This window comes from Helianthus annuus, chromosome 12 (genome assembly GCF_002127325.2).
Source record: "Helianthus annuus cultivar XRQ/B chromosome 12, HanXRQr2.0-SUNRISE, whole genome shotgun sequence".
NCBI lineage: Eukaryota > Viridiplantae > Streptophyta > Magnoliopsida > Asterales > Asteraceae > Helianthus > Helianthus annuus.
Window position 1 is genome coordinate 6,125,076 of NC_035444.2, and position 72,089 is coordinate 6,197,164.

The 72,089-nt window shown below is 36.4% G+C and overlaps 3 protein-coding genes across 3 annotated transcripts; all 3 read left to right on the forward strand.

Moving 5' to 3' along the window:
- Window positions 1-23,956: 23,956 nt before the first annotated feature.
- On the forward strand, window positions 23,957-24,814 carry LOC110893905. The gene has a single exon (XM_022141059.2). The coding sequence runs from the start codon at window positions 24,111-24,113 to the stop codon at window positions 24,669-24,671; it is 561 nt and encodes a 186-aa protein (XP_021996751.1). The 5' UTR covers window positions 23,957-24,110; the 3' UTR covers window positions 24,672-24,814.
- A 15,220-nt stretch (window positions 24,815-40,034) lies between these two features.
- Window positions 40,035-45,356, forward strand: LOC110893904. The gene is made up of 8 exons (XM_022141058.2): window positions 40,035-40,252; window positions 40,352-40,470; window positions 41,731-42,466; window positions 43,436-43,527; window positions 43,637-43,711; window positions 44,053-44,114; window positions 44,258-44,327; window positions 44,435-45,356. The coding sequence occupies exons 1-8, from the start codon at window positions 40,120-40,122 to the stop codon at window positions 45,173-45,175; spliced, it is 2,028 nt and encodes a 675-aa protein (XP_021996750.1). The 5' UTR covers window positions 40,035-40,119; the 3' UTR covers window positions 45,176-45,356.
- A 1,319-nt stretch (window positions 45,357-46,675) lies between these two features.
- Window positions 46,676-49,196, forward strand: LOC110893903 (transmembrane 9 superfamily member 11). The gene is made up of 2 exons (XM_022141057.2): window positions 46,676-46,801; window positions 46,984-49,196. The coding sequence occupies exon 2, from the start codon at window positions 46,995-46,997 to the stop codon at window positions 48,966-48,968; it is 1,974 nt and encodes a 657-aa protein (XP_021996749.1). The 5' UTR covers window positions 46,676-46,801; window positions 46,984-46,994; the 3' UTR covers window positions 48,969-49,196.
- The last annotated feature ends 22,893 nt before the right edge of the window (window positions 49,197-72,089 follow it).

The window sequence follows — 72,089 nt, forward strand, 5'->3', positions numbered from 1 at the left end:
TCATGATTACAGGAGATAAACCTCGAAAGCCACTGAAGTTCATATCAGTAATGAAAGTTGCTAATTATGAACGAAAACAAGGAATAGTATATATGATTTCAGTAATCATTAATACTAAAGGTAAGGAACTTAAGGAAATTCATGTAGTCTCAGAATACCCAGATATATTCCCGGAAGATTTACCTGGGTTACCACCAGATAGGGAGGTAGAATTCAGAATTCATCTAATTCCAGGAACTACACCGATAGCCAAGGCACCCTATCGATTAGCTCCTACCGAAATGCTAGAATTGAAGAAACAATTAGATGAATTACTAAGCAAAGGATTTATACAACCTAGTTCATCCCCTTGGGGTGCACCAGTGTTGTTTGTGAAAAAGAAAGATGGATCGATAAGAATGTGTATCGATTATAGAGAGTTAAATAAGGTTACAATTAAGAATCGATACCCATTACCTAGGATTGATGATCTTTTCGATCAATTGCAAGGCGCTAAGTACTTTTCTAAGATAGACTTGCGCTCCGGATATCATCAATTAAAAGTTCAAGAAGAAGACATACCTAAAACTGCTTTTAGAACTAGGTATGGACATTATGAGTTTACAGTCATGCCCTTTGGGTTAACTAATGCACCTGCAGCATTCATGGACATGATGAACAGGATCTGTAAACCATATTTGGATAAATTTGTAATTGTTTTCATAGACGATATACTTATTTATTCAAAAAGTCAGGACGAACATTGTCAGCACTTGCATGCACTCTTAACTTTGTTAAGAAAAGAAAAATTGTATGCCAAATTTTCGAAGTGTGAATTTTGGCTACAAGAAGTGCAATTCTTAGGACACATGGTGAATCATGAAGGTATTCACGTAGATCCTGCTAAGATAGAAGCAATTACCAATTGGAAGGTTCCACAAACCGCAATGGAAATTAGAAGTTTTATAGGTTTAGCCAGATATTATAGACGGTTTATTAAGGATTTTTCCAAGATAGTTGTACCATTAACTAAGCTAACCTGTAAAGCCATTAAGTTCGAATGGGGACCTAAACAAGAAGAAGCCTTTAGAATCTTGAAGCAGAAATTAACCAATGCTCCAATCTTAGCCTTACCAGAAGGAACAGAAGACTTTGAAGTATATTGTGATGCTTCAAAATTAGGATTCGGATGTGTGTTAATGCAACGCAAGAAGGTAGTTGCGTATGCTTCCAGACAATTGAAGAAGCACGAGGAAAACTATACGACTCATGATTTAGAATTAGGAGCTATAGTTTTTGCCCTTAAGATATGGAGACATTATCTGTATGGAAGTAAGTTTACTGTTTATACAGATCATAAAAGTTTAAGGTATATATTTGGGCAAAAAGAATTAAATATGAGGCAAAGAAGATGGATGGAAATCCTGAGTGATTACGACTGTGATATTCAATATCACGAAGGAAAGGCAAACGTAGTTGCAGATGCCTTAAGTCGTAAGTACCATGAAAAGCAAAGACGAGTCCGTGCTCTTAGAATAAATCTACAAGTAGATTTAATGGAACAATTGAAGGAAATTCAAGAAACGGCAATCAAGGACGATGCTGAAGGAATGAAAGGTTACCTAAAAGAATTGGAACAAGGAAATGATGGAATTTGGAAATTCCACAAAAGCAGAATTTGGGTACCTAAACAGGGGAATTTAAGATCAAAGATTTTAGAGGAAGCTCATAAATCTAGGTATACTGTACATCCAGGAAACAATAAGATGTACCAAGATTTAAGAAAGAATTTCTGGTGGATAGGAATGAAGAAGGATATAGCCGAGTACGTATCCAAGTGTTTAACCTGTTCACAAGTTAAAGCCGAACATCAGAAACCTTCAGGTCTACTACAACAGTTAGAAATGCCTGTATGGAAATGGGAACTCATAACAATGGACTTTGTTACTAAGTTACCCAAAACCAGAAAAGGTAACGATGCGATTTGGGTAATTGTGGATCGATTAACCAAATCCGCTCATTTTCTACCTATGAAAGAAACCTTTAACATGGAAAGGTTAGCCAAGATGTATGTGGATGAAATAGTATCCTTACATGGAGTCCCACTCTCCATTGTATCGGATAGAGATAGTCGTTTCACTTCCCGTTTCTGGACAAGCTTCCAAGAAGCAATGGGAATCCGACTCAATCTAAGTACTGCATATCATCCACAAACCGATGGACAAAGTGAAAGGACGATCCAAACTCTAGAAGACATGCTCCGAGCATGTGTAATTGATTTTGGTGGTAATTGGGATAACCATTTACCCTTAATTGAATTCTCCTATAACAATAGTTATCATTCAAGCATCGAAGCCGCTCCATTCGAAGCACTGTATGGACGCAAGTGCAGAACTCCCGTATGTTGGGCAGAAATAGGAGAAAGTCAATTATCAGGTCCAGAAATCGTACAAGAAACCACTGACAAGATAACTCAAATCAAGGAAAGATTGAAAACAGCCAGAGATCGCCAGAAAAGCTATGCAGACAATCGCCGCAAGCCACTAGAATTCCAGATAGGAGATAAAGTACTTTTAAAAGTTTCTCATTGGAAAGGAGTAGTACGATTCGGTAAGAAAGGAAAACTGAGTCCAAGATATGTTGGACCATTCCCAGTGATCCAACGAATAGGACCAGTAGCTTATCGCTTACAACTACCAGAAGAACTAGTTGGAGTACATGATGTATTTCATGTATCCAATCTCAAGAAATGTCTATCAGACGAATTCCTGGTAGTACCTCTTCAAGATGTGGAGGTAAATGAAAAGCTGAAATTCATAGAAAAACCCATACAAATAGAAGACCGGAAGGTCAAGTTTCTCAAACACAAGCGACTAGTGCTGGTGAAAGTCAAATGGAATTCAAAGAGGGGACCAGAGTATACTTGGGAACTGGAGTCAGAAATGAAGAGGAAATACCCTCATCTATTTCAATGAATCTCGAGGACGAGATTTTTCTTAAGGTGGGGAGGATGTAATAACTCTCATCAAAATCCATAATTAGGATGATAATTAGTCAATAAGAAAACCCTAATTGAGACACCCAAGTAATTCTACACTAACCCTAAAATTTTCAGAACAATCGGAATCAGGATCAGGGCCCCTAAAACTCAGGGGGATAAACCCTAATTGATAATTATCTTTAAAATCACGTTGTACAGATTGAAACTGAATTTAAAAGTGAGTCATACAAGCTAGTCCCGTAGCCAGCTAGTCTACATAAATAGACTGCACCCCTTACGGACCGTAAGGGGTGCCATACGGTCCGTAAGAGTGTCCCAAAATTCACTATAAATAGCAGACATTGGCAGTAGCTTTTAGAAGTTGAAACGACGTCCCAACTTTCTGTATACGTCGAATTAGCTCAGAAATACTACAATTAAACACACACTGCACTCGAATTGCTGCCACAAAACAGGGTAATCACTCGATCGCTATTACGATTCATTTTCCGACTGATCAATATATCCAATGAATGTTTAAGTGCCGCCCACACCAGGGTGATACTTTGTCGTTCGTCGTTAAATCGATGGATGTTTAAGTATCGCACTTTGTCATTCGTTGTGAGAATTTGATCTCGTGAGTTATCGTAACTGCTGTATTGATCACTAACCCGGTTTTGTGTGCATTATTATTTAATTAGGTTAAACAAGGCTAAATCATATTCTGCCCGTGTTAAATTTGCAATGTGAGTCATTCTCTTTTTATCAAATGTTTTACAATACTCCAAATTATTTTCAGAATTATAATTACAGTGATTAAGTTTATGTAATCACCAAATTACAGCCGGTATGTGGGGTATTGTGCACATTACTACTGTTTTAATCACATTAGGTGGGCGAACCTAAAATTTAGTGATATACGTCATTCATTGGGGCAGCCAATGGTGATATGACCACAGTCACAGATACGGTCGAGTGACAAATACTGTGGGTAGTTGGTTGATATCTGAAACATATGTAAAAACTCTTAATACTGTAAATTATAATAAATGTGTCGTTTTCAGTAAACTGAATGATTCACTCAGTATTTCCCCGCTGAGAAAATCTTTTTCAAACATGTTTCAGGTGATCTATTGTAATTCAGGAAAAGTGCTGGGAAGCAGTGCAGGCTTAAAATAGTGGCTCATTATAAAATAAAGAAATACGTTTTGTAAAAATAAGGATTTCTCAGTAAAACCTTATTATTGTAAATTATCGGGGTTTTATCTCGAATTGTGAAATAAAATAATCGGGAAAAGTTTTTAGCTTTAAAACGATCCTGACAATAATAACCTTCCGCTGCTAAATAAAATCACATAATTAAATATCACGGGATTTCTGTCCCGCAGCTCCTGAAACGGGTCAAACCGGGTCGGGGGCCGTGACAGTAACACTAAAAAGAATCTTCAGTATAAATTTACTACTAATTACGAAACCTTAAAAGTCAAACTAAATCAATCAACAGTAATGTCACACTCAACAAAAACCAAATAGAACAACACCTTAAATTGTTTGAAAAACTAATAAGCTACTAACTTACTCTTGCTTCACTTAGCTACTAAACAAATTTAGCCTTAGGTCTTGACTCTTGATCTACTAATTTAGTATAATTTTGTTAAGTAAATGATAAACACAGATTCTGTGTTTGATAATAAGTAAATATAAAGGTTAAAACTAGTAAACCTGATGAATCGTTGCCATAATTTAATTTTTTTTTTGTTATCGTGAACAGTACATTTGAATTAAGTAACTAAAAAAGTGACAACCTAACATGTTCATAAGGACAATTGGGACAATTCTAGACATCCTACAAGCGAGAAACTACATTTTATTGAAGTTAAAAGCATTATTCTCTAATGGAACACACACAAAACAAACTAAAAGAATAAAATTGAATAAAAAAAGTTTTATCAAAAACTATAACACGTTGCTTTTACTAAAGAAATTTGCAGAAGCGCACCCATAAATAATTTAAAAGGTTGTTGACTAGTTTTTGGTTTGAATTTTATACAATTGATGTGGCACATCTACTTGTTTTATCGGCTAGACAAGAAAGTAACGAATAGCACCAAATTGTTAACTCGGAATCTCAGATTTAACAAGAAACTTTAAGAAACAATGATGATGATGGGAAACGATTATGGATACCGAATGCTTGGGAATGTTTTCGTGATTAAGTCATTCTTTCGTTAAAGGCAAAACGAATGTAAACAAATATTGACAAAGTCGCTCACTTGTTCAATTTGAATAGTGAAGTAAAGAGAGGAGTGCACGAAATGTTTTTTGTTGTGTTGTTAGAAGATTATGGACATCTTTGCCATCTTGATTTGTGGCTTTCTATTTGTCATCGATTTATGGCTTTCTAATTGTCGCTATATTTAATTTAATAACAAACAATATGTAAAGATGTTTAATAACAAACAACATGTAAGAACCTAAATTCCAATGTATAATTTATTATTGTATTGCAATAATAGATAAATACCCACTAAATTTGAAATTTATAATGAAATGCGTACTTAGAAAGTCGATAACACACATACTGGATCGTGAATTCAATCAGATATCATGTTCTATTGAACAATAAAACAAAAGAAAATATCAGCAGTAGCGAAAGTACTAAGTTTATTGATCAAGAACATTATTTGATTGGAAGGAAGGATACAACAACATAATCACACTTAGAATTCACAATTGCAATACAATTCAACTCATAACTTAGTTTTTTTAGGTTTACTATTACATTGATCTATATATGTGATTCATAACCTAATTAAAACAATAAAAATTTTACATAAAGATCTTCATCCTCAAATCTTTATTTGACCTTTAACAGAGCATGTGTTCACCAAAGGTGGTAACTTTCTTATCAATATGAAGTTCATTGTTAACAACTTCATCTTCATTAGTAGCAACCACTTCATATGTAGTAGGTTCGTCAACATTAACTTGTTCTTCATTGGCACTTATGTCTTTTTGAGCATCAACGTTACCATCAATAGTAATGTCTTTGTTTGTCACCATTCACTTGTTATTAGACCAAGCGTAATGGGGCGTTTTTTTTAAAAAAAATTGCCCGAAAACGCTCTAAAACGCCCAACCCCCATTACAGGGGGCGTTTTCAGGCGTTATTTTCGAAAAAATTAGGGGCCGGCGTTTTAAAAATAACGCTTAATTCATGTGGGGCCACCAAAAATCCGACCGTTTGCAAACGGTAACTTTCTTTTATTTTATTTTTTTAATTTAAAATAATTCCCACTATATATATTTACCCCACATTCACACCATTTTTTATACAAAAACTCACTATCTCTCCCACTTTCTTCCAACTTTTATAAAAAAACCCACTTTCTTCTAATTTTTATACAATCATGCATCCATTCCGCCCTCCTTTTGGTGTCCCCGCTAGACCCGCAAACCCGAACACAACCCAACCGCAAACCCCATTCAACCTTCAAGACATGGACCCGAGCTTTTTAACTTACGCGGCTTACTTACGTGGCGCCCCTCCGTTTGTTCCTCCAACTTTCGGCTATGGTCAAGCCGGCGGGTCTCAACCGTCACAACCCGAAGCCGAACCCGATGTGGAAGTCATACCGGAGACGCAACCCGAACCGGTGCAAGAAACATCGAAACGCGGCAAAAGGTCGCATAAGAAGAAGGATAAGGACGCACCGAGGCGTACAAAAAATATAATCAAATGGACGAAGGAAGAGGAATACGCGTTGACTCGGGCGTATGTCGACATTTCGGAGGACGAAGAGACCGGTAACTATTTTATATAAATATTATTTTACTTACTTTGTTATTTTATTTTTTAACAAACAACTTATTATTTTTTTTTTGTAGCAAACTTTCAAACGGGCTCGGTTTTTTGGGATAGGGTTCGTGCACTCTTCTTTAGCACGTGGGGTCAAGGCGAACATCGGGACAAAGACTCCATTTCTAGCAAATGGACCGACATCAACAACAAGTGTCATGGGTTTCAAGAAGTCTTCCAACGTAACTACGATAATCGGCCGAGCGGTGAAGGTGACGTGGGGGTTTTAACGAAGAGTTTGGAGGAGTTCGAGAGGACAAAAGGCCCTTTCACGTACTACAAGTGTTGGGAGCTACTTCGAAAAAGTCCAAAGTGGGCGGTAGTTAACCCAATGAGTCTAGTAGTAGACGTCGGGCTAAAAGGTCAAAAACATCATCCTCCGTTGACCCGTCAACTCCGACATTGGATGCCCGCAATGTTGATTTAAATGAGGCGGTGGATGAGGGCATTCAAGAAGAGTTGGCCCGACCCGGCGGTAGAAGAAAGGGAACCGGGAAAAAAACGGTCGAGTCGTCTTCCGATCTCGAGTTAAAGGATGATTTCGAGGAGATGAACCGTCGTCTCCAAGACATTCGAGATCTCGGCCACCAACGTTATGAAATTATGAAGGAACGAGTGGCCGAAACAAAAAAATTTAACGAGATGCAAGAGGCGAGGCAAATGGAAAAGGACATCGAGTTTTTGTCCAAACCTATCGACCACCTACAAGGCGATGCGTTGATCCTTGCGCAAATGCGTCGCCAAAAAATTAAAGAAAAATATGGACTCTAGATCATATTATTTTTTTATGTTTTTTTTTTATTTTTTTCAGTTTTTTTTCGGTTTTTTTTTATTTTCTGCTTTTTTTTTTACTTTCGGTTTTTTTTAAGTTTTTTTTTATTTTTTTTTCAAGTAATGTAATTTTTTTTTAAATTAATGAAGGTTATTTTATGTTTTAAATTAAAAAAAATAATTGTGAAATGATTGTAAAATGATTGAATGGGGCATTATACCACTACACCACTTTTGCTATAATGCCCCCTTGCTGACTAGGACGCCACATGGCGCAAAACGCCCCATGGTGGGGGCATTATAGTGTTCTACCACTACACATGGTCTTAGTACTAACTCAATAGTATGAAGTTGTATTCTATCAAAAGAAAACACTTATCAACATCAATTAATCAACCCATTTGATCCATGCCATCAACACCATCATTAATAGCCTTTTATTTAGTTTTGCGTTATAATTAATTCAGAATCATCACTACGAGAAAAAACCTTTAATGACGTGCATTGTGTGTCATAAAATGGGTTTATATGACACGTAAAAGCTTGTCAAGGAAACCTATGTCATAAAATGAAGATGACATGCATTTGTGTATCATTTTTTTATGACGCGCATTTGAAACCCCCAATTCATGACACACACTACAGTCAATGAAGCCCCTATCATAAATGAAGATGACACGAAATACGTGTCATGGTTTTAGATGTTTTAATTTTTTTTGTAGAATTACTAATTTTGACATTAAATGAAATTAGTGTCTCATAAACAAAATATAAAATAAATATATAGCAAAAACAATCTATTTCTTACAATATTTCATTAAATTCTAACAAACGTTTCAAAGTTAACAATATTTCATTAATGTCGATACAAAATATCACCGAAAAATAAAGGTTGCCACAAAGATCGATCATTCTTCGTGAAAGCAACAATCAATAACAACACCTCCATACGTAAACTCTACTCTTAACACATTCTCACTTGCATCATACAACCAAACAATCTGTCACCAAAACAGTCAAAACTTTTATTCTACATCATCAATAAAATAATGTACATTAAGTGCAGTCAAACAATCTCACAACCTATATTTAAAAAGATGAATCGTTCTAGATTTATTCAAAATAATCTCCATATAGTTCTGCTTAAAATGCCAAAAATAATCTAATACAAATCATACAATTAGGGCCTTTTTGCACACACAAATATAAGTACTTACAATCTCTAATGACTTACCATTATTAGTGAGTTTGCATAATCGATACTTTCATAGAGGTCATAAACACCACTCCATGCATTTTGGCATGCTCCCATTGATCCGCATAACGGTAACGCCATTGACACTCTCCACACCATTAAAAGATCCAATATTAGAGAAGGATTGAAGATACAATTTGTTTGCAAATAAAACAAAAAGAAAAGCAAGCTTTTGATATAGTATGATTTGAAATATAACTTACACTTTCTCTCCGATTTTCAGGACTAGGAATACCTGCAAATATCCAGTAGTATAGAAGTTGACTTCAAGAATTGGTCAAAATCATTGTAGTAATAAACTAAAAAGATAAATAGAACTCGCAAAATAACATCCGGTAATTTTTTTTAATCAAATACCATGCCTATGATCCACACAATTAGCTACAAAATACATTAACAAACCTTAATCGATTCGATCAAGGCCTCATGTACAGCTCTATTCCTACAATAACCAAAAGGTGGGTACGGAAAGCACCGAGACATCTTTGATGCAATTTAACAACCAAAAAACTAAAATTGGAGATGAAATTGTTGCGTTTATTAGACCTGTTAATTCCCTAAAGAACCTGAGTGGACATATATCTCGAAATTACAAAAAAATATGTGCAAATGGTGAAAGTGTGAGAGGATAATGAGGTTTTCTAGGGTTATGAAATGAAACTGGTAGTGTTTAGTGGATTTAAATATGAGTAAATTTCAAAACAAAACCATAATTTTTACCGCTGAAATGAATAAATTTAAAAGGATGACATACAAAATGTGTATCATAAATTGTTCATATTTTAAAAAATATAACATTTTTTATGATACACACTTTTGCAACTCATAAAATTCGTATGTGTCATAATTTGTGTGTCATTAAAAGCCTATTTTCTAGTAGTGCATGTTTTCCGACAAGACATAATTAGGGTTATAATGAAAATGTCATCTTACGTGTTTTATGGTAAAGTTATTAATCCTCTAGGTTGCTACTAAGGACAACTTGTTAATAACATCCAAGTTACTATTGAGAGTAATTTTCTATTGACCATAAACTTCCTACCGCCAACATAATTCGTACTGAAGAAATAGCTCAATGTTTGTTCATGGGAATTGCAATTTGTTTTCAAGAATCATTATGTAAGAAGTACATACAAAGGCTTATTGATAGATATCAACAACAACTACATATAGATTGTATATCAGCTTATAGTGCAAGAAATCAGATAGAGACAATCACTTATTTTGTTTTACATGATCATGTAATCAACTCATATAATAGAATAGAGATTTTGTTATAGGTTGATGTAATTGATTACAATAGTTTGTATTATTCAACAAATGATAATTGAAGAATATGTAACAAATAAATTCATTTTGTATTCTTGTGTGTGTTAGTTTTTTCATGAATCAAACAATAACCACTTAAGAAACCCTAATCATAATTTAGTTACCTAGTTTATGTAATTATGTTAATTACTATGGTCCTATCACAACATATTATCATTTATAAAATTTGACCATAACAAATTAAAAAGAAAAAAAAAACTCATAATGAAATGTATCATGAAAATGGTGAATGTTCACTTCAAGTTGTTTTTAGATATGATAATTTGATTTGGATTGAAAATTAGTTAGGACCAAAAATTTATGCGTAAGGTAAAAATGTGTAGCGAATCGATAAATGTGTATGGAATTGTATGTATATTCATTTATGATGATAATATATATAAAAAAACATTTAAACCTTATAACGTATCATCAAACCATTTATAAATGGGTTAGTATGTTAGAACCTAAAGAATACTTGGAGTTTTTCATCCAAATTTATCATTTTGAACGGAATCTCCAATCAATATGTTACAAGACATAATATCTTTCTTAAGCATTATGTGAAAGAGTGAGAACACATCAAATGGGTCAATCATCATATGCATCTAGGAGTTAATTCATGAGAAACTTGACGAAAGGAAATCCATGCGTTGTTATAAAAAATTATGTTCATATATGATTAAACTAAATATGCCTGAAAATAACTTATAATTATATATATACAGACACAGGTAGCAACTTATTCTATTATCGCGTTTCATGTATAATAAAAATAATGAGGATACATATAATCACAAGATCCAATCTGTTGGGGTGGGAGTGGGGCATATTTAATGCATAGAGACGTCGGTTCGACCCCTTTTTATACTATTTCTTTCTTTTATTTTCTTTTACACTTTCACTTTTGATAAATCTTAAACCAATCAAATCGATTTCAACAAGGGGTGAACAAATGGCATCCAGATCTAGAGGAATAATATGAAGATAAGGAGGGTAATGTTTAAAACAAAAAGACGTGCCCTGATCTTCAACGTCAAGGCTTAATATAATAGATACCGCTTACTACAAGTAAGTTTTATTATTTGATAATCAATTACTTGATGAGTGGTTGGATTTGGCTTTTGGTTTTATTCATCAACATTAATTATTGGCATCACTATGTTAAAAATAATTAGATTATAGTTGTTGTGTTACAATATTTGTAAAAATCAATCTTTCTTCTAATAATTCAATTTCTCAAAAACATCATATTAATTTGCCAAACATATATAAAATCTCATATCTTGAAGGACAAAGATGTGATTAAAACTAGAAGATTCAAAAGCATTAAAAAATCAAAATCAGACAAAGGAATTATACAGCCTAAACCTCTTAAATCTAAAACCATTCGAAACCCTAAAAAACCAGGACAATAATATTGCATCATCGGATTAATAGCAGATTCAGTACCGACATAATCAATTTATCGATTAAGGTACACACACAATGAGTCTAACCGTTTCAACTTTGATTTTCATTCCGTTACGAAGACAATGAAGCGGAAAGAAGAAATAAAGAAAATGTGAGGAAGTCATAGATTAAAATGAGCCCTCAAGGTATAGAAAATTTACAAGCTACACCATGTGGTATGCTTAAAATTACAACAAACTACAAAGTTTTATACAACCAATTAACCAGTGTATCATTATTTACACCCTATAATTTGTTTAAAATTATATTATACCATAGAGATTTATAAAAATATTTAATCAAATTAACTAATAAAAATATTTTTATCATTATAATTATTTTCTGATTAATTTATTAAAGCCAAATTGGATTTAAATAATCCCAACTTTCTCAATTTGGCCGATAATAATCCCAACTCAGTTATTTGCCGATAATAATCCGAACTAGTTCACTTTCGGCTGATAATAGCCTGCGTTAAAAATCGCTCAATGGAGTTAAGTTTTTTTTTCCGAATTACAAACCGGTGTTTTATGGCTTTTGATTAGAATGAAGATATGAGTTGATTGATGTAAAATTTACCTCAAAATACTGCCCAAACGAAGAAAATGGTGCTTCAATTCGGGTGTTTAAACTTCCAATCATCAAAAATCAAGCCGTTTGGAGCACCGTTTCGAGGTAAGTTTATATAAATCGACTCGTATCATTGTTCTGATCAAAATTCCTAAAACATCGGTTTGTAAATCGGAAAAAAATTAACTTCGTTAAGCTATTTTTAACGGCGGACTATTATCGGCCAAAAGTGGACCAGTTCATATTATTATCGGCAAATAACTGAGATGGGATTAATATCGACAAAATTGAGAAAGTTGAGATTATTTAAATCTAATTTGCTTTTATTAAATAAGCATGCATTATTGTTAAAAATATATTTATTAGATAGAATGTTTGGGACATAACAATGATTATTTAATCGATTTTACAAAGTATTATCCGACATATTAATCCAATATTTATAATCAAACATGCATACATACATATTGGAAACTTTCATAATCAACATCTCGTTGCAACGCGCGGGTAACGTCAACTCGTAATAATTAATAACTATAAAAAATAAATAATTCATCCAATACACACACATATTATATATATATATATATATACGGTAGGGTTCTAAAGTGAACACTGATGTATTTGCGAACTGAATGAACAAATCTTGACCATTGATTTACACACGTGTAAGGCTAGGATTTCATCATCAAATCGTAAAATACACGAGTGTATTTCATCAACAAATCCTGGCTATGGATGAGCAAATGGTACCGGGTACCGGTACTGGTATCAAATTTACTGAACTGGGTACATTTTCGGTACCGATTCAATATCGACTTTTGACATTTTCGGTACCGGTCTGGTATGGTACCGGTTCGTTACCGGTATTTACCGGTTTTTACACTAAAATACCGGTATCGTACCGGATATATTCGGTACTGGTGCCGGTACCCACTTTTGGGGATTTTCGATACTGCTACTTTCGGTACCGGTACCGAACGGGTACCATGCTACCGAATCCTATATATATATATATATATATATATATATATATATATATATATATATATATATATATATATATATATATATATATATATATATATCAAAAAATCGCAAACTGAAATTTTGAGATAGGCTTGGTCGTTATTTTTATATTAATTAATCTTTATAAATATAAATCTTTAAATTGTTGAAATGACTTGAACCAAACCAACTAAAAACTTGATTTGAATTATGAAATAAACATCAAACCAACCATAAATACTAGCAAAAATGTGTGGTTCTAGCCTCTAGGCCCATCAATAAATTGCATTGTTACGTATCTTTGTCATCCCATCCAATTTGTTACAAGGAGACAAAATGGTCTTCGATTTAAAACTTAAAAGTTCAATTATATTTTCTTCTTTTAACTCTTTCAAGTAACGAGTATAATTTCTTTTGAAGCCATTCCAATTTATTGAAGTGTTGCTAGATTTCATGCATGGAACATGTATATATTTTTTTGAGCCGAAGATACGCTTATATAGAGCCCACCAAGAAGCAAGAAGCTGGAAAAACAAAACATACATCAAGCGTCTCTAAAAGAAAATTATAACAAATCTAAAACATTATTTTTTTCCCATGTTTCCCATATAGTGGAGGGTAGTTTTGACCGGTTGCATATCCAAGCAAAGGCGTCTTCTTTAATGAGTTCCACAGACTTTCTGCATGGGATGAAAGTCCAATCGAAGACCAATGTGTTTCTTGACTGCCATATCCTCTAAACCGTCGCCATATCCGCCATGTAAACCAACTTTTTCCAGCTCTTCGATCCCGTCCTTTCCATCTAACTCCAATGATGTCTCTAATGGAACATATATTGGGAAGTAGGTGTGACATTCATGGACAATCAATACCGGTAACCCGATTCATTTTCTTATCCAAACTATTACCTATGCAATAAAATTTTGGAAATTCTTTGTTATTCTACTTATTTTTTAGACACATGCGAAATCTTAATCTATACATGTTGTATACGCGTTACTATACTAAACAATTCGTTAAAATTTGCTAAACGAAGCATTTTCGGGATTAAACAAATTTGAGGGACTAAAATTGACATTTAACAAAATTTCTGGATTCGTCATCCACCTGCGCCAGCGTGGGATCACACAGACTTCTATGAGTCACACCGGGAATCTAGTTGACCCAGTCAACTGAGACCGCCCACGCCACGTTACAATCCTTAGCCTCCTCCCTGCGGGGAGGCTCGTTACGTAGATAGATCGGTCAATGACCGAGCTGAACGTTTGACACCATTATTTCTCCATTAACTCGATTTTAAATTTCAATCTCAGTTATAATTCGATTTCCATTAACCTAGACATGATATATAACCAATACAAAGAATACAACCATGTCGGTATTTGATTATAATCAATTCCTGGTCAAATATTATGACAATAAATACACCAAAAGCGCAAACGAGGGAGACATGTAACAAGATACATATATGGACTACATGACAAAAATAAAACTTGGTTGATGATCTCATATAGTCATGTTAGTCTTTTTTTGACGCCATTATAACTAGATAAAAAGAAATAGCTGATTACAATGTTTATCCATCTTTAGTGTACCAAAAAAAACCGTAAAGAGTTGTTGTCATGGTTACCTTTGTGTCCCCGGAGTGTATATATGTATATATTTAGAAATTATGTGTACAATACCTTTTTTAAGACCAACAAAAGTCTAATTACACGGGTAAATCCAATGGCAACCCATACGCGTGCCGCCACCGTTTTAGAGGAAACCCACCACCCAAAGGTCCACTGTGATAAAACCCATGGCTCAACCCAGAGCAATCTTGCTACAAGCGAGACTCAAACCCATGACCTTCACTTTAGAAAGTCACGAGGCTAGCAATGCACTAAAAGGTCATTAGTTGTGTAGAATACTAATGATTGTTTTCATCACTCAAGTAAGATGTATTTTATCAGCCACCACTAAAATCATGTCTTATTTGAGGAATGAACATGTGTTACATGGCCTCCATCACCAGGGGCGGAACCACAGGAGGGTCAGGGGGGTCAGCTGACCCTCCGGCCGGCCAAACTATAAGGTTACCGGAGTATTCAGCCAAATTTTTTTACAGTTGACCCCTTTGATTTTCTTCTATAACGCGTTAAAATGGAAAGAAAAAACATAAAGATGTTTGAAGTTTTCCGGCCGGCGAGCGGCGGCATATGGCGGTGCGGCAGCGGTGGTCCGGTGGGCTGTCGTGACTTCCGATATTTGTTGCAGAGAACTTGAGAAAAAGAAGATGATACAGTGTAACATTTAGTGGGTTAATATAGAATATTATGGGCTTTAAAAATAAACAATGTTGGCCCAACTTTCAAAATAAAATCTGAAAACTAAATATTTATTCTAATAGAATTAGCCTCTCTTTTTCTCTGACATTACAACCCTATGCCTGCCGTCACTGTGTTCAAGAAATCTTTTTTTTTTTCTCATCTCCCTCAAGACTTCTTTTGTTTCTCGAGAAGTGTCAAAGGTATGCAAAAGTTAAGCATCATAAATGATCTGAATTATTTATCTTTATTGGACTTTTTCTACTGTTTATTTAATATTTTAATTTAATTATAATATAATTATGAATCAACTTTGTTATGTGCACGGATTAGTTTGGTATATATTTCTAACTTTCAAAATTAATTAACTAACCAATTAGGTTATTATTTAATATAAGTTTTATCACAGTTTGCTATTTGCTGAAATTATTACATGTAGAAATGCATTTTGGTGTTTGTTTTTAGTTTTTGTTTTGGATCTTAGTGTATCAATTAACAGCATACATTGATTGGTAAAAAATGATTGATGTACTTTAAAGAAATGTAAAACATTTCTTTTCTTTTTAATAGGAGGACTTTTATAATTATATGACCTATAAATTTGACCCCCCAATAAAATTGTTCTGGTTCCGCCACTGTCCATCACATAGTAACTCTTAAGTGTGTTGTGTAAAATTTCTTTCTTTTATGCTCTTTGTCTATGATTTGTTCGAGCTTCATAAGCATGTTCTAGGTCTAGCTCACAAGAGGAAAACCATCTAGTCTATTATTTTGGTTCCTTGTTGAAGTATTCGGTGTGCTCGGAACAATTAGATGTTCTCAAATATGTCTGGATCAAAATCCGTTCTAAGTCTGTTTCTCTAGATTGGACCAAATAAGAATGTTATGATGTGTAGCGTTGTCCGTTGTATCTCTTTGTATTTTGTAGTTGGCGTTTAGCCTTCTGTTAGTTGCTTGCTAGCGGGAATGCCCTAATAAAATGTTATCGGTTGAAAAAAGTAAGATATGTTTTAGCACGAGTAAGATATTTTTTAAAACAATGCTAAAATATAGGGCATTTACACAAACTAGATAATATGACACGGACCTACACGAAGTTAACAGGTTTTGTGTTTAACCTTAATAGGTTTCGTGTCTATGACAAGTTGACACGTTAAGACATGCTTAATTTTATGTCTTAACATGTTAAATACATGTTAACATGTTAAGACCCGTTAATGACACACTTATAATTTTAAATAAAAAAATATGTGGAGCTCCTGGTTTTAAATAAAAAATATACTTGGGAAGTAAAATTTACATATTTAAGCACAGGTCGTGCTTGTGTTTTAACATGTCGTGTTCGTCTCTTAACAAGTCGTATGATACGCTGGCGATTTTTTTTGTGTCTTAACAGGTCATTTCGTGTAACCTGTTAATTCCGTGTTTAGAAAATCTGACACGGTAAAATTTTATGTTGTGTTCGTGTTTACCTGTTTTAGGTTCATGTCATATCAAGTCCATGTCTTAGCAAATTGGGTAGAAACAATACACCAGCCCTACTAAAATAAAAAGGACCATTAAATTGATGAACTTGCCAACTATATTGAAAGATAAGGGCGGTTATTGGTTTTCTCTCACAACTACTTTTTCATAAATTAGTGACTTTATTGCTCCAACTGTATTCTCATTTTTTATTTATTACTCATCTACTCTTTGCCAAAATTCACACACATAATCTCTTACACACACTCTCTCTTTCCATTGGGTTAGGTAAAGTCATGAAGGTGCACTCAATTTTGATACACCATATCTTTTAGGGTGTAAGACCATGTGTAGTGGTAGAGGGTTATAATGCTCTCACCATGGGGCATTATACGATACGTGGCGTCCTAGTCAGCAATGGGGCATTATAGCAAAAATGGCGTAGTGGGAATAATACCTAATAATGTCCCTTCCAATCATTTAAAAAAAAAAGAAAAAACAATGAGATGTTAATTGGTGGGTCAAAGCAAAAGTGGCATTCATTGGTTAAATCAAATCCCCCACAGCGTTATTAAAATAACGCCGGCCAACTTTTTTTCAGTTTTTTTTTTTTAAAATAACGCCCCCTGTAATGGGGGGATGGGCGTTTTAAGGCGTTATTTTCCAATTTTTTTTTAAAAAAACGCCCCACTACGGGTGGTCTAAGGGGCACTCCCCTAAGAGGGGATTCCCCTCTCTTACGCTTAACCAATCCCCGTGTGCCACGTCAACACCCCTCTTAAACTCCCCTAACACCCTAAATTGATGGCGGCACTCCCCTCTTAGGTGACTTGGTTTTTTATTAAAAAAAAAAAAACATTTCATTGGTCCACTCCTCTCTCTCTCCTCCCTCTCTCCTTCCTTTCTTCGCTGAATCCCCACCGATTTGCCCCCCCCCCCCATTTCACCTCCCCTCTTGGTTGGCATCACCTTACCGCACGGTGAATTTGGTCCCCGAAGGGAGTCACCGCGGATGCCCCGGACTCCCTTAGTTTCATGAAATAATAGTGTCTCACACTTTGAGGTTATCAATGTTACAAATACCTTTTTTAAGGCTATTTTCTTTTAATATCATGTTATCTGTTTTTTTTTTTTAAGGAAAACTTCATTAAAACATACCTACACCCGAAAACCAGGGAGGGGAAAAACACTACAAGACGCTACATATTAACAAATTTACACCAATCCGATCAAGAAATTGAACTACACTTCGATCTATGTTTGAACCACAAATAACCTAACGATCTAACTTCGCTAAACACGCCTTCCACCTTGACTTCGACATCCGAGAACACCGCCCTGTTACAGGCCAACCACAGACACCAACATGAGATGAAAATAATACCTTGAATGATGGCCTTGTCCTTGGACTTAATAGAATTCCCGTTATGGATCTCCACCAAATCTTTAAACGAGAAAGCAAAGATGGGAGGAATTCGGCACCAACGACTAATCTTTTGCCACAAAATCACAGTCGTAACACACGAGGTAAAAAGGTGCTCCACAGTTTCAACCTCCGTCTTGCATAAAGGACATAACTTGTCGCCCACAACGATACCCCTCCGACGCAAAGCATCGGAAGTGGGGATTCTATTTAAAATCGCTCTCCAAACAAAAAAGTTGCACTTAATTGGAACCCACTTGCTCCATTCCAACACATACCTGCTGCTATCGACATTGACGCCTTCCATAACACGCTTTACGGAACTTACAGAGAAGGAACCAGCTTGATCCGGCAACCATTTCCACTCGTCGTTACTCTCGTTCAGCAGGACCGAAGCAACGGCTTCGTTGAGATCAGTCAATTCCCTCAATTCATTGGTCAAGTCAGGTTTGTGCTTCCATAGCCAAACTCCTAACACCCTGTCCCGCACCGAACAATTCTTCACAGCTTCAAACGCAAACAAATTAGGAAACTTCTCATTTAGAGGAATCTCCATCAACCAAGGATCCAACCAAAATAAAATCAGTCTCCCCTTCCCACCGACCCCCTAAAGCAGACGTGGAAATGAGAATTGCCAACCAAGGGCCTATTGATAACAGACACAATGTTATTCTAAACACCTCCTAAGGATTTTTTAACCGGGAGGAACGACCCCCTAAAGCAGTCGCGGAAACGAGAATACCATGTTGTCTGTAAGACTTCTATCTTTCATTTCCAACCTAGGTGTTTTAAAAGTTTTGTCTTTGCTAATGGACCACCACCCCATTTGTTTAATGTTTTGATTTCTGGATGAACACCCTTAAATGGACCTCGTTTATTAGTGGGGCCTAGCACAAAATATTTTAAGACCATGCGTAGTGGAAAAGGGTGAATAATGCCCTCACCCTTGGGCGTTTTCCGTCATGTGGCAGTCCAGTCAGGAATGAGCATTATTGGACGTTTTTCTAAAATGGGTGTAGTGGGAATGTGGGTATTATGTTAAAAAGAGGTTTAAAAAATTAAATAAAAAAACTAACCAAAAAAAGATGATTGACCAAGAAAAAGAGGGATGCATGTGATTGGCCAACATTTTTCCATTTTGGCGTGATTTAAAACACGCTTCGGAGCTTTTTTTCGAAAATAACGCCCAAAAACGCCCAAAGGGGTGAGGGTGGGGCATGATTGGGCGTGTTTGAAGACTTTTTAAAAAAAAACACGCCAACTGGCCACTATGCATAGTCTAAAAATCTATCTTCTATCGTTTAAGTCCCACAGAAAACACGAGAATGCCTTTACACATGGGTTTGGGAAATTTACAAATACCATTTTATCCATCAAAACTTAATGTTTTGATTTCTGGATGAACACCCTTAAATGGACCTCATTTATTAGTGGGGCCTAGTAGAAAATATTATAAAAAATCTGTCATTTAAGTTTCAAGACAACGAGAATGCCTTTACGTATGGGTTTCAGAAATGGAGATTTTTGATTCAAGTATCACAGAAAACAGATTAAAAGAAATTTACCTGTTAAAAAAATTATAAATGTGCCTACGTTTTTATATACTGTTACAAAATATTCATGTTGGGCAAGATTTGTATATACACACATGACTTGTTATATGTCCTTGAAACGTAAAATATGTGTTTCTTTTTTATTTTTATTTTTTTTTTATGTTTTTTGAGTTGGTGAAACTTTTAAAGTGTATGAGACTTTTTTTGAATATGAAAACTTTCAAAAGTATGAATATACTATAAAATAGATTTACACATAGTTTTATTTTTGTCTAATTTAGTAATTTATTAGGAAGGTATCAGCGTCCCACCAAGCCAGGTTTGTTATGGATTTAAATCTAAGTTAGGCCAAAAATTGCTAGATCTATTACCAAAATAAAAGAAAGGTCGAACTATACGATTTAATCTTAAAATCAATGTAAATCTTCTAAATAATTGAATATGTTAAAATTTAAAAATCAATGCCAACAACCAAATTAATTGCTGAAAAATGGCGAAGCTGAATGTTCTAGTATTTTCGATTTTCTCTCTCATTGGATATATTGTTTCTTTTTTAAATTGATAAACTAAAATGGTGGTTTATACAGCGGTGCGTATTTTACATACTTCAAAGTCGTTATTCTTTTCGTAATATAACTAAACGTGCATAACTTCTTCGTATTAATATGTTAGCGGGTTGGCAAAAGTAGCTGGTGGCTAGTAGCTGAAAGCTGGAAGCTGATAGCTGGTGGCTGGAAGCTGATAGTTGTAGCTGGTAGCTAGTAGCTGTAGCTTTTTAGATATATTTGCTGTTTGGTAGAGTAGCTGGAGCTTTTAATAAAATGTATAAAATTACCAAAATGAGCATAACTAAAAATTTAGAAAGTTGGTGCATTAAAAAGTTTCTTATTTGTAGAGGTTAAAATAGTCATTTTTCCCTAAAAGCTTGTAGCTCATTCTAAACGCTACTAGTAGTAGCGTTCAACCAAAAGCTTCAAGCTCCTAACCTAAAAGCTTAAAGCTCCTTTAACCAAACAAGACTTTTTATTGAGTATGAGTTTTTTCTTAAAAGCTTAAAGCTAGAAGCTCCTAAAAGCTCCATGCCAAACATACCCATAGTATTAACAATATGTTTGGCATAGAGCTTTTAGAAGCTTCTAACTTTAAGCTTTTAACAAAAAACTTATACTCAATAAAAAACATTGTTTGATTGAAAGAGTTTGAAGCTTTTAGGTTAGGAGCTTGAAGTTTTTGGTTGAACGCTCCTATTAGTAGCATTTAGAAGGAGCTACAAGTTTTTAGGGAAAAATTGACTATTTAAACCTCTAAAGATAATAAACTTTTTAATGTACAAACCTTTTTAAATTTTTAGTTATGTCAATTTTGGTCATTTTATATATTTTATTAAAAGCTCTAGCTACTCTGCCAAACACCAAATATATTTAAAAAGCTACAACTACTAGTTACCAGCTACAACTACCACTTATCAGATTTCAGCCACCAGCTACTTTTACCAAACATAACATAAATTTATAAACAGGTTGATCATGTGTTAGAACTTACTAATTAATTTACAATTTAACAAAATATTTATTCTACTTTTTAACAGGTAGACGGATTAATATGTCTAGTTATAATACAACCCAAAGACAACGTTTTTTTTTTTTTTTTAATAAATTGAACATGTTAGTCCATGCACAACTTGTTTAATAAACAAGTTGGCTGACCAACCTTAAGTTTGATTTTTTCGTGTCGTGTCAAAAATCGTAGACACTATATCTGTGTGTGATAGGAGATCATAAAGAAATAAGGGTGAAGGGAGTGGTTAAACACTTGGAATAGGTAAACTCCCAAATCACTCAATCACATAGCACCATTTCAATTGTTTACCTAATGTTAAAACGTTGACGGTGGTTTACTTTCGGTAAACTATTTAAAGAAAAGAAAAATGTGTGATTGGTTGAAAAGAAATGGACCCCACCACACACCCAATCTCTCCCCCTTTCCCTCCCTTCACCACCGAACAAGCATGGCAAAATCGGTAAACTTGGTTATGGCGGTGGTTTACCGCATCGGTAAAGTCGTTTACCGCACTTTACCGACCTCCACTCCGTAAGCCCTAAGGAACAAATGAACACATCTAGACCATTCGATTATTCTAGAGTAAACTGCAATTTTACCCCCTGGGGTTTAAGCCAATTGGCACTCTGACCCCTCCATGGAAATAATTGCAATTTTACCCCCCAACGTTGTTGTTATGTCGCATAATTACCCCCTGGCGTCAAATAAGTTAATAGATCTGTTAACTGGAATGTGAAATGACTATCTTACTCTTTCATATTACCCCTATGGTTTGTTGTAAGAAACAGTTTTACCCCCTATTAGATTTCAAAATATTTATCCTGAGTGCACTTACCGGCTCTGCATTGTCGTGTCTTTGGGCGGATGCAGGGTCGGGTTTTCCCCGGAACTGGTGGCATGGTGGGCTAGGGGCTCTGTGCGTGCAGGTTGGGCTGTCGCGGGCTACCTTTCGGCCAATGGGTGCCGCGTACGGAATACCCAACGATTCTTATGTTGGACGTTAAAAAAAAGTTGGCCTTCCCAATTCCAATCCCATGGTATTATGTATAATTTGTAATCATATATGGTTTAAAAATTATTAATTTGAACATGTTTATATTGGGAGCTTTAACCACTATTTCCATTTTGTTTCTTGATAATGATATATTATATCTAATGTGTTAAATGAAGAAATTGATGTGTTAATTACATTTAATAACATGCAGGTTAATGTAATATCAGAGGTGGATGACGATATTTCAAATGTTACATACCTATCTTATCTCCTGTCCACTTATGATTTATTTATTTTATTAAACTAAAGTAGTTAAGGGTAAAACCTATTTCATAAATGTTTATAAGGGTAAAAAATATTAATCAATGTTTATTGGTTCTATACTTTTATTATCGTGTTCAACTCTCAACTCAAATACGGTATTCACTATGTTTACGTGTAATAAACGAGGTTTTTTAAAGATATAATATTTTTATTATTTACTATACAAAATTACATTTATGCAACTCGTGTAATACCGGGTTTTCAAAAATATAACTTTTTTATTGTGTTATATATAAAATTAGATTTATTCAATCCGTATAATATACAGGGTTTATAAAGATATAACAAGATATAACTTTTTATTGATTGGTATATAAAATTACACGTGTTCAACCCATACAATACATATACATGGGGTTCTTAAAAATGTAACTTTTTTCATTATTTAAAATATAAAATTAAATTTACACAACCCGTACAATACACGGAGTTCTTAAAGATATAAATTTTTTATTATTTAATATATAAAATTACATTTATTCAACCTATGTAATAAACGAGATTTTTAAAGATATATTGTTTTATGATTTGGTATATAAAATTACATTTATTCATTCCGTGTAATAAACGAGGTTTTAAAGATGTATTTTTTTATTATTTGGTATATAAAATTACATTTATTCAACCCGTGTATTACACGGGGTTCTAACCTAGTAATAATAATAATAACATTTAACAATCAATTAGCATCCCACATTGGTATATGCAGGGGCGGACCCACATTGAACGGGTCGAGGTCCCTGGACCCCAATGTTTTTAAAAAAATTAGTAGATCCGGTATATTAATTTTTATAAGAACCCCATAAATTATATAATTAGGTGTACACCATAGAAAGAAAAAGAAAGCTGGTGTAGTGGTAAACCTCCATCTTTAACAACAAAAAGTCATGTGTTCAATCTTTGTATAGCTTGTTTTTTATGTTTTTTTTTTAAATCTAGTTCAATTCTCGCTCAGACCCGACCCGAAAATTTTAACGTTTTATTATGAAAATTTTGAACACCGAAAAAATAACCTTATTGGAAAAAAAATTCTGAGTTGGTGTGTTTCGTGTCAAATTAAAATGACACTGAAAAAGTCAATTCCATCAAACATTTAAAACAGATGTATATGTTACACCAAACTATATTTTAAAATTCCCATAACACAAAAACTAGAAAATGGCATTTTGGTAATTACTATAAAATCCAATACCAATTATGTATCCAATGATTTATATAAGCAGCATAACACACAACCCTACAGCATCATACCATCCACAATAACAAACCAAAAATCTATTGTTAATTCAAACCAAACAAAAATGTCTCTTGTGACAGATGAAATCAGGGCAAGTGCATCAGAAATTTACCATGGGGATGCACTTGGTCAAGAAAAGTCAAAGTTTTTGCTAACTGAAATGGGACTACCCAATGGTTTGTTGCCTCTAGAGGACATAGAGGAATGTGGGTATGTCAAAGACACTGGCTTTGTGTGGCTTAAACAAAAGAAATCCAAGGTACACAAGTTCGAAAAGATCGGGAAGCTCGTTTCGTACGCGACTGAGGTAACCGCGGTTATAGAGAAGTTTAAGATCAAGAAACTCACGGGTGTTAAAAGTAAGGAGCTTTTGATGTGGATCACATTGAGTGAGATCACGGTTGATGACCCGCCAACCGGAAAGATCACTTTTACAGCCACTTCTGGCCTTTATAGAACCTTTCCCGTTTCGGCTTTTCAAATTGAGGATGTGAAGAAGGATGTGAAGGAGGGTGCACCACAAGTTGGTGTGGCTAAGGATGGTCAAGTGGTTGAGGATGTGAAGAAGGATGCTGGTGCTACACAAGTGGATGTGGCTAAGGAGACCAAAGTCCAAGAGGTTTGAGTTAAGTGTTTTGCATCTAGTGATGAAGTTTTCACTTTTCATATCATATATAGCAATGAAGTAATCTTTGTTGGGGGCTTTTACTTTGTGTTGTACCATCTTATCAATAATTGAACATCTTATATGAAGTGTTTATTACTTTATTTGATTTTGTTTCTATCTAAATCTTGAAAAAAGAAAAGGCATAATTGACTTGATTTAGATGGGAAAAGTAACCACTTGCTAGAGCATCTCGAATGCATCCGGTTTTAATCACTCACAAACGCGACACATCAGCTGACAAATCTGATTTTTACCCATCCTTAAAACACAATCCGGTGCTAAGCACACCTTAAAACACTTCTTTTAAAAAAAAAATCATATGTATACGTGTGTGTATGTGTGCGTGTGTGTTTCTAGATTAGGTTTTTGGAGTTAGGGGTTTTCTAGGAAGCAATCCTATAAATAGCTTTGTTTATTGGTGGGATTTTACTTGCTATGGCTGTTGGTGGTGGGATGTGTGTGTATATGTTAAATATATTGGTTGGATTTCATGTTAGCCACCTAAGCATCAGGTTTCATCCGTTTGAGCCAGTGAGAGGCGCTCTTATGCTCATTTGCTTATTCTTTGACAATATCTCTTGACTCTTGCAATCGGCTTAAACCCAAAACTCGTAGCCAAGTTTGCGTTGTCGAGGTAAGGAAATGTAGGCCAATGGTACCAAGGTGTTTGTTAAGGTGCGTGCAATCCCTCCTAAGTAGTGAGGGTTCAGGTCTCGTTGTGGACAAAATAGAGTATTTATTTTAGAAGTTAATTTGCTGTTAAAAAAAATTCACCGGTTGAAATCTAACAACCATGACAAGATCGGTAATTAATGGGGGCAGAAAATCGGTAAACCTGCTCCACACGGTTCTTTTACTTTCTTTTCTTTTTTTTTTTTTTTGAAAAGAGAACTTCATTAAAACTGGCCGGCCTGACAAAAAAACCAGAACCGCACCAACAACCAACTACAACATATACAAAGGATAATTACACCAATTTCTCCAAACAATATTCTTATGTTTGGATCTGTTTTTTAACCAAAAAAGCCCTATGGATCTAACTTGTTAAACACTATAAAGTTTGTTAAAACACTACATCTATTTACCGACATCCTTGACTTATATAGTTATATTTTCCTTGAAACCATTACCCGAGTTGGTATGATAAGACTTTATTGAATCCATTAAATTTTGAGTTATGAAATATATATGTTTTTTTTATCGTCGAAATTCTATGATTATAGAACCGGCCAGAATATGTTATAAAACCCAACAAAATACACGAGCGATTACAAAGGAAATAAAACATATACAATACACCCCCAATTATATTATATGTGACGTGTTAATATTATATCGCTTGGTAAGCTATACGATACCTTTTTTATAAACATGAATCCATGCTCGGACTTCTGATTAGATTTTGGTTTCGTTTTTTGTACCATACCGGATTCACGAATCCTGCATCCAAAATTCTCAAAGCTTGATCTAGCCTTAGAAAATGTAATGCTGATGACTTTCTCTAGGGAAAGTCGCCCGTTGAAGTCTCGTCCATGACAAAATGTCATGCGCGAGCTAGAGGTTTTACCATAGTTGGCCTTCGGTGGATTTTCCCTGGAATTGGTGACGGGCCGGGTCACTAGAGCTGTCTACGATAACGGGTGTGGATAATCTTCTGCCTATGGGTGTACCGGGTGGGTACGCTTTCAGGGGAGGAGCTTAGAGGAGGCCGGACCGGTTCGGCCCAGGCTGATTTTATCTCCAAAAAACATCAGCTCATGCTGAGTTTTAGGTCAAGATCCGCCACTGTACGCTTTGTTGGAAGTTCTAATAAAAAATATTATAAAGCAATCCTACAATTATTCAAGCGGACTTGCAAAAAAAAAAAACGAGATTATTATTTTCTTTTTTTTTTTTTTTTTTTTTTACAAAAAGTGTCATGGAAAAAAGTGGGATTGAGACTAAGGAGATGTGATATGTATTGTGTGTTTGAATGAGATTGAAATATTTAATTATTTTTCAGTTAAAAAATACTCTACAACCGTAGAGATGTAGATGCTAGTTACTAAGAGATTTTCATCACCATCAAATACGGTTGTTTATCGTTCTTTGTCACATGTATATAAAAACCAACTCATGTTATACATGAGAAGCTATCAGATACCAACAGAAATAAATGGTGAAATCACACAATGAACAAATGTATGGATATAATAGTTAAATAATTACACGGTGTGTGAGTTAACCGATAAAAAAACAACTAAAAAATCAACATAATTTGAAATTAACATTATAACGAATGTTAAAATACATCATAAATTACACTCTAGTGCGCGAGCACACTTTGGGAGTTTTTAAATAAGGCTACAAGATAATATGTTTTTTTAGAATGCCACGTGACTTTTTTTCTTTTTACAACTTTGGTCCTTCATAAACCAGAAGAAACATTAGGAGGCATTGCTAGTGACTCATTGGCCAAACATTTCTTTAAATTCGATATATGGAACACATTATGTATTCCGCTTAGTTCCTCAGGAAGCTTAAGATTGTAAGCCAAGGAACCGACAATTCGATAATCTCAAATGGTCTAATGTATCTTGGGCTTAACTTTGCCTTCTTTCCAAATCTCATGACACCTTTCCAATGTGATACTTTTAACATAACTTTATCTTCAATTTGGAATTTAAGAGGTTTCCTCCTCTTGTCAACATAACTCTTTTGCCTATCTTGGGCAACTTTGAGCTTATCGTGGATTTGTATAATCTTATCCGTAGTTTCAAGAACTATCTCAGGCCCATATAATTGGCTTTCTCCAACTTCAGCCCAACATACGGACGTTCTACACTTTCGTCCGTATAAAGCCTCAATGGAGCCTCAAATTGGCTTTCTCCAACTTCAGCCCGACATACGGGCATTCTACCACTTTTTCCTGTTTTTTGGTACCGGTACCGGTTCGATACCGAACGGGTACCGTGCTCATCCCTAATCCAAATTTTTACCGCATTAATTGCAAAGATAAAGAGCTGTTAACTTAGATTGTTATTTTCTTCAGGTTTGTAACAGTGACTCGAACCGAACACACTGGAATGCCATCTTCCAATGACCGAATCCGCCTTGAAAAGGTGACTAAAATGTAGTTTATTTGGTTACTTCAAACTATTTATATCAACAATCATTCATAATTCATATGATGAAATACAGTGGTTAACGCATTACTTTTTATTGCAGCTTATAAGAGGTGCTGATACTGCAGTTAACAATACACCGCCAAGCAAATTGGCTGCAAACAATAGTAAAAAAGATTCAAAAGGAACCACTGATTTGAGCCCGTTAGACTAGAGATTAACAAAAGCGAAAACTTCTAGTGAATCAAGCAGCAAGCAAAGAAAAGAAAAAGAAAAGACAGTCACTTATGCTAAACAACCCGTTTCATTCATCTCGTGTGGTAATATGGAACCCGAACCAAACATGACCACTTTACCCATTGACAAACCAAAACCGAGAGACCAGACTGCCGGCTCATCAAGCTACGGTGCTTTCGAGAACCACACAACTGGTTTTGGTTCAAGAATGATGGAAAAAATGGGGCATGTAGACGGAAACGAACCGGGGAAGGACGGTACAGGAATAGCCGAGCCTATTGATGTGTTCCAATGGCCCAAATCACTTGGGTTAGGAGCGGAGCCAGAGGCTCCTGAAGACACAACCCCGCCACCACAAAGGTTAAAGGGCCAAAGTTCTAGTTGCGAAAGTGGGGGGAGATCCGGGTCCGGGTCGTTTGAAAGGCATACCAAAGTGTTCGTGTCGAAAATGATGGCGAAAATGGGGTATGTTGAAGGGTCGGATCTCGAGAGAGAGTCGCAAGGCATTGTTGACCCTCTTGTGGCTACCAGGCTTCCTAAGGGGTTGTTTGGCAACATCTGAATGGTTAAGTGCTGAACCAGTTAGAGATCTGAACCATTAAGTGCTGAACCAGTAAGAGGTCTGAACCATTAAGAGCCTGTAGAATGCTTAACCATTCAGAGGCAAATGTCTGACCAATTCAGATTAGAGATCTCAACCATTCAGACTCTGTATAAATCTTAACCATTCAGAGACAAATGCCTGAACCATTCAGACATCTGCTCATGAAACAAACAGTCTGAACCATTAAGTGTTGAACGAGTATAAGGTCTAACCATTAAAAGCTTCATTAAGAGGTAAACAAATAACCTCAAAATCTTGAGGCTTGGATGCAAATGGTTAGCTTTTATTGACCCTTGAAGTGGTTTTTGTTGAGTGTGACATTAGTGTTGATTGATTTAGTTTTAACTTTTAAGTTTTCGTAATTAGTGGTCAAGTGATACTGAAGATTCTTTTTAGTGTTACTAATGTATGATTTTCATTTTGATGTGTAATATATGCAAAGTGGTCCTGATTCACCACACACTGGAAGAATGACCCTAATAAAATAATTTTTGCGTCCACAATGTTATATAAATGTAAAAATGTGTTCAAAATATCAAACTAATAAAATTATTCATAACTGATTATCATAATAATAATAAGAGTTAATTACTGTTTTCGTCCCTGAGGTTTGTCAAAAATAACGGTTTCAGTCCATTAGTTTAAAAATTGCGATTTTAGTCCATTAGTTTCATTTTCGTAACCATTTCAGTCCACTAACTTAACTCCATCCATTTATTTTGTTAACTTTGAGTTAACTAACTAATTCAGGGACGGTTTGCGTCAGTTTTAGAAACACAGGGACTTAAGTGTAAACTCTAAAACAGTAAAACAAAAAAATAGTAAATTCCAAAAAATCAAAAAAATTCCAAAAAAACCAAACAAATTCCAAAAAATTCAAAAAAATAATAAAAATTCTAAAAAATCATAAAAATTCTAAAAAATTCTAAAAAATCCAAAAAATCCGTTTCGGCGCGAACTGTTTCGAACCCGAACCGTTTCGAGCTTAACCGTTTCGACGCGAACCGTTTCGACCCGTACCGTTTCGACCCGAACCGTTTCGAGCTGAACCGTCCGTACCGTTTCGACCGGAACCGTTTCGAGCTGAACCGTTTCGACGCGAACCGTTTCGACCCGTACCGTTTCGACCCGTACCGTTTCGAAGCCGAACCGTTTCGAGCTGAACCGTTTCGAACCGAACCGTTTCGACCCGTACCGTTTCGAAGCCGAACCGTTTCAAGCCGTACCGTTTCGAACCGAACCGTGCCGTATCGAACCGAACCGTTTCAAGCTGTACCGTTTCGACGCGAACCGTGCCATATCGAACCGTGCCGTATCGAACCGAAATGGTTCGGCTTCGAAACGGTACGGCTTCGAAACAGTTCGGGTCGAAACGGTACAGCTCGAAACGGTTCGGTTCGATACGGCACGGTTCGGTTCGAAACGGTTCAGCTCGAAACGGTTCGGTTCGAAACGGCACGGTTCGGTTCGAAACGGTACGGCTTGAAACGGTTCAGCTTCGAAACGGTACGGGTCGAAACGGTTCGGCTTCGAAACGGTACGGGTCGAAACGGTTCGGCTCGAAACGGTTCGGGTCGAAACGGTACGGACGGTTCAGCTCGAAACGGTTCGGGTTCGAAACAGTTTGCGCCGAAACGGATTTTTTGGATTTTTTAGAATTTTTTAGAATTTTTATGATTTTTTAGAATTTTTATGATATTTTAGAATTTTTTTGGAATTTGTTTGGTTTTTTGGAATTTTTTTGATTTTTTGGAATTTACTATTTTTTTTGTTTTAATGTTTTAGAGTTTACACTTAAGTCCCTGTGTTTCTAAAACTGACGCAAACCGTCCCTGAATTAGTTAGTTAACTCAAAGTTAACAAAATAAATGGATGGAGTTAAGTTAGTGGACTGAAATGGTTACGAAAATGAAACTAATGGACTGAAATCGCAATTTTTAAACTAATGGACTGAAACCGTTATTTTTGACAAACCTCAGGGACGAAAACAGTAATTAACTCTAATAATAATATGAATACAACAATCCATGTGATGGTCTCTAGTATTATCAAAACTATAATTACAACTAATAACACACAATTAGTTGATAATTAAATAATTATGAGTTCAATAAGGAATTTGAGCAGTGGCAATATATAACAACAACAATAATAATGATAACAATTGACTTCTGTTATAATCATGCACACTGACCATCACCAAAATCATCTGATTTCTCATGACTCGTCGCTTTGGTTCTTTTTCCCCGTTGTTGCCACAGGCGGCGTATAATTTCTTGACACAGTCTTAGCTTTGGAGCCTTCAAGTTTTACCGGATATGAAACACTAGTTAAATGAGATGTACGAGAACTATACTCACACGTCAATTTATGAAGAGGACAATTGCAGTTACGGTGATAGGGTCTTCTAGATACGCTCTTGTTGTCAAAATTAATGTATACTTCAAATACACCACCTTGAAAAAACCCGTGACCAGTGGCCATTTCTTGTCGGTTTTGTATGAACTTCGTTTTTAAGTTATACTTGTTTTACGATACTTATTTTCGTCAAATGGAACTAGTTGTCCACCCAATAAATGAGGATGTGTAGTTGATAAATGGTATGCAAGAGTTATGATCATGATATAAAGAAGAGGTGTGACAATGGTTGTTGGTAGTTAGATGCTAATATAATTTGGACCTCATAGTCAATTAATTTAATATTTAATAATAGAAAAGATGAAAGGTTTGTTGCCTACATTGTAGTTACAGTTTTTTAGGTTACTAATATTGGCATTTTAGGAGCCTTGTCATCGTTGGTTGTTGCATAAATCTAGAACTAAGTAGACAGACCAAAAAAATAAGTATATTAAAATACAATTTGAAACAACTGGTTTTCAATTTTCAAAGATATAGTTGATGTGGATGAATGGCTATTAGTATAAATTTATAAGATTAAGAATATTCATCTAAGGAAACATAAACTTAATGTATTACTATTTTTTAACAAAAGTATGCAATGTTTGTGTTTCAAGTGATATTTAATAGTCTCTAAGGGGACATCATAGGGGAAAATGATCTACTTTACAATCAAAAGATTAAAAGTTGAAATCTTGTAAATTGAGGTTGTGATGTATTTATCCTAAAAAGTGTAGAAATTATTATTAAAAAAGTGATAATGAAAGTTTATATGTCCTTTCAGCAATTGAGATGAAAAGGATAAATTGTATGATATACCTAAAAATGAAGCTAAGTCCATGTGTAGTGGGGCGTTTTTTTTAAAAAAAATTCAAAAAAAAACGCCTGAAAACGCCCACCCCTCCATTACATGGGGCGTTTTTTTGAAAAAAAATTCAAAAACTTGAAATTGGCGTGTTTATGATAACGCTTAAAGGGGGACTTTGTAACCAGCCTTTTTCTGACATCTTGACCCTTTTTTCTCAACCAAGCCTTTGAAACCAACCAAGCCTTTTTCTCAACCAATCACTTTTGCCCTCTTTACCTGACATCTTGACCTTATTTATTTTTTTTTTTAATTAAAAATATTATGGGGGTTATTGGCATAATGCCCCACTACGCCTATTTTGCTATAATGCCCCATGTGTGACTAGGATGACACGTGGCGTATAATGCCCCATGTTGGGGGCATTATTCTTGTTTACCACTACGGGTGGTCTAAGAAAGAAGGAAAGATAAGTTTGTCACTAAATTTTATTTTTTTCTACGTGTTTAGAGAATTAAGTTCTAAGGCCACACGGGGCGGTCCCGTGATGGCAATGTATAACGCGTGAAATGGTCACGCTACACCGCCGCCGGTGTGTTGAACACGCGTGGAATTCACAACGCGTTAAGCCGGTCACGCGTTGAACTTTGATTTTTTCGAACGTTGGATCATTTGAACGTTGGATCATTTAGGAGTGATAGAATTCCATCACTAGTGATTCCACCCCTCCTACATTTCTATCACTAGTGATGGAAATTTGATTGATGACATGGCATGATTTTATTGGACATTGAGAGTGATAGATTCTATCACTAGTGAACCACCCCTAGTCCCCTAAGACCAACCCTTTGTCATGGGTTTAAATATTAACGGCTGAAAGTTATTTTAGCAAATTGGTGTAGGGTTTACATATTGTTATATGGTCGATAACTCGTCTTAGATATTGGCCTTGGCTGATTTTTGTGTAGCACATGAAATTAAACTTATCTAAGGCGTCAATGAGTGAGCTCACCTTGGATCGAGATTCATAGGAGGTTTTTTTTAATCAGTTTTTTACTTTCAAAAGAAGCTTAAAAGTTAAATTCTTATCTTTTTTTTTCTTTTATCATTTTTTTTTCAAAAGAGCCTTAAAAGATAAATTTATATTTAGTGAAGATAAGTGGCCAAAAAACGGAAAACATGGATATACATTAGAGCCTGGTGTAAAAAAACTGGTTTAGCCCGATGAACCGTTTCAGAGCCTGATTCTATAGGGCCCAGAAAAGCTAGTTTGGGCCAAACCAATTCGAGCACGACTCCGACCAGGTGGTTTGGGACAGGTTTGTGTTTTTTATTTGTTGAACCGGTTTCACCCGAACCTGTTTGGGCCCGATAGGTTTTGAACCCTATCTAAATTGGTTTGAGTGGGTTGGGGTTTTCAACCCTAAAATCGATTCTCAACCCGAACCGGTTTGGGCCAAACTGGCCCGATTTACAACCCAAACCGGTTTAGGCCGAAACCGAGTTTTGTACACCTTTAAATCTTTAATATACATGCTGGAATGTGAAACTGAATATTGATTTGTCATGATTCATTTGATTTGGGCCTTATCTTACAGCCCAAACAGTTAGCCCAATATGTGTTTTGAGGCTAGTTGATACTTGAGCCCACGTGACATTGTATAACAATAATTCCCTTTAACCATTCTAAACATACATATTATGCGTTAATATGATGTTAGTTTCAACAACGAAATATGATCAATTGTTTAAGATGATGTCACGTTTAATAAATTTCTAAAAATATTAACAATTTTTTTTATAGGTTTGCCTTATTAATAGTTGCACATATCACTTCCTTAGAGAACTATCATGTAAAAGTTACCATTAACAATATCAGTTTTATTAAAAATAAATATGCAGATAAACACTATATGATGGTTGAGTTTAAAAGTATTTGTTTCTTCACGAAAACTAAACATATTTTTTTTTTTTTTTTTTTTTTGAACGGCTGATTTCATTAAACGAAAAAAGCTAGCAAGAAGCTAGACAAAACAATACATGAGAAGAAATTTACAAGACATTAAAACTGCACCAATCCGACCATTCTAAAGATTGCATTTTGGCTCTGTTTCTCACCCAAAGGAAGCTTGTTGATTTTATTTCCGCTAGGAGTCTTGATACATCCACCCGATTACCGGAAAAGATGACATTGTTACGAAGTTTCCAGATATTCCAGCATGAGATAATAATAATAGCCTGGACCAATTTCTTCATTTTCGGTGGACCCGAAAGGTTTTTGTGCACCCGAAACAGGTCTTCGGTAGTAAAAGCGTAAATGGGAGGTATCCCGATCCAGCCGGACACCATCTGCCATGTTACCGAACTAACCATGCATTCCGTGAGTAAATGCTGAATTGTTTCTTCACCTTCGCCGCATAATGGACAACATGTAGATGCCATACTGATATTTCTTCTAGCTAGGGCCGCCCGAGTAGGTAGTCGATCGATAGCCGTCCTCCACCCAAAAATATTTACTTTGCGTGGAACCCAACTATTCCACTCGAAGTTGTTGACCATAGGTTGATTGTATGAATTGTTGAGTAGTTTTTTAACAGACTTAACCGAGAATGCCCCTGTCGGATCCGATGCCCAACTCCATACATCTTTTGATTCAGATAACGAAGACTGCATAACAATGTTAGTGAGTGCTTCGAGTTCTGCAAGTTCCTGTAATGACGACGGATAACGAAGCCAGCCCCATGTGATTCTATTTGTATTTTCTCCAGGCACTTTTTGCAACCGGTCCCGAACGCAGCATCCTTTGTGTTTTTCCAGCGAATAGAGCAATGGGAAACGGACTTTCAATGGTATATCCACAGCCCATACATCTGTCCAGAACTGAGTATCAGATCCATTACCTATTTTGCATCTGAAAAGAAGATTGAGGTGGATGTCCTTGTTTTTTAGGGCCTCCTCTCTCTTGGTGATATTGTTCCAGACTCCAGAAAGACCTTTTTTTGAGGGCAGAAAATTTCCTTGCTTTCGATTGAAATGAAGACTCATAATAACCGATCTCCAAAGCCTGTTGGACTCCGTTTTATACCTCCAAGCCCATTTAGACAATAAGCCACAGTTCATATTATATAAGGAATCCAAGCCAAGCCCCCCACTTTTTATCGGTTGTGTAACCCGATCCCAACGTACCCAGTGCATCCTTTTTCTTGCCAGCGTATCGCCCCACAAAAAATCCCTTCTTATTTTCTCTAATTTATTCAGCACCGCCATGGGAGCTTGGTAAAGAGAGAAATAATATAAAGGCAACGAATCCAGGACCGACTTAATAAGTGTAGTTCTACCCCCGATTGATAGAGTACTTGCTTTCCAAAGTGAGAGTCGTGCTTCAAAGGTTTCGATAACCGGTGACCAGTTATTGAATTTATTCATATTACCTCCAACCTTGAGGCCAAGGTACATGAAAGGAATGGATCCCGAATTACATCCTAGCCGACTTGCCATGTAGTCGCATTCACTAGATGCAGTACCCACTCCATAGAGACAAGACTTGTGGAAGTTGATTTTCAGCCCGGATACTAGGAAGAAGCATCTCATGAATCTCCTGATGTTAACAAAATTGTCTTCCTCCCATGCGCCCAAAAGCATGACATCGTCCGCGAAGATAAGATGTGACACCTTGGGTCCATTGTTCGGAAGAGAGATCCCTTTTATAATTCCCGCGGAAGTTGCACTTATCATGAAACTTGAGAGAGCCTCCATTGCTAAAATGAAAATGAAGGGTGAGAGTGGATCACCCTGTCTGACGCCTCTGAAGCATTGAAATTCCTCGGTTGGAGAGCCGTTAACAAGAACCGAGGACCGAGACGAAACTAGAATGCCATGAATCCACTGTATCCATTTGTCGGGAAAATTCATTTGCATAAAGACCGACTTGATGAAACTCCAACTAATTGTGTCAAAGGCCTTTTCAAAATCAATCTTGAATAGGAAAGCCCGTTTTTTTGATTTTTTTATCCACGATATAATTTCATTTGTAATGAGTGGCCCATCAAGGATATTCCTGTCAGATAGGTAGGCCGATTGTTCTTCCGAAATGACCGAAGCTATAACCATTTTGAGGCGGTTTGCTAATACCTTCGAGATGACCTTACTGATACAACCAATGAGATTAATCGGCCGAAAATCATTGAGATTCTCAGGATCGTTTATCTTTGGAATTAGTGTAATAAATGAGGAGCTGCAACCTTTTGATATAATACCCGAGTTGTGAAACCGAATCAAGATGTTGTGGAAGTCGTCCCCCAATAAGTCCCAGTAATGCTTTAAAAATGTGAAGTTAAATCCATCTGGCCCCGGTGCCTTGTCACCACCACAATCCCAAACGGCGTTTTTTACTTCGTTAAAAGAGAAGGGTGAGATAAGAGACATACTTTGCATGTTGGTGAGCTTCTTGATGTGATGACATGTGAATGCTGGCCTTGACGGATTGGGTTCAACGAATTTGTTTTCAAAGAATTTCCGGATTTCTTCCTTGATTAATGTAGGATCAGTACACCAATCCCCATTAATAAATAAGCCATTTAGCCTACTTCTCGATATCCTACTATTGATGTAACCGTGAAAGAAAGCTGAATTTTCATCCCCTTCTATTGCCCACCTGACCCGTGATTTTTGCTGAAGTTCGTTGACCCGACCATCGTTGATCAAATTTATAATATTCTTATGCTCCATATACTCTGATTTTTCAACTTCAGAAAGGTCTCTAATTTCACATAAAAGATCGAGTTTTTTAATTACCTCCGCCGAAGTGGAGAGACTTGCATTCTCCTCCTTTTTGGTCTTTTTATTCCACTCCTTAACAGCCTTCTTGATGCATCTGAGTTTCTCTGCGAGTACGACATCAGGAGGACCATATAAACTGAAAGTACTCACCGCGGAACGTACAGCCGTGTCGAGACCTGGTTTGGAAAGCCAAGCGTTGAAAAATTTGAAAGGTATCGAACCAAAATCATTAGACGTGGTGATGAGGACCAGCGGGCAGTGATCCGAGAGATTCCTCGGTAGAGTCCTAAGAGAAGCGGTTGGCCATAATCCCCAAAATTTATCACAAACTAGCATACGATCTAGTTTGCTCATCTTGTTCCCTCCATCTAGCCATCTGGTGAATTTTGACCCATTCATGAGGTACTCAGCGAGATTCGCTTCGTAGATGAACGAGTTAAAGTCCGCGGCAGAGACAGGGTCAAAGATGCAGTTTCTTTTCTCCTCGGCTGATCTTACCTGGTTAAAGTCACCCAAAATAATCCAAATACCTCCTTGAGATGCCTTTAGATCTATAATGTGAGACCATAGGGCCCTTTTTGAAGAAGCAGACTGTGGCGCATAAACATTCATGATGTGTAGCTGATCACTGATGCCCCTGATTGTACCACAAATCAACAAGTAATTCCTGTGCTTGAAAGTGTTTGACCTGGTGAATATAGTGGGATCCCATAAGCATGCCAAGCCACCCGATCTTCCTTCCGAATTTACCCAATCAGTATCCAACGGATAATTTCCCCAAAATTTTTTAAAATTGATCCTTGACCCATCTGCATACATAGTTTCCTGCATCGCAATGAAACAAATACCCTGCTCTTTTTTTATGCTTTTGATCCATGCTGCTTTCTGGGCATTGCCCACACCCCTTATGTTAATTGTGAGGTAATTCATTGATTACCGATGTTTACTCCTTCACCCCTGACCATTTCTTCCACCAAATTCATGAAATTATCAACTTGCAGCCCAATCGCTTTGCCTATTTCTATGGTGGCCCTTGTCTCTACCGGAGTTCTAGACGCGTCACCTAAATCATGCGACGAAACTGGATCTGAAACAGTATCCATCACAGGTTCGATGTAATTGTCTTGGCCCAGAGACATATTGTTCACCGGATCTTGAGTGTTGCTTGGTTGCGGAACTGGTGTCGTGCGACAGTCGGCAACGATGTGACACGGAGCCTGATGATTCATATCAGATGGGATAGGGGAATTAATGACATTTGCACGAAGGTAGTCAGGATAAGGTGGGAGTGGAAAGGAGAAAGGAGCATGTGCAGAAATGGACTCGCATCTGGCTCTTTTGTTTGCAGGCTGCCTTGGGCTAATATTAGGCCCAGATGATGAAGAGATGGGCTTGTGCACGCGAGACCCGGAACCATTTCTTTTTGGTTTATTATGGGTAGTAGGAGGTTGGGACCCACCCGGTGTAAAGGCATTAAAAATGGTCTGACAAGGCATTTCAATGTCTGGAACAGAATACGAAGGATTTTTTATGGAAGAAGATGGCGCCGTTTCTTGGGAATCCACCCCCATGCACGTATCGTTTCCCCTGTTAGACTTTTCGTTTTCCACCGGGATGTCGCTCATTACATCAGACGTTACAACTTCAACGGACCTTCCTGTCTTATCAACATGGGTTCTGGTGTCCACTCCGGCCACCACCGACGTCTTTGTACCCTGTTTTTTTGGACCGTCTGTACCCCCTACCATGAAGTCGGGAATCCAATCCCTCATAACCTCTGTAATCCATACACTATATTCATTTCCATTCCAGGTGATACTCATTTCCCCTTCAACCATTTTGCCAGAATTAACAAGTATGCCAACATAATCATAAGCAAGATTGCAGTCGTTTACACCAGCCATAGAGGGTGAGATGACAGCACCAAAGGTGCTAGCAATTGCATTAAAGACATCATGATTCCATGCATGAATAGGGACCCCGTCAATGCGTAACCAAGCAATCCTATCCATACATGCTTCCACTCCCTCCCACTGCTGTATTGATGAAAACCATTTAGACTCTTTTACTTTGTAGTGGGCTAAAAACGCATCACAGTGTTTCTTATGGGTGAATGTTAGGAGAACCCTTAATCCACCAATATACCGGAGCCCATAGAGAAATTTCGAAAGATTCTCCGTGATTTCCGTAATATTATTGAGAATGTCGAGGGATTTTGCTTCAACAATAATTGATTTTTCCCCCCATACCCTCAACGGTTCCGATATGGTGTTCGGGAAATCGATAGTTTTTAGTTTTCCTGCATCTTTGCCCGTCACTATATCCGAATAAGATCTCCTATCCCCACTGTTTGGTTTGTCATACCTGGCATTTGTGTGATTGTGAAATTGACAGGACTGATTTGCTTTCGCCGTCTCGTATTGTCTTGGTATACCCACAACAGTTGGTTTTCCGTCACGTCGGAATTTGGCCATATCAACTTTAAGTTTTGCTCCTTTCAACTTCACTTTGTTAAGGACTTCCAACATTTTTTCCACATCTTGCACATTGTCGTATCTCACAAAAGCAAACCTGTTGCCCCCCTTGTCTAGTTTCTTTGGTAGAAACACATCAGCCAGCTCTCCAAAAACCCGGAATTCGTTCCAAATTTCTCCTCTGGTGCAGAATCCAGGGAGGTTCGAAACAAAGAACGTTGTTGCATATTCAAACTCGAAAGATTGCTTTTTGACCATTAAGACTGTATTTGACCATTGTTGACCACTTACTGTTTAATTGACCCATTAGATAAAAATTACTCGATGAACTAGGACTAGCGATTAATCAGCGACTAACGCAGGCTTGTCGGGATTTTTACAACTATGCCCTCAGGCCGTTTTAGCTTGACTCAACTAAATACCATATCATATATATATTTTGAGTTAAATGCCATTTTAGTTAGTGTAGTTTGGACCATTTTGGTCCAAATCCAAAGGTTTAATATTTAGCTTTTGGTCCAAAAAGGTTTCACCGTTGGCATTTTAGTCCATTGAGTTAACTTCATCTATTTTTTCTCTTAAAGAGAAGAGCAATTCGGTCATTTTATATGTAATTATGTTAACTAGAAGGGCAATTCAGCTATATAAATGACCAAATTGCCCTTCTCGTTAACAGAAAAATGTATGAAGTTTACCCAGTGGATTAAAACGACAACATTGAAACCTTTTGGACCCACCGGTGAAAAATGAAAACTTTGGACCAAGTGTCAAAATGACCCAAACACATAGACTAAAATGATATTTAACTCTATTTTTTTTTTAGTTTTTACCAAGGGAAAATCATTAGGTGAATTCGTGTGTAACGTGTCACAACACAAACACACGCACCACGATTACAGTTTACACCGCGCTACACACGATAACAACACCGCCTTCCCCAAATAACAACAAAAAAAATAAATCGTCATATTTTCCGTATCTCAGATCGCATATTCCGTCAACAACAATGGCCGGAACCGGTAAAAATAAGCAAAAATCTGGCAAATCCATTAACCGAAAACCAATAAAACAATCTCTGTTCGTAGAAGGCGGTTTATTATCCGATTGGTCTCCGGTTACCGATTCTCCCCCTTCCAAAGGTAAATAAATTCATCTGCTTTATTATTATTATTAATATTATGTTATTTGATGTTATTTAGTTGTTTATTTTGTGATTGTAATTTGATTGAATTTCATAGGAAAGAGTAATAATGGTAAGAATAGTGGAAGTAATTCGAAGAATAAATCAAAAGCTTCGAGTTCGAGAATGATCGAGGAGAAGCGTAAAATGAATGCTGTTGGTTACAGTTATCCTCAAGTAACGGTTTCTCTCTATTCAAAAGTTTTTATTTTTTTAGGGCATAATTTGATTAGGAACCAAATTGTGATGAAAATGGGATATCTTTTTTTTTTATTTATTAATATTAATATATGTGTAATTGTTGAAATTATGACAGACAAAATGGATATATAGTTATTGAATGTGATTAATTTGACATGAAAAAGAAAGTGCTGGTCTCTTTGAGATTTGCTTTGTTTTATCAATATAAGAGCATTCACATCCCGTCCGCCATGAGAGTTTTTTATATTATAAAAAATGGTTGTGACTGGAGGAGAGAGAAAATGATACTGTTCATTTGTATATATGAGGGGACACTATTCACTCTCTATAATATTTTTGAGTAAATTGCCAAAATCGTTCTTGAGTTTTGGACGTGTTTGCCAGTTTCATTCAAAGCAACGTTTTTGTACTATATTGCCCTTCACTTTTTGGGATTTTTTTGCCATTTTCATCCAAATGTCCAACTTTTTTTTGCCAAAATCGTCCCTAAGATTTGGGACTTTTTGTCATTTTCATCCAAATGCCTGTCAAAAAAATAAAGCAAATTAGACATTTGGATGAAAATGGCAAAAAATCTCAAAAAGGGAAGGGCCATGTGGTATAAAAAAGTTCTTTTGGATGAAACTGGCAAACATGCACAAACCTCAGGGACGATTTTGGCAATTTACTCAATACTTTTTTATATATTTTGAAAGTGGTTGTGAGTGGAGCAGATGGAAAAGATAACGATACAGGTATAAAAATATTATTTAGTTGGAAAGATAGAGAAAATGTAGTTGTTTTTATAATAAGAGGGTAAAATTTGACGGAAGAGATGTGAATGCTCTAAGATTTTAATAAACTGTTTCAAGTGGAAAACTTGGCTGGTGAAGTTAAAAGCAGTCTGCTTTCATTATCTTGTTGCGTTCAACCGTCTATAATACCTTGTTAGGGACTAGGGGGCGCCTTTGGGAAAGTTGATCGGGTAAATCGGGTAATATGGGAACACCGCCGCAAACCATTCGGGTTCGGCATTTTGGGAAAAATTCCTGGTTTGTGAACAAGAGATCTTTACCGAACTTTGTGTTGAAAAGTTCATTCGGGTACATTTGTAGTTCGGTAACACTGCTACAATCGATTTGGGTACTTTGGGTAAAAATGAGGTAGCATTGGCTCTTGTGATTCTGTGATCGAGTGTGGAATGATAATTTAGCTCTAGCAGATGTTTGACCGGTTTGACTAAATTAATGTTTTCAGGTGGACCTTCTTCCAGATGAAGTTGATGATGAACATAAAACATTGGATGAATCAAACACGATTGTTTTGGTTGATACCAAGGTTGTTGCTTACGTTGACGAAACAAAGGTCGAAGAATCTGAAACCGTCAAATACACAACCGAGTACGATGCAAATTCAGAAGTAGATGACACTTTCCATAGAGGCTTAGGATTTCACGATAAAGAAGAAGACCCGTGTGTCAATGAAGAAAAAGAAGGTCCCATTTCCGAATCATCATCCTCGGAGGAAATAGAAACCGACCCGTTATCTTCTCCCGAAAAAAATTCAGGATTTTTGTCGATCGGAGGCATGAAACTGTACACCCATGATATATCCGATGTGGAAGATGATGACGAGGATAAAGAAAGCGTCGAGTCTTCAGAATCCGATGATTCGTCTGACTCATCGGATAATGACACCTCATCTGATACAGACGATGAGATTGCTAAAGATTACATTGAAGGAATTCGTGATGATGATGTTATTAATGATACGTTAGTAAAGTTCGGAGGGATTGCACTTCAGGAGGCATCAAGGGAATACGGTATGAAGAAACCTCGGTCGAGAGTGAAAAGTCAAAGTCAACCAAAGTCTATCAAGTTTCGAGCCGACAAAGATGATTGGTCTGCTATAGATGATTTTATGCTAGTAAAAGACCCTCGGATTGCTTATGCACAAAAGAAGAAGAAGAAGCATGAAAAAAGGCGATTGCCAGGTAAAGTATTGATAGATTTATCTTGTGTTGATAAAAAATTGGAATCAACTGTGGTCTAGTTTTATTTCAGGTAACTATATATTTTCTATAGAAGGGCCACTAATTTTTAAGATGAGTAAAATGCCATTTTCGTCCCTGAGGTTTGACCAGTTTTGCGACTTTTATCCAATAGTTTGTTTTTCCGCATCTGGATCCCAAAAGTTTGAAATCTTGCCATTTTCTTCGGGTTCGTTAACTCCATCCATTTTCATCGTTAAGTCAGGGATATTTCCGTCTTTTTTGTTAACTTAAAGGGTAATTCGGTCTTTTTCCAGGAGTATTCAGTCTTTTTACATAACGTGAAAAAGACCAAATTGCCCTTTAAGTTAGCAAAAAAGACGGAAATACCCTGATGTAACGGAGAAAAATGGATGGAGTTAACGAGCTAGATGAAAATGGCAAGATTTCAAACCTTTTGGATCCAGATGCAGAAAAACAAACATTTGGATGAAAGTCGCAAAACTGGCCAAAGCTCAGGGACAAAAATGCCATTTTACTCTTTTAAGATTTTTGATAGAAAATCTGAAATTAAAAAAAGTTCGGTTTGAGGTAATCAATACAGAGGCTGTCAGGTCAAAATGATTATGTGGTAGATGACATGTCCGTAAGCTTGATCGTGTTGACTTCTCTTTGATGAATTGGTCGTAGGTGGTGCTAACCCATTTCGACCCGTTTTAAGTTAGCAAGTTATATAAGAGTGGCCCATTCCGACCTGTCGTATCATTTGAGTAGATCCAAATTGGCTCATTGGATAATTTGAGTTTACCAATCAACCCATTCTTTGAAGAATGGGCCGTTCGGCAAACTATTAAAACAAACTAGAGCAGTTGCATGTATTGCAGAATGTTAATTAAGTAGATAACCGAAGAACGGTAACTTAATTGTGTTCCTTGAATTGTATCGCATATGCTCCTCAGTGTATCATTTCAGGTGAGAAGAAAAAACAACGTCAAGATACCATTGCTTTGAAGCGTAAGGAGCGAATGATACGCCGAGGTGTTGATCTTGAGGAAATAAATTCCGTAAGCACAAAATCAGTTTTTTATTTCTTTTAACAAATGCATTACTAGTAGTTTATGTATACATCGTGAGCTTGCGAAAATCAGTATCTACGGCGGCTCTTAAATGCAGAAATTAGAGCAGATGGTGCAGAATGAGGGTGATATTATGTCGTTTCAACTTATGCATTCTCGGGATTGTTCACAGGTATACAAATTCAGAAACCATGAATATTTCATTAATTACGTTTTTGGCCCCTGTGGTTATATCACTTTTACTATATTAGTCCAAAATAAGAATTTTTAACATATCTGCCCCCATGGTCTCTATAACTAACCATTTTGGCCCCTAAGTCTAACCATCTGTAACTAACCATTTTGGCCCCCATGATCTCTAGACTTGGGGGCCAAAATGGTTAGTTATGGAGACCATGGGGGCATATATGTTTAAAATTCTTATTTTTGGCTAATATAGTAAAAGTGATATAACCACAGGGGCCAAAAACGTAATTTACTCTAATTTTATTCTGAATTTTTGAGTCGCTTCAGGTCCAAAGGTTGGCGTCAATTTATCGTTTGAGAAGTTGCAGTCAAGGTTCAGGCAAAAGAAGGTACCGTGCGTTAACGAATTAGTATATGTTATAATTTGTCTTTTTTTTTTTGTTTTTCTTTTTTTGTTTGAGAACTTGTCGCTTTTGATTTCGTCTTAGTCTAAATAATATAGAGGGGTTAACTTAGATTATATATTCTTCAGGTTTGTAACAGTGACACGAAGTGAATACACTGGAATGCCATCTTCCAATGACCGAATCCGCCTCGAAAAGGTGAGTAAAATTTAGTTTATTCGGTTACTTCACATTATTCATATCATGGATCACATTCATACGATGAAATAAAGCGGTTAACGAATTACGTTTTTTTTGTTTTGCAGCTTATCGGTGATGCTAATACCGCAGTTAACCATACACCGCCTGCCAAAATGGCTGCAAATAGTAGTAAAAAAGCTTCAAAAGGAACCACTGGTTTGAGCCCGTTAGACTCGAGATTAACAAAAGCCAAAACTTACGGTGAATCAAGCAGCAAGCAAAGAAGAGAAAAAGACAAGACGGTAGTCACTTACGCTAAACAACCAGTTTCATTCATCTCGTGTGGTAACATGGAACCCGAACCAAACGTGACCACTTTACCGACCACTTTGCCTGTTGATGAACCAAAACCGAGAGACCAAACTGCCAGCTCATCAAGCTACGGTGCTTTTGAGAACCACACAACCGGTTTCGGTTCAAGAATGATGGCAAAAATGGGGTATGTAGACGGAAACGGATTAGGGAAGGATGGTACAGGAATAGCCGAGCCTATTGAAGTGATCCAACGGCCCAAATCACTCGGGTTAGGAGCGGAGCCCGAGGCTCCTGAAGACACAACCCCACCACCACTAAGGGTAAAGGGTCAAAGCGCTAGGAGTAGTGAAAGTAGGGGGAGATCGGGATCGGGATCGGGAAATGCACGTGTTGGGTCGTTTGAAAGGCATACGAAAGGGTTCGGGTCGAAAATGATGGCGAAAATGGGGTATGTTGAAGGGTCGGGTCTAGGGAGAGAGTCACAAGGCATCGTTGACCCGCTTGTGGCTACCAGGCTTCCTAAGTCTAGAGGCTTGGGTGCCAATGGTTAGCTTTTATTGACCCTTCATGATTCATGTTGTAGTTGAATATGTTCTAACGTGTACCATGTAATTTTTTTTTTATTTATTTATCACATAAGACACTTGTCGTGTTACATCTACGATGTAGCGTTTGTCATATTAGATTTTACTTAAATAAAAAATGCGTGAATAATTTTCACGCATCTAGTTTGTGATCGAGGTCTTGGGACTCATTGTGCCGGGTTTTCTTCATGTATGGTCGAGGCCCGATCTATACGAGTCGCTTTGTTTTATGCTCGAGAAGGTCGAGGTTGGTCTATGCGAGTCTCAGACGCGCATAGAAAATTAAAATAGTGTTAATAAATAGTAATAAGTAAATATGAAAAAAAAAATAGTTGATTTATAGAAAATAGAATAAAAAAAATTAAACCCAAAAAGATTATTTTCGTAAATTGATATTTGACCTGCAATGCTTAACTGTCGGTGAGCAACGTTGATGTTACGTCGTCACTGTCGCTTTCTATACAATTTTCTCTTGAGCCCCAAGCTTTAATATAATGCCACCAAGCAATTTTTTTACCTTCTACTTGTATTTTTCTTTATATTAACACACAAGTTGGTTGTTATTTATTAATATATATGCAAAATAAAAGTTGGTAAAAACGATGAGTTTCTTGTATTACGTTACCGCACTCTATAAATTAGATAGTCTCGTTGTCTTGGCTAGACTATGTTGTCTTAATCGGGCTTACGCTGGCTTTAGATTTTGGCTTGGGCGTTCCCCCGTGAAACCATCCGTTGACTGCCACTTGACAGCCGTTGTGTCACCACAAGAGTTGAACACTCTCTGACGTAACACACAATATAACGAAAACCCGAGTGAGCTCAAGATAGAACCTAACACATTTGCAAGAATACTAGGCTCTATCTATCATTGCCTAATCCACCAAAGTAACATAACTTGAGTCTATATTGAAGAACCCAAATCTCCCTATCACTAGGCCACAAGGTTTAGACTGTCGTTAAAAACAAATATAATTGGTTAGACTGTCGTTAAAAACAAATATAATTATTTGGACTACAACATCAATTTTTCAGTTATTACAGTCAATAACAAAATTACTTTAAAAATCTAATTAAACAATCAATTTTTTGTTTAATTAAATCCTTAGAATCGTTTTTATTTATATCATTTCATATTTACTTGATTACATAAACTTTTATTTACTTGATTTCATCTCAAGCTTCGCCACTGCTAACCGGGTGAATAGTTAGTATGTTAGTATCACCAAATTAGTATTAAAATTCCATATTACTTGAATTTAAACCCAAAATCTTCAAGAGAAGCAAAGTTTCCCACTCCGTAAAAAAAGATCATTGATAAATGTTGTATGTACTTTAACTTTATTGTTATATAATTATAAAATTTACTATCATTATAACTATAAAAAATAAATAAATATATAGCAAATAAAATATATGTTTTAAACTTCCAAGGGTTTATAACGTGTTGATAACTCCTCACACCACTTTTTAAGTGACCCTTTACCCAATATTTCCTCCAAGATCACCGACGAAATTCAAGATCGACATTTCGTCGAACATCTTATCTGCATTCCAATTCATTCGATTCTCATCAAAATCTTTCATCATAAGGTCAGTTAAATATAAACCCTTTCTTCCCTAATCACATTTTTACATTACAACATGCATGTTCTTTCAATTTCCCCAATATTTAATCACCATTTACAATAACATTATTCTGCTTAATTTGATCAAGTTGTTATTTTTACATTGAATCGTACTGAATCTTGCATTTTCCGAATTGGGTTTTTCAGATCTGACAAAAATGAAAGTTTCTGAAAAATTCAAGATCTGGGGTTTGTTGATCTGCTTGATCTCTCAACTGGGTTATGGATATTATCTCCCTGGTAGTTACCCTCACAAATACGTTGTAGGTGATACATTATCTGTAAAAGTCAACTCTTTGACTTCAATCGAAACCGAAATCCCTTACAGTTACTATAGTTTGCCCTTTTGTAAGCCTCAAGAGGGTGTTAAGGATAGTGCTGAGAATCTCGGTGAGCTTTTAATGGGCGATAGGATCGAAAACTCACCGTATAAGTTCAAGATGCATACGAATGAAACCGAGATCTTTCTTTGTCAAACGAAACCCTTGTCGAGCGATGAGTTTAAGCTGTTAACGACTAGGATAGACGAAATGTATCAAGTCAATGTGATTCTTGATAATTTGCCCGCCATTCGGTATACAAAAAGGGATAATTTTTTGGTGAGGTGGACCGGGTACCCTCTCGGGATCAAGGTTCAAGATACGTATTACGTGTTTAATCACTTGAAGTTCACGGTTTTAGTTCATAAGTATGAAGAAACGAATGTCGCGAGTGTTATGGGTACCGGTGATGCAGCTGAAGTAATCCCGACAGTTGACAAACCGGGATCTGATATTCCCGGTTATATAGTTGTTGGATTCGAGGTTCAACCGTGTAGTTTCCAGCATAACTCGGAGTCGTTAAAGGATTTGAAAATGTACGGGAAATACCCGTCGAAAATCGCTTGTGAAACGAACACCGTGACGATGGGTATAAAAGAAAACCAGCCCGTGGCGTTCACTTACGAAGTTGAATTCGTCGAAAGCGATATCAAATGGCCGTCAAGATGGGATGCGTATTTGAAAATGGACGGAGCGAAAGTACACTGGTTTTCGATCCTGAATTCGTTGATGGTCATCACTTTCTTGGCGGGAATCGTGTTGGTGATTTTCTTGAGAACCGTAAGGCGGGATCTGACTCATTACGAAGAGTTAGACAAAGAAGCGCAAGCCCAAATGAACGAAGAGTTATCCGGCTGGAAGCTAGTCGTAAGTGACGTTTTTCGCGTTCCCGATTGTCCCGCACTTTTATGCGTTATGGTTGGTGACGGGGTTCAGATTCTCGGAATGGCGGTTGTCACAATTTTATTCGCTGCACTCGGGTTCATGTCTCCCGCTTCGCGCGGGACCCTCCTCACGGGTATGTTGTTCTTTTACATGATTCTCGGAATCGCGGCTGGTTACGTTGCCGTACGTATGTGGCGAACGCTTTTTAGCGGCGATCATAAAGGATGGGTGTCGGTTTGTTGGAAAGTTTCGTGCTTTTTTCCGGGTGTCTCGTTCTTGATCCTTTTCGTGTTGAATTTCCTCTTGTGGGGCTCTGGTAGCACCGGTGCAATCCCGTTTTTTCTCTTCGTTGTCCTAATTCTACTATGGTTTTGCATATCCGTCCCGTTAACGCTCGTTGGCGGTTATTTCGGAGCAAAGGCTCCGCATATCGAGTACCCGGTTCGAACCAATCAGATACCGCGTGAAATCCCGCCTCAAAAGTACCCATCTTGGTTGTTAGTTCTTGGTGCGGGTACACTTCCGTTCGGAACCCTTTTTATCGAGCTTTTCTTCATAATGTCTAGCATATGGATGGGCCGGGTCTACTACGTTTTCGGGTTTCTATTCATCGTGATGATCCTTTTGGTCGTAGTGTGTGCCGAGGTGTCGTTAGTCTTGACGTACATGCATCTTTGCGTCGAGGACTATAAGTGGTGGTGGAAGTCGTTTTTCGCTTCGGGGTCTGTTGCGTTATACATTTTCTTGTACTCGATTAACTATCTTGTTTTCGACCTCAAGAGCTTAAGCGGGCCCGTTTCGGCTACACTTTATTTGGGATACTCGTTGTTCATGGTTCTAGCGATTATGCTCGCAACTGGAACCGTCGGGTTTCTTTCGTCGTTCTGGTTCGTGCACTACTTGTTCTCTTCGGTGAAGCTTGATTGAAACATGAAAGAGGTTTAGATGAATTTGGAGGGAAATGGGAATAAGTTTGTATGAGTTTTTGTTCTTGTTTTTAGAAATGGAATCATAGTTATGGAGTTTGTAATTTTTAAATTTCTTGTTAGTTTTGATTGTATGAATTCATGGGCAATTGGGTTTTATTTTACGTTGGTTTATTATTTTCATACACTTTGAATTTAATTGATGTTAGTAGAATTAATGATTTTTATACACTATGGTTGTGGTTCACAAAAGTGTGATACTGTATATTTTAGATGATAACTAGTATTAGGCACCCGCATTGCGGTGAAGGGGCGTAAAACGGTGCTATCAGTGTTTCCAGAGGGTAAAACCATGCTAGGTAGGAACTGAACGACAACCAAAACTGTGAAAAAAACGTAAAATAAAAACACTAATTTCTAATACCAACTGACTTACGTAACGTAAAACGTAGATGAACTTGAATGTATACCGACACGTATTAAAAAGTTGAGGGGGTAAAAAAAACACGAGAGACCAAATGTAACTACCAAACAATGTGCTAAGTAACAACTGAACAATGACCAAATACGGGAAAAAACATAATACAAAATGAATAAAAATAAAGTAAACTCATTTAACTTTTGTGACAAAATTATAAAACGCCAAAGTTTTATTAAAAAATAAAAAATCTTAAAGTTTACTATGAATTCCTCTAATGCTATACATTATATAAACATTCAAAGTTGAAGAGGGTGTATAAACATACAAAGTTGAAGAGGGTGAACACTGATTCAAGGGGAACCATTTAAAGGCAACCATTTGTATTTCATTAGCCTTCTTATTTTTTACTTCTAAATTTCTACAAGTGTATATATAGAAGCAAACATATGAAACTAACAAAATCTATAGTATCTCAGATGGTTAGGAACTTTACCATGGGGTATGCTTTAACCTTTCTTAACTCCATATAAGCGCCACATCACCTGTTTTACACTTGTCACTCCACCTCATCCTAAGGAAATGGTTTAACCTTGTTAACTCTACCTCACTCACCATTTTTTTAATTATTTTAATATTAAATATTTAAACTAAATACAAAATAAATAAAAATAATACCATTTCATTAACTTCTTAGCTAAAATAAACATTGATAATGAATAACATTAATTTTTTAATTTTTTTTTTACTAAGTTAACATGTTAACCAAGAGAGGTTTTAACACCCCTTAACATGGGGAGGGAATGGTTTGAAAGGTATGTTAACTTGCCATGCCATCTTTAACACCAATGAAGTTAGAGTACACCCCAAGGCCTTAGGATTTAGGCGTGTTATTCAGGGATCGATCCCTAGCATTTTTTTAAGACAAATTGGATTTAGATAATTTAACTTTTTCAATTTGACAGATAATAATCCCAACTCAGTTATTTACCGATAATAATCCGAACTGGTCCATGTTTGGCCGATAATAGCCTGCGTTAAAAATAGCTTAACGGAGTTAAGTTTTATTCCGAATTACAAACCGATGTTTTAGGGCTTTTGATTGGAATGATGATACGGGCTGATTGACGTAGAATTTACCTCGAAATACTGCCCGAAACGACAAAACGGTGCTTCAATTCGGGTGTTTAAACTTCCAATCAACAAATATCAAGACTTTTGGAGCACCGTTTCGAGGTAAGTTTTACATGCACCGACTCGTATCCTCATTCTGATCAAAATCCCTAAAATATCGCATTGTAATTCGGAAAAACTTAACTCCGTTAAGCTATTTTTAACGGCGGACTATTATCGGCCAAAAGTGAACCAGTACGGATTGTTATCGGCAAATAACCGAGTTGAGATTATTATGGCCAAATTGAGAAACTTAAGTTTATTTAAATCTAATTTGGCTTTTTTAATGGTTTTTCATTGTCCCCTTCAACAATTTATTTTTAATCATTATTTTATTATAGTATTTATTTTTAGTTATTATTTTATTACAGTATTAAACTAATGATAATCGTGTATTTACCACTAAAATTTAGTAAAGTTTATATTTATTTATATTTTAACGATTATTATTACTAATTATATTGTTTGCCCTTCAATTTTCAAACACTTTAATCTACAAATTATATGCGTTTTTAATCTATTTAGTTTGATTTTCTTCCCAAACTTGCATTCATTGATTTAAAATATATATATATATATATATATATATATATATATAGGGGAAGGATCCACTAAAAAGTGGATTTTGCCTAAGTAGCCTAAGAAGGATTGTGATTATGACATGTGACACTCCTAATAAGTAGGAATGAAGGGCATTTTGGTCCTTATAAATAGGAGTAAAAATGACATGTGGCACCCCTTTTGTTTTTTAAAAATACAACAAAAAAATCTAGTACAAAAACATTTAGCACAAAAAATCTAGTACAAAAAAATATAGCACAAAAAATGTAGTACAAAAAAATATAGCACAAAAAAATCTAGTACAAAAAAATATAGCACAAAAAAATTCATCAAAAAATGTAGTACAAAAAAATCCAGCACAAAAAAATTGAGAAAAAAAAATTAAGACAAAAAAATGTAGCACAAAAAATTTAGCACAAAAATATAGTAAAAAAATATAGCACAAAAAAATGTTATACAACATAGAAATACATCACATTTTAGTGGGTTTTTTTAGTTTTCATATTTTCTATAGCAATATGGTACTCAAATTAAAGATAAAAAGACGCTCAATTTTACGGTGAAATTTTTATGAAAAAATAATGTCGTATAAAAAAGTTATGTACGTTAAATAGGATTTTCCCAAGATATCCTTGCACTCCTCCTTTCTCCTACATTTTCATCTTAACCATTGATTTGAAAAATGAATGGTTAAGATTCCTTCTCATCCTACTTAGGCAAAATAAACTTTTTATTTGATCTTTCCCCTATATATATATATATATATATATATATATTTGGTTGTGTTCAGTTTGGTATAAATTTTGTTTAACATTTGGTATAAATTTAGTTAACAATGGAGTTGTATTAAAAAATATATTATTTTTCTCGAGTGTCGGTACTATGCCAATACTCTGATAAACCGCATGGATTCCAACCGAACATTTGTCTGAGTTTTGTTATTATCGAAACCAATGTGTCGATATTCTTTTTTGCATATTACGACTGTATGTATTTAAGGTTTCCTCTTTAGATTGTTATAGCGAGTGCCGCTACCGTAATCAACCGAAATGATACTGACCAAATTCCCGTCAAACCCGCTGCGGAGCGCAGGTACTCCCACTAGTTAGTATAGGATTCCTACTCGATCACAATTCACAACCTTCAGGTTTGGTTTGGTTACAAACCAATTCTGGACCCTGAACCAGGGGCGAAGTATTGTTGTTGCCCGGGGGTGCACTCGCCCACCCCAGTATTTCGGTTAGAAGTGTATAGGTTCTGATATTTCGTTCGAAAATTTTAAAATTATATAGGATCGCCCTCTCGATTATTTTTCCTAAATTGTATATCCTAAATATTTATAAACTTTGTATATAAATGATGGGTAGATTGGTAAATATACACTTTGTTTTATTTGGAACTATTATTATTTGACCTGACTTGAATCGAATAGTCAACCCGACCTGACCCGAAACATAACGATAAGAAATTTTTTTTGGGTCCCATCGATCACTTTACGCCCCTTGAAACTTTTGGTCAAACTCCGCCACTCCCCTGAACCAGTTTTTGTGCACTATGTAGCTCTATAAGGCCAAAACAAAAGCAAAATGGTTTTGTGTAAATTGGGTTATTTTGTTTCAGAATCCGAATTGGGTATTTGGCCTGTGCTCTTTTTAGTTAAAAGCCCAGTTATTTAGGTATAGAACACATTGGGCCTAATGGGTTTAGCTGCCCATCCCGATCTCCACCTAGTATGGTCTAGTTTTTTAGAGTTTAGTTTAATCAAGTTAAAATGATTATTTTATATTGTATACATACAATCTTTTTTAAGTATTGCTTTTGAAGTTAATTGAATTTATTATTTAATTTTATTGTCATATGTGAGGTTTGACTACAAAGTCTAAATTTCCTAAAAAGTGTAAAAAGTCATAAACACTATACTTTCAGTTATAAAACACACCCAAAACCCACAAATAATAGAGTAAAGATGACTAAAACATCATATTCAAACCATAATGCTCCATAAAAACTTCAAACACACAATCGTATAATTATGAATATAAAACACAACATGCTCATCAACATAAAACACAATAAGGTTTGTCATTCGATAATCAGTGTCTGATTATTCAAAACACAAAACACAACCCCATAGATGATGTTTTAGTAATCTTTATTTTGTTATTTGTGGGTTTTTGGGTGTGTTTTATGGTTGACATTTTGGTGTTTTATTACATTTTACACTTTTAGAAAATTTGAACTTTGTAGTAGCCAATTCTTAGCCTTACTCATATCATTATTGTTTATAGTTGTTTAATCCTAGTCATTGAATTGACTTGATCAATAACCTATATCATATCATTATGTTTATTGTTTAATCCTAGTCATTTGATCGGTAACCTTACTTACTTTGTATTTGATCCGCCCTATATGTGTGCGGGAAAGATTGCACATATGTAATAACCTTGGGGTGAAATATAGACGGTGACAGTTTTTTGTCAACTATGCCTAGTAAACTAGAAAAGAAAGACTAGGTTGATGAACGAATTTAAGCGGTTGTCAACGTAAACACCACACAATAGTTACAATATCATTGATTCAGTAGTCACGCCACGATCGTCACAAGCTTTTCCGTCACAACCCTCTTACCATCGCAAATATCAGGTTGTTGCTCACCATTGCAGCCATTGCACCCTATCATCGTATCGACATCAACAAATTACACCTGTTACCCTATTATTTTTCCATTATGTCTTTTTGTGGCGTGTCTTCTCACTCTATATCTTTATTTTATGCTATCGGATCTTCAAAGAAATTTAAAAATTCAAGCGTCAATTATAAAAAAAGGACGAAATTTGTTCTTCTGGTTTTATATGATATACAATGTTTAATATACTTTTATAACTAATTATTCTAATAGATTTATGCATTAGAGTAGGAGTTAGCTATAAAGCCAATATTTTCTACAAAGTGTAGGAAACCATAGAAGAGTGACACGTGGCAATTATTTTTTTTTTAATAAAGGGGCATTAAGGTAATTTGATAATTATTTTATTTATGGATCTTATTTTATTATTAACTAACTTGTGGGAATTTTAAGGAAACTTAATATCTCATTGATTTTGTATTGGAGGTTATCAAAATTACTAGAGGTTATCATTCCATGCGATTTTCATATTTTTCTTCGTAAATTAAATTACTGGGATTTAATTTTCAACAAGTTCTTAGCGATGTGTTTTACCAGTTAAAAGATTAATGTTAATGTGTTATAATTCCCTTGGTATTAAATGTTGTTTTAATTAATGAAACGCAGTTCACCAAGACATATTGATATTGTGGTTTAGCAGTTAACAGTTAATACATGCTCATCTCTCATAGCATGTTACAAGTTATGTTTTATTTCATGTACTATGATCAAACTTAAATAAAGAAACGTGATGAAATTTATTTGAGAGTTAGTTAATTACACGAAATATGATATATTGCGATTTTAACTCTAAATCATTTATTAAATTATTATAAATGATTAATTTATTATATGTTGATTTTAATCCCTAGAGAGGGTGTCCTCTAAATTGTCAATTAATGTTTTTTTAGAAAAAAATAAAATACTGTTTATCTTAAAAACATAAAAATAAATTAATAAATAGAAAAAACCTTAAAAGAAATTGTAGGCCCATTTAATAATAAATAACAGACAAAATCTATAAATAGACGGCCTGTAGGCCCATTTAACAATAAATGATAGACAAAATCTATAAATGGACGGCCAACTTAATAGACCAAAGCCGCAAACCCATAAACCAACCCCTTCCACCGCATCTTGTTTACGTCAAATTGTCAATTTTCAACCACCATCTACTCTCAGACTACTTACTATGGTAGCGAGGTCAGCAGAGGAAAGAAGTCAAAAAAAGCACAAAGTAGAAGGGGTTGAAATGTTCGTTAAAAAAAAAAACTAACCAATCAAATCATTCTCAAAATTCCACAATCAACCACCAACCTCCACGTCACGACCCCAAAGGGCGATGTGTCGGCGTGAAGGGAGCCCCGCACCAACCATACCGTGCGGTCTCACGGATCATCTTTGACAAGACCACTCATAAACCAAAACCAAAGCCACTATTGACCTCTATAGCCTTTCCATCAAGTCACCGGGATCAACTAGTTGGTTCGAGGACCTTCGTTCTTTAAATGACCCCTACCACCGCAACTACTCGGTAAGGGTGTTGAAAATCGTGCCCAAACTGAGCTAACTTGACCGATTTGGTTTGCGGATTACGGTTTAGAAAATCAGGGTTCATGGTCCAGTTTACATTTAGAAAAAAAGGCCAATGTTAAAAAATAATTCAAAATCATGATTTTTTTTCATCCATATAATTTTAATAGAACTAGCTTTTTTTCTTGTACAGGAATCAAACAACTATAATACGTATATATTATGTGTTAAGTTATTCCATAAAGACTTCTAAAAATAAGAAGTGTAAGAAGGCGTTATAGAGTGATAAGTGTTGAAGAACGTAAAACTTAAACCTAACCCACACCCTCCAAAAACCTAAAAAAACATCAACACCCCCCCCCACGCAAGAAGAAAAAAAAAAAAACCACTACCACCCAAAAACCTAAACACCATCACCTGCACTCCGGCAATTTTTTTTGGGTGGGTGTGGGGTTTATGTTTTTGGGTTGTGGTGTGTGTTTAGTTTTTTCTTTTTGTTTTTTGGTAGTGGGTTTATTTTTAGGAGCCTTTGTATATTATTTTTAGGAGCTTTTGTTGTATTTGATGTTAAACCTATATATTATTATTCTAATTGACTTTGTGCTATTAATTATTTATTATTTACATTTTTTCGTAAATGCTTTAATACTAGGTAAAAACGTATTACATTTTTTCGTAAATGCTTTAATACTCAAAGGTAAAAACGTATCCTTTCACTTAACTTACAATACCTAATGATACTATTAGGTGCTGAATAAAAGAAACTGACAAACCGCCAAAACTAAACCATTTTGCTCGATCCATCCGACCAATTCGGTTTAACTTAACAATAACATGTATTTATCGGTTGAGTCAAGAAATTTATTCAAAACCGGCCGAACTGTATTCATTATTGCAAGCAACTATGCACCAACGCCACCGTAACATTACCGTCATATTTGTGGCGGACTCAGGAATTATTTTCTGGGGGTGCGAACGAAGTGTTCAACCAAATTTTCAAGGGACGCAGTCGGGATTTTTACCTCGAAAATACACTAATTTGTTTTTCAAGGGGGACGCCCGCCCACCCAAACCAAAGCTTAGGTCCGTCCTTGCGCCTGGTGCTGGCTCACTAAGACCTTTAACAGATCTACTTTAACCGACTACAAATGTCTTGAATAACTTCCAATAGTCTCAAATGTGCTTCAATCGAAGAACCCCACACAACAACCATAGTGGAATCTTCCCACTAACTAGATATCAATTAGGCTTATCAACTTACGCTAAGACCTAGGGCAACTAACAAAACAAGAGCTCTAATTTTTTCTTTTTCATACATTAGACTTGTTTTTAGCCCATTTAAACAAAGTTTCTAGGCCCAATCTTAGGATTTTACTTCTAGAGTCCACACTGTCCACGCACCCTTCATTTCAGAAGCAGCGACGCAACACTCCAAGCCTCGTTACTTGCGGCGTTTTTTGAGTAACTAATGTGAAACTGACTACGGATTAGACGAAACTAGGGCCGATATTAGGGGTATTTATCGCTTTGGTTATTCAATGTCTCAAATTTTAATCTCAATTGCAGAATCTCTATAGTTAACGACTAATTTTTCATCATCTACTAATTTGTATGTTTATATATATTGAGCAACCCTAAAAAATTCACGAAATCACGTATCGGTTTGCGAGTTGAATGATTCAATCTATAATATTTGTGATTCAAAAAAGGGATTGAACGATTAGTGATTCGTATTGCTGATTTGTTGGCTTGAAAGACACTAGTTAGGTTAGTTGTAGTAAAACGTTGATTTGCTGATTTTTTATATACCAATTCAATAAGGCACTACTCAAATGTCATTGTACCATTAATAAAAGAGTAAACTGCCATTTTGGTCCCTATGGTTTGTGCACTTTTGCCATTTTAGTCCAAATCTCAAACTTTTAAATCTGGGTCCTTGTGGTTTCAATTTTGTTGCCATTTTGGTCCAAATCTCAAATTAGATCAGATGTCTAAAAAAAACTGGTTTTTGTCCTTTTCCCTAGGGGCATTTTGGTCATTAAACTTTTATTATAACTAATTATTAATTATTAATTAAAAATAACACACATATATATATATGCATGCATACCCTCTCCCTGCACACACACACTCTCTCAGCTCACCCTCTTCCCTACACACACACACACACACACTCTCTCTCTCTCTCTATACATCCTGAAAATCAATTGTCGTGAAAGAGGTGATCGGAGAACATGAATAGAGGGTGCGCCCGTCTTTTCTAGTGGTGGTGATCGGAGATTTGGTTGAAGACATTGGAGATTAGAGGGGTTTGAGATTGATATGGGTGGTGTGGGTGTACGGTGGTGGAGGGGAGACGGTGGTGTGAGTGTACGGTGGTGGAGGGGAGACGGTGGTGGCGGGTGTATGGTGGTGGAGATCCCATGACGCCGACGATCGACTTCTGTTTCTCTCTCTAGCTGTTCTCCGGAGCCTCCGGTAATGTCAACGACGGTGCCGCCGCACCACCGCTAACACCGCCGTTGTTGCTGTCGAAGCCTCTAACTGTTTCTCTCTCTAACTGTTCACCGGAGCCTCTGTTTCTCTCTTTCAATTGATTGCATATCAAATAAAGTTGCAGGTAAAAAGCTTGATTCTATCAATTAGAGTTTTAGAAGGTTGTTAATTTGTGTTAAGTGTTAACCCTAATTAGGTTTTGGATTAGCGTTTTCTAATGAAATTGGGTGAAATGAGGAAGACAAGGGTGGTGGTGGTGCAGTGGTGGTGTTAATGGAGGGGGGGGGGATGGTGGCGGTGTTGAGAAGAGGGGGGAGAGAAGAGAGAAGAGAGAGAAAGGGGGTGTGGTGTTTTACCGGCGCTGATGGTGGTTGTGGTGTTTTACCGGCGCTGATGGTAGTTGTGGTGTTTTACCGGCGTCTCCGGCACCGTCGCACAGCACCAGTGGGATGGTGGTGATGGGGATGATGCGGTGGTGGTGGGGGTGGTGGTGGTGTGGTGGTAGTTCAGAGAGAGAGAGAGAGAGAGCAAGCAGAGTCTGTATGTGTGTGTGTGTGTATATATATATACATTAATTGTTTTAAGGTATTATATATAGATAATTGAGTTATAATAATTCCAAAATGACTAAAATACCCCTGAGGATAAAGACAAAATATTAGGTTTTAAGTTGGGGAATTTGGCCAAATTTCATTTTTGGACCAAAATGGCAACAAAATTGAAACCAAAGGGACCCAGATTTAAAAATTTGAGATTTGGACTAAAATGGCAAAAGTGCCCAAACCACAGGGACCAAAATGGCAGTTTACTCTTAATAAAATGTATGATTAAAAAGTATCCGATTTATGACACATAAGACGTGACGATTGTGTGAAAGATAATTTAAAACAAATTATTTAAGACCAAGTGGTGTGGGGGGCGGCTTCCCCCGTCTTGGTTCGTCCTCGGCGTCCCACACCGCCCCCTGGCTGGCGTCGCGTCCCCAACGTTGGAAGGAAGACAGAAGCGACGAGTGGTCTTGATTGGCTGATGGTTGATGGTGGGGACCACATAGAGAGATATAAAGAGAGTTTTTTTTAGTATTTATTATATATTAGTTTTTATTAACTTTGGGTAGTCCCCACACCCTTGGATAGTCCCCTTTGGATGGTCCTTTACACTTTGTTCCCGAGTCTCATTTAACAGAGGGAAGGGAGGGAAAAGAGATGAAAATATCAAAAACCATGTTCCCGAGTTTCATTTAATAGGAGAGGAGAGGGAAAATGGAAGAAAATATGACCATATATTCATCCTCCCAAATTGGAGAGATTAGGAGAGAAAATTTTTCTTCCCCTCCTCTTGTTAAATGAGACTCGGGAACATAGTGTGAATGAACGTGACGTGACGCCTACGTGACGGATAGTCCCCAAAGGGACTACCCAAATCGCAGCCAATAGCCTAAGGGTATACGGTGTGGTAGTCGGCAAAGGGTGGCAAACGTGTTTGCCGATCGGCAAACACCGCCGCCTACCCAATGCCGACGCGGCAAGGCAATTGGAGCGGGGATGGCTTGCCGATTCGGAGAAGAAGATGATTGAGAGAGAGTATTGTGGGTGGGGTCCATTCCTATCTCAACCAATCACACCTTTTTCCTTTTTAAAAAAAAAGTTTACCACTTCACCAAGTATCTAAACCATTGCCAACACTTTTTACAAAAGTTTAAACACTTTTGACTGATTAGCATGACGTGCTCTGATTGGTCGATTTTTTAATTTGCCACTCCAAAATATTTAACCACTCCTTAGACTAGAAGGTATGGTTTGGATGGGCTTGGAGGGGATGAGCCGCCACATAGGCGCCACGTAGGAGTGGCTTGGAGGGGATGGATCTAGGGGGGTGGGGGATGAACCCCTTTATGTATATATATGTATGTATGTATAGGTTATGTGAGAGGAGGAAGGAGGGGATGGCCCGGCACACCCGGCTGGAGGTTGCCGGTTGTGATGCTTGCCGGAAGAGGGGGGCGGTGTGGGGGTCCGGCGCCGGGCCAAGCCGGCCCCCATACCTTCTAGTCTTACACCCTAACACCAAAAATAAAAATTGTGAAGATATATTCAGGGTGTCAGACCATAAATGCACATGAAAACATCAAATCAAACCAACCTTTCTAACTACCTACATGTGCGTGAGAATGCAACCTATGTATATGTTATATGCTTTTTTTATAAATATATTTTTTAAGAGTATAAGGATAGATTTACATAGGGAAACAAATATCTTTTTCTAAAGTATAAGAATCATTTAACATATAGGAATAATTTAATGTATACCCATAACTTAGATAAGTAAATTAAAATAAGTTGTCTTCTCAAAATAAATCTGATTTACGGTAAAGGATAAATTTTAATATGTTTATGATAAAAATGTATGATAAATTTTGTATGTGTATTTGTAGATTATACGCAAGATAAATTTCAATACATGTAGATAAATTTTGATATACGCAAGATAAAGTGTATTACCAATTGGAGAAAAAACAATTTTTTGAACGGTGAAAATCTTTAACTTGTTAGAAGAGAGATCTCACATCCTCCTAAAATGAGGGCCCTAACCCTACTCTGACCAGACTATATTGTTTTAACCGGGTTCACGCTGATGTCGAGTTTGGCTAACGACGTTCCCCTGGAAACCATACCACCCACTGCCAGTGACAGAGGCTTGCGCCGCCACAAGAGAGAATCTCTCATCATCATCATCATCATACTCAGTACATCCCACCAATAGCAAAGCTAAGGTAGGGTCTGAGGAGGGTGAGATGTAGACAGTCTTACCTCTACCATGTAGGAATAGAGAAACTGCTTCGAATGAGAGCCCCGACTCGATTGTAGTTTTGCATCAAGCCTTGGACATAAGGCACATAACACTCAGCAATTGAGACAAACGCCGATTAGTATATGTACCTCCTTGTCTTAGGGATATCAACGTCACCACATAATGCATGATTAACCATCCCCTCTTTTAACGTTAAGATTTGTAAAATAATGTTAAAATTAGCAAACAAGCAAATAACTTAAATGTGATTAATTGACGTCAATTAATCACATGTATTTGCTTGTTCGCTAACTTGGAATTTTGCTAAAATTGAGGAGAGATTTTGCAACAAGGATCTTGTGCTCTATCCATTCACTATTTTCAAGATTTTTAATATCGAATTCTCCCCAGAAATTAATGACTGTTATGGATGAGGTGTGTTGTGGTTAGATTTCGATTGGTAGGACAGTGAGTGAGTGGTGTGAAATTGGTTGATTCTGGTGGTGGTGTGTTGACTTCAAAATATCATGAATTTTTTTTTTGAAAGATTAACTTCATTAAAAAACCGAACCCGAAAACTGGGACGGATAAACAAAACAAAACTTACATATTCACAAATTCATGAATATATACATCTAAAACAACTATTTTTTCTTACATTTCAATTAAATAATATTTTTTTAATACATTTATTATTATCTATTTTCTATCCACACTTACAATTACTTTTAATGTATATTTAAAATTATAGATGGAGAACAGTGTCACCTTAAAATTTCAAATATACAGACGAAACAGTAACATCTTATCTCTGCTCCACTCACAAGCACATTTTATAATATAAGTCTCACACTCACAAAACTTGATGGATGGATTATGAATGCTTTTACACAGCAAATATTTAAGAACTTATGCATTGGCATTTCTCATATATGTTTAACTAGGTGTAGATTAATGGGAGTGAAATAAAATAAGAGCGTTGGGTCCCACTTACCCCCAAATTCTAAAAACTATAGACGTAAGTAATATGAGCCTTAGAGCATCCACAATAAGGGAATATGTTGGTGTTTTTAGGGAGAGAGAAAGTGATGTTGAGGAGAGAGGGTGTGAAGATGTTGGTGAGGAAAAACAAGAAAAAATAGATGAATGTGAGTTATGTGAGTGTAGAGAGGAGAGAGGAGAGAAGAGAGAGAGAGAGAGAGAGAAGAAATGTGTTTGTGAGAGGGGCAAGTGAGAGAAATGCTCTCATTGGTTGGGCAGGTGCCACATTAGCACCAAAAAATACCACCTAAAAGCATCTCTATTGGTGATGCTCTTAGGATTAGGGATGAGCTCGGTACCGTCCGGTACCGGTAGCGGTACCGAAAGAACCGGTGCCGAAAATCCTTAAAAGTGGATACCGGTACCGGTATCGAATATACCCGCTTCGGTACGGTTCGGTACCGGTATTTGAGGGTAAGAACCGGTAAATACCGGTACCGAACCGGTACCGAAAATGTTAAAAGTCGGTACCGAATCGGTACCGAAAAGGTACCCGGTTCGGTAAATTCGGTACCGGTACCGGTTCGGTACCGGTATCGGTTCGGTACCGATACCGTGTCTATTTTGCTCATCCCTACTTAGGATTGTTGAGTGCAGGTTAACCATCTATAATCACTTATGCATACAAAAGCAATTCTTACTATTAAAAGGGAAATAATTTTATTATCCGCTTTGGGCTCCCAAAAAAGCTTGAATCGGGAATGTGTTTAACTCTTCTCTCTCAAAGCTTTTTGATTCATTTGATACAAAAGTCGGATTCATACTTCAAACCTGGTCCCTTTGACTTATTACATTTAAAAAAAAGGTTAAGTTATTAGAAGTTTGGCTGATGGAATAAGCTTCTTGGTGGCAAGAGCGGGATGGAGATGCTGTGACGAGGGTGCGGGATGGAGAGGGATGGGAACCATGAGCACCCACTTCAGTACCAGCGATTCCAACAGATTAAGCAGTATCCATGGTGTGCACCCTTACATATATGTTTGGTGTTTAGCTCGGTTTTGGTGCCACATAAGGAGTCCACATTATCAAAACGATAATGAGATTAATTTTCCGTTAGTATGAGATCGTTGAAGGAAAATACATTCAAAGTTGAAATTATTAAAATCCAATTTCCTTTTTTTTAAGGGGGGGGGGGGGTAGGGGTTGTCATCATTCACACACAACTTCCAATCACGTTTCACCATGTTATCAAGCATTATTCCATCACTAGTGATGGATTTTAGTGGAAATGTCCATCATTTACCACACACCCATCTCCATTTAAAAATAACTCACCACTTAAACATGAAAACGCGTGATAAATACAACGCGTTGTAACATTCACGCGTGAAACTATTTGGTGGCGGCAGTATTTTGTTGATGAGAACGAGTGATGAGGGTGGTATAACGGACCACACCGGGTCCCATAACAGTGAAAGAAGAATGGAATCAAATAGTATGAGTTGTGTTTTTTAGTTAGTCATATTAATTATCAAGGTCGGTAGACAAAACATTAATTCTCCAACGAAAATTATTGACTTATAAAGCATCATGTTGAAGACTGTTTTTGGTATTTCATAAAAATGACACAACACGATGAAGACACCTGTATGAATCTAGGACTTTGTCCAATAAATGAGTTGACAAAGAATGCTGTCTGAATTTGACAAAGATGTCATAGATAAGAGATAAATAAATAAAATATATAGTATAATACCGTTGGGATAGTGAAGTCATAAAGATTTAGGGCAAGTAGGTGTAAGGCAAGCAACAAGGCAATCATTTATTATTCAATATAGTTGAGAAATTCAACAATTTAGTAGTCTTTTAGGCCGGACGGTATCATTCACCGATTACATGCGGGGTGTTGTTTTCACCGAGTGATGATTGGCTGCCGGCAAGATTTCGGTAAGTGGGGAGTGGGTAATTCGGTGTATAGTCACCGATGCGGGAAGAGGAGAGAAGGAAGAGAGAGGGGGATTTACTGGTACGTCCCAACCCCTTTCAACCAATCATATTTTTTTTTAAATTTTCTATAACTCTCCAGGTGTTTGAATCACTGCTAGTGATTGATTGCAAAATGAGGAGTGAAATGAGGACTTGACATGTCATGATATTATTGGCCAGACGGTAACTCAAACACCCTAAAGTGATTGAATGATACACTCCACCCTTATGTTTCAGTACGTAGTTAAAACCTATCTTCCTCATAATGATTATGATTTTTTACACACACCGTATAGTTTTACTTATTTTAATTCTAAGTCTACACTTCCTACACATATTCATACCGCTAGGCTATGCCACATGCCTTTTGGTCTTAAAATCCGAACGGCATAATACTCGCGATAAATGTAAGTAAAAGCATCTGAATTTTAAAAAATGGTTGAAAGAATATATGTAATTTAACGTGATACGACTGGGATTTTAGCTATAAAATACACTAACTTTTTATTGGGGGCACCCGTCCACTCAACCCCTCACTTGGGTCCTCCCTAATTAAGCCCATCAACATCTAACATTTCCCCTTGATCATGTTTAGGGCCGTTCCAACGTTTTTACAGGCCCTAAGCGAACTATAAAGCCGTGACCCTATTGAATTAGTATAAATAAAATTAGTAAGTGAAATTGAGATTTGAGACATTGAATAACCATGGCGATGATTGTTCCTAATGTCAGCTCTAATTTCGCCCAAGTAATGAGGGTTCGTGTGTTGTGGCGCTGCTTTTCGTTCTGGAATGAAGTGTGTGTGGACAGTGTGGACTCCTAGAGTAAAAATGTAAAATCCTAAAACTTGGACCTAGAAACACTGTTTAAATGAGCAAAAAACAAGGTTGATAAGTCTAACCTAATCATGTTTCATGACTAGTCTCTCTATCATCTTAATATAATTTAGAAAATATCATTTTCGTTTTTAAGTTTAAGTTAAAGGCTTAAGATCATCAAATGTAAACCTTATTCCGTTCAAAAAAAATGTAAACCTTATAGCATATTTATTATGACATAAAATAATATATCGTAATCACATTAATATGTTGTGTGTGTATTCATAAATGATTTCGGATTGGTGTGTGATTTGCAACATATGATGGTCCCATTGTAGGACATGGTGAAATAACGTCCGCGACACCTGTATGGCTACAAAAACCCATGATATGCCATTTATGACATTTAAATTATGGCAAATTCGCCCTAGAAAAATATTAAAAAGCTCAGAAATTAAAGTTACAAAGGTATGACATACAACGCTCTTTATATATATATATATATATATATATATATATATATATATATATATATATATATATATGTACGGGATCATGAGAAAACGGTAAAAAGTGTGAGAACGGATCCTGACTGGCCACGTGGTATAGCGCTCTAAATTATGTGCAGGGGTACGATTGTCATTGTCCACGTCCCGCTAAATAATGGCGTTATGATTCAGTTCCAAAAACAATTTAAATAGAAATGGCGTTTTCATCGTTATGCTAGTTTTACATGGCGTTTTTTTAAAAAGTATTTTTTCTTCTGAATGGCGTTTATGTTTGAATAGCGTTCTATTGATATCCAACAGATATGGCGTTTTTGTGTTTTTTACTTGTTTTAATTTAGTTTTTTAACCCTTTTTTAATGTTGTTTATGTTTAAATGGTTACTATTTGTTAATTATTCTAATCATGGCGTTTTCATTGATTTGCATAAATATTATCGAAAATCACACAACGAAACATGTAGATGTAATAATCTAAAAAGCAAAACACATTAGTCAACATTTAAATTATACAATCCATGACGTTTAAGCTAATCTACATAATCTAGCATCCTTTGTGCTATTCTCTTGTCCGCTGTATACATTTCACGTATTTTCCCCCCTAAAGTCAAGAATTTTCTTACAGATTTTGTCAATCGTGTTTTGGTTTCATTTTCGCTATGAAGCAGGATTTTTACAATGTATGTCATCCTCAGTTCATTTAGTTGTCTCTGCTGTAGTTGATTTGGGGCATCTTCTTTTGTCAAACCACTTCTCCAACCAGCTATATCCCCCATGTATGTTTCCATATGCCTCATTGCAAAAACACCACAGTCGACCACGTTAGACATTGTCCTCCAATACATCTTTTGTCTGACAATCTCCGTCGACTTCATGATCTTATGCTTTGGGTGTTTTTTAAGACGCAAGTAGTTTGCAAAAGCACCGTGCTGCAGTTTTACATTTTTTTTGCATATATTAGTTTGGCGTTTTGTCAGCATAGTTCCTATATACAAAGTTTCTAGGATACTTACCAACTTTACCACCCATCCATCATACTTGTCTTTAATGCTGAGGTCATCCCCTACACCGCTGTTATCCAATACATCAACTCTTTCGTGTTTTATGTTGAAACAGACAACATAGAAATGTCTTGCCCATATTATTGGCACGAAGACCAGTTCATAATCTTTGATGTTTTTATCTTTCTGGTCTCCTTTGAAATGGGCATTTTTCAGAACAGTTTCCATGTTTCTGTTGAATTCTTTGTATCGTAAATTTGCTTTCGTTGTTTCGTCGTATGCCGGAGTATTCTGTAATATTGAGTATCACATTTTAAACAACAAAACAATGTCCTAATATAATTTCATCAATTAAATATAGCAAAAGAGTTACCAACATTAATTCTGTGCAAAATAACCTTAAGGGTGATTCTGGAGCCTTGTATCTTTCTTCATAGTTCAGGATATGTGCCCAACATCGAATAACGGTGACGTGTGCATGAAATCCTGGTTTCATGCTCTCACAAAGCACCCTCATGAGTGTAAACTTTCCTCCCATCTTGAACACCTCAGTCCTAAAAAACAATCATTTGGCGTTTTAGTTATACAAACTCATTCTATTATAAGACATGACGTTTTGAGCGTTTTTACATGCATATTCAAGTAAACGTGATAAATGGAAAGTTTGGCGTTTTATTTTGAGAGAAGTGTATATACTCGTAATCACCGCATCCAGTGAAGATGTATGTGGCAACGTTGGTTTCATGGGTCTTCCTTGGTTCATGTATAACCACTTGGCTCTTTACATAAGGTGACAAACATGCCCTGCTCATTTTTGTATATCTCTTCTCCTTTTCACCCACAGTTTTTTTGTTTATATTTTCATCTTCTTCATCATCTTGATCAACTTCTTCATCACCAGGTAGCTCTTCAAGGTTTAAAATTGTATTTTCTTGCATCAACTTTGTGATGTCTGGAGTTTTGACCTCATTACCCTTCTCTTGCACATCTGACATGTTTGGCGTTTTTGGTGGTGATTTGTTGATGGCGTTTTCATCTTGGGGTTTGGGTGTCTTTTTCTTTTCAAAAGTTTGCAAGAGGTTCTTCCCAGCTGTAGATGGTGGCTCTTCACATGGCATTTATCAAACACTACACCTTGTTGGTCAACACTTTTGTTCACCATCTCCCCTTCAGTTTTTTCTAGTTCAGTGATGAACGCCTAACTGTATTATGTTTCTATTGGGGGATGTTTGGTGTCTTATCAAATACAGGCATTTTTGGGGTCTCTTCAGCAGGTTGCGGATGTTTTTTTATTGCTTTAATCACTTAATCTGCCATCTTTGAATTATCTAGACCTTCTTTTATATCAAACATTTGTTTTAGATCTTGTTCAGACAGCTCCAAAACCTCAGCAATATTCCTTTTAATTATTTTTCCCCATTGTATCTGTAAATGTGATATTCAAGTGTCTTGAAATCACAATTCCATCTCTCAATATCGTTTTGTTTCAATCTTCATCTGATAATATAGTATCCTCCTCATCATCATATATGGGGGCTGTTGTAGCAGTTGAGGGTTCGACGTTGTGTTCTCCGGCCATATCCCTTTCTCTTTCTACTCCCGTATCCCCTTCTCCTTCCCCTTCTCCTTCCCCTTCCCCTTCCTCTTCTCCTTTTCCTTCTCCTTCCCCTTTTCCTTCTCCTTCTCCTTCTTCTTCTCATTCATTTTCAACTTCATTGGCGTTTTCATCAACTGTTTCCACTTCAATGGTGTTTTCTATTCCAGCCATCTCCTTCTCCCATTCTCCTTCATTTTCATCTCTTCCTTCTCCTTCATTTTCAACTTCATTGGCGTTTTCATCAACTGTTTCCACCTCAATGACGTTTTCTATTCCAGCCATTTCCTTCTCCCCTTCTTCATTTTCACCTCCTAGTACCACCTCATTTTCAACCTCACCTTCATTTTTACCTTTTTCTCTTTCAGCTAGCATTTCCTTCGCGTTTTCATTAACAAATTTTGAGATGTTCTCCAACAATGTCAGACATTGTGAGTATTTAATGTGTATCATGAGGCTATTTGGATATTCAGTCTTTGACTGTTTTAACAATGTGCTCATTTTATTGTAACAGCCTTCTAATTCTTTGTATGCCCCATCCAATTTATCAGCCATTTCCTATTAAATTTAAAAAAAGGATTTTATTAATCATGGCGTTTTGTGGTTTTCATTAAATTCATTATTTGAACAACATACCTCTTCAGTTTCATTGTTTTGTTCTTCTTCATCAGCAAAAATGTTGTCATACTGTATTACTACTTTGACCAGAGCATGGTTCCCTGATGCAGAAACTTCAAACATCATTTCCTGGCTTTCTCTATCCTCATTCACCATCCTTTGAAGCGAAGTCTCTTCATCCTCATTATCTTCATTCTCATTCTCATTCTCATTCTCATCATTGATGTGCATGGCGTTTTGCACAACAGGGTCGAGCCCAGCATAATCATAATGATCACCATGATCAAAACCATCATCATCATCATCAAATTCATCATCATCCTTATCAGGATGGTCATCAACATTGTCAACATCATCTTCATCTTCATTCTCAACATCATCACCATCAGCTCCATCATCAACAATAACCTTCATTTTTTTTTTGTTTTTTTGGGTGTGCCTTCCTTAGCCTTTTTAACTGTTTTCCTTTTTACTTCATTGACAACAAGACGTTTCGCCATTGCACCTTTAAACAAGTCAAGAGTATTTTTTGTAACCCACTCAATTGGGTATCCTTCTTTTCGGTCCCATTTTTTCTATTGCAATCATCGTTCACCAAGGCAAGCTGTAACAAAATAGATTTTTCAAATGACAGATGATTTTGGCATTTTAATGACACACAAATGATATATGTTATATAGAAAATTTTTCTTTTTACCGCAAGTATGAAATGGCCCTGTGTAATGCTTTGTTGGAGACCATGCGGTTTTGGCGTGTTGCAAGCATTGGATGACATAACCACACCAGTTCATTTAGTTTATTTGAACGTTTGGTTTAACATTGTGCAAGAACTGTTTGTTGACGACTGCATTATCACTTGCGTGCCTCGGACTAGTGGACAAGTTGGTCTCGGTCATCAGATCTGCATGGTCGTGCATCTGGTCGTGAGGTAGTGCGGTGTCATCAGAAAGTTTGGTCCAGGTAGTGCGCGGTAATGCACTTGGCTCGCACGGTCGTGCGTTCCGAGAAAACAACGGCACTCTCATTTGCACTTGTAGTGCTTCCGGGGTCGGAGACCTTGCACGGTCGTGCATGTGGACGCACGGTCGTGCACATTCTGGCAGTCCACCAGAATTTTACAAGTTTCACCAGAAATGTCCTTAAATTGCCCCGTTTTTACCAGATTTGTCTTTTGCACTTTGTTTAAGACCTGAAAATAGAAAAGTACCTGATTTGGTACCTAAACATCGAAGTTTCGGTGAAAAACTCTTAAAATGGAAGTAAATTGTGGGATAAAAACATGCATAATTTAACGTATATCACATACACATACATATAAATTTATGTGTGTGTTTTTTATAACATTATTTTTTTAATGTAAAATAAGTTTTGGATTAAAATGGCAAGTTGAAAAGTTTATAACGAAAATGCCAAAAATACCCTTGGTTAAAACTGGGTTTTTAGTCGGAGTTAGGCAATTTGATCAAAATGGCAAAAAATGGAAAACTCAGGGACCCAGAGGAGAAAAAAAACTATTTGAACTAAAATGGCAATTGGGGACAAACCTCCGGGACTAAAATAGCAATTTAGGGTTACATATATGTAATCATAAAAATACATATAATAGATGTTAAAACTATCCTTAAATAATGTAAAATGTCTAAAATATATAAATAAAATGATTGGTTGTTAAGAGTTCTAAAAATTCTTCATTCCCAACCGTATATATATATAGTAGTGGGGAAACCGCGCTTGACTGGGAGGGCGACTATTTGCAACACGATACTCGTTCTTGTTAGGTTACCTTCAATAGCAAGGCCATGGTACATTGTCTGAAATGAGGAGGAATATATATTGTATCAAATTTATGTTGCTAGACATGTTTACATGTTCAATTCGGAAACACCATTGCAATTTTCGTTTTTCCATAATTTATTCAGGAGAATCATCAAACATACCACAGAAAGATAAAATAATAATATAGTTTATTGTTATTCCTTACGAAACAACCCATATTTTGAGTATTTAAAGTCGATATAGCAATTTACAAACCAAGTCAAACTGTCCGGGTTAGATTCTTAAAACAAATGCAAAGTATAAATTTTAAAAAAAAGTACACAAAAGATATTAACTCTTAGTAAAAGTAATTGGTTTAAGGAAATTAGTTAATATTATACATGAATGAAAAACTTCATGCATGTGCAGAACAAGTGAGGTTATTAGAACGAATGCAATCTAATTTTTCACTTGTATAAGAAGCTTTCAATTTGGGAAAATAATATACTGAATAGTCATTAACTCATTATGTATATTGAGTAGAATACATTTCTCGCCTTCTGTTTGCAAACCTCTCGGACTGATTTTTGTCGTAAGGTAAAAGATTCAACAAAGAGCATCTTATGGTAGGTGGAAAAGAACAATATATAGAAATGCAATATACTAATACAAAACAGTTCCATAAATAGTTTTCAACAATTTAAATAATTTTGTAAAAGTGCTGGCACATTGGTAGGATCAAACTCATCACAAAAAAGGATCGTTGCTCATTGAATGTTGCTTGTTTATCCTGAACTCTTAGAAGTGCATATACATACATGGAGGTAGCAAATTTGCTTTAAAAAAGAATTGCACCAAAGCTATCCAATTAGCTATCATTGTACAGTCATAAGGAGGCCTTGTGGTTTATCAAAATTTTTATGTAGAGTAAAATGCACAGATACTCCTTGTGGTTTATCAAAATTTCATCTATAGTCCCCAACTTTCTAAAATTACATTCTTAGTCCCTGTGGTTTAACAAGTTGTTACTCGGATAGTCCCTAGAGTGGATGGAGGTTAGTTTTCTCTACAAATCCATGTAAAATGACAAAACTACCCTTATATATAAATATAATACTTAAAACATAAAAAGGAAATACAATTAATATTTATAATTTACGTGGGACCCACTCCACCACACACCTTCATCTTCCTCTTCTCCACCCATCGTCTCCACCGCCGGAATCATCTCTTGCAACGAACACCTCAACAGCACCACCGCCTACTAACACATCACCACTACCGGTTACATCACCACAACGGCCAGTCCATCACCGACAGCTGAAGCATCACAACCGCACCACCATTATCGCCATCCATCACCGTCTCCTTCATCTGATTTCGAACAACGACAAGTCCTTTCAACTGAAATCGAACCACCATCAACATCCTCCACCATAATCAGCAACCACCACCCTTAAATTTCCATTGCAACAACTTCAGATTCAATAAACACTTCAAAAAAAGCCAGTTACCAAATAAATCGAATTAAAATTCAAATCTAAATAGAAAAAAAAAGACTTCAAAATCTGACTTCCTTTTTAGCTTCTTCTTCCTCTTTCTCTCTCTCTCTCTCTCTCTTATCTCTCTTTCTCTATCTAGAATTTCAGTGCAATTTGAACTATACACCTCACTGCAAAACAAAGTTGCGTGCTCGGTACAACAGCAGGTTCAAAATGCCGATCAAAGTCAACTGTTCGCCGTGACACTACGGCGGAATCTCAATCTACCACCGCTACTGATACGAAACCTAATATGCAAACTGCAGAAAACGTGGAGCAGGTTAATCGGACGGAGCTAGGGCTGATAAAACGACTGAGAAGAGGATCCAGCAAATTATGGTTGCCTTAGATGTTCGAGATTGGACACAAATCTGATGTGCTTATTGCATCTGAAGTGTTGTTTGTGGAAATTTACAGGTGGAGGTTGTTGATGGTGGTGGAGGTGGTGGGTGGATCTGTTTTGAAGTGGTGGTGGGTGATCTTTGAAGAAGATGATGTGGGGATTAGGTTTGGTGTAACTGAAATTAGTTTTATATGTGTTTATACTAAGGGCATTTTTGTCATTTTATATGAACTTAACTGAGAAAACTAACTCTCATCTACTCTAGGGACTATCGGAGTAACAAAGAACAAACCACAGGGAGCATGAGTGTAATTTCTAAAAGTTGGGGACTAAAGGTGTTACTT

What these genes read in the sequence shown, in the direction of transcription:
- LOC110893904 (XM_022141058.2), top strand. Translation starts at nt 40,120, where the DNA reads ATGGCCGGAACCGGTAAAAATAAGCAAAAATCTGGCAAATCCATTAAC. An exon ending in CGATTCTCCCCCTTCCAAAG is followed by an intron (nt 40,253 to 40,351) that starts GTAAATAAATTC and finishes TGAATTTCATAG; the next exon opens with GAAAGAGTAATAATGGTAAG. An exon ending in ATCTTGAGGAAATAAATTCC is followed by an intron (nt 43,528 to 43,636) that starts GTAAGCACAAAA and finishes TCTTAAATGCAG; the next exon opens with AAATTAGAGCAGATGGTGCA.
- LOC110893905 (XM_022141059.2), top strand. Translation starts at nt 24,111, where the DNA reads ATGTCTCTTGTGACAGATGAAATCAGGGCAAGTGCATCAGAAATTTAC.
- LOC110893903 (XM_022141057.2), top strand. Translation starts at nt 46,995, where the DNA reads ATGAAAGTTTCTGAAAAATTCAAGATCTGGGGTTTGTTGATCTGCTTG.